The following is a 72,089-nucleotide window of genomic DNA, read 5'->3' on the forward strand; positions in this document are numbered from 1 at the left end:
ATCCAAACATTAAAACTTCACTTAATATCACACTAATTTTATTATTATACAACATACTTAGCACTAAATAGAATGCTTAAACATTTCAGTGATTTTCTGCCTTCAAATCTACATTTCCACCTTTATACAAATGCTTTTTGCTCTCTCTCCCACACATTATATTGCACTCTAGCCATTTTATCGCCCTTCATAACATCTCTATTTATTTTGGTTATTCCCAACCTCTCATAAGGCAGGGACTCCAGCTCCACAAGAGCTCTTGTTATATTTAGGTGACCTATTTTTAGTAATCAATTATCTCTTTTTCATTATCCCCAACTTTCCCCTTAACTTCAAAAAAAAAAAGAGTTTGTTAATAAAATTATTCCATTTGAAATTGCCTTACAAATGGTTAAATAAATTTGAATATAGAAACAACAGAGGGCACTTTCTTTTGCTAAATAAAATGTTCAAACATTCTTGTATGTTTCTATGCTAAACACCACAGTGATTGTCATTGTAGCATAACAATATTAAATTCACACATCAACATTAAAAAAATATTTGATAAGCATCCAACGTAAAAGTAGGTTTCACTTACAAAATTCACGAAAATGTTGACGTAACACAAATGTATTGAAATCTATGAATGCTACGGTTCATAGTAACAACTCTAATGCCTTTGAAATTCTATTAAGCTTGGTTATAGGAAAAGTTGCAAAAGAACATGGACAAGGATTTTCTATTGGATCGGAGTTTCAAATTGCATATAGAGAAGCAAATAAATATGGAAGTAAGATTGTATTGGGTGATAAACCTATTAAGATAACATGCCAAATGGCCTGGTCAAGGATGAGCTTCTCTTACAAAGTAAAGTTTGTTCCGACCTCTTTATTAATGTTGGCTCCTACATCTTTTACATCACTACTTGGAAAATTAGGTGTTGGGAATCACAAGCAATTCACCAAAATAGAATTTCCAGTTATGACAGAAACACTTGTTCATGAGAGGGACTTGTTTATGGCCTCAATGTTAAGTTAAGTCCTCATCATCTGTGCATCTTTGGATTTCAGTTGCTCTAGGTGCTCTTGGAATTTCCCTTTTCACTCTCAAATGGTTGAAGCACTGATAGGTACTTGATTTGTTTTATTTTCTCAACTACTTTAAATGCTCTTTGTTTTCTCATGGATGTCAAATATAGTTATTTAGAATAGATATTTATTTGTCTATTACATTAGAAAATGTAACCAATTATTTTATCACTAATATGTGCCTATTTTTCGATTCTGGTAATATCTATTAATTGTTAAAATAAAAATCTCTGTATATAAAATTGAGAGACTTCAAATTTTAAAATATATTTTAAATCATTAATTTGTACGTAGTTCAGAAATGTTGACTCTTAAAATCTATATGTGATCTTTAATTTTTAATTTCAGATTGATTACTTTTAACTTTTAAAATGGTAGTCGGTGTTTTGGTGTGATGGCAAAATCTACATGATATCAGAATACAGGTCATAGGTCATTGATATGTACTGTCTTTAAGAAGAAAAGACCCTCGCCTCTGAATTCTTGGTTTTAACCCCTAACTTCTCTGTTCACAAAAATTAACAAGAGCTTTGGTTGAGCTGGAGTCCCTTCTTTGTGAGTGTTTGAAAGTACAATTTAAAAGCTTCCATATTGACATGACACAAGAATATGCTAGAAAATGTTTGACTGAAATGCTTTTACTATGTAATTATTTAAACCCAAAGAAATGCAAAAACATTTTAGGTATCTTTCATTTGTCTTTACATATACAACATTCTCTAATATGCTAAAATTACTTGTAATGGTACAATTGACATTTATAATATTAAAGTTGGACAATGTTTGAATTTCCCAATAGTTTCATCATGTTTATATGTCTCTATTGTATATAAGAAAATAATTCTATAGTAATTTGAAAATTTTCCTTTACTTTTTTAATTTTTCAATTTTTCTTTTCTAATAAAACCTATCAGCGTACCTCTTGCACCTCTTTTTGGTGCAAGTGCTAGTTATTATTATTATTATTTTTATTTGGTTCCTCACTTGTTTGGTAAGCATGTTCATTTGATTTATTTATTTACTTTATTGTATTTATTTGTGTTAATATAAATTCCATTTGAATGAAGAGTGACAGTGACCCCTTGTCACATCACTCAATGAGTTTCTCCTTGGTAGCCTAGGGTATAGGCACTTGTGATTTTTAAGTATTCTCTCTTAGGATGCCATATATTTTTCTACTGATATTAGGTGTACTAGGTCCTAGTGTGTAAGCTGCTTATTATTTTATTACTCTGTATTATGGGGAAGGAATTATTTCTCTTCTCCATACATTTTCCAAGAACATAATGTGGACCTACAACAATTCTGTCATAGATTTGGTTTAAGTGTCTACTATTTTCACACTATATTTTTTTGTGTTTGTTTATCATACCATAGGATTTGTGTAACTATATTTGATGATAGAATGATGTTATCTTCTTAGAAATTTGTTTGAACTTGCAAACCAATTGAATTAATGATCATAACATAAAATGAATTGTCAAGTAAACTAATTTCCTACCAATACACAACATGTGAACTTACAAATCAATCACATATATTTTGAATTGAGTCAACTACAATCATGCTAGTCTTTTACCAACCTCAAAAGAAGAGGGTTCCATTTCATTGTTTCTCTCTTATTACATCAATCACATAATGTGGAAAAACTTACAATGAACATATATTTGCAAGTAACAATATACATTTCTTCAACTTTTTCTTACACAACTTCACATACAATGACAAACCATTTTCTCTTACATCATAATGAAAATAACAATGAAATCTTAGTATCACAACATAGTTGAGATGGCATGAAACGTTGGCTTCTCATTTTGACTCCGTCTCAGGTGAAATCCTAATATCTTTAGGGGACGCATCTTCACAACACCTACACATACACACAAATTGGGAACCGTGGAGGCTCACGTCCCATCCTAGGCTTCTATGAAGCCACCCACCAAGTAGGGGAAACAAGATCCAAACCGGGTTTCATTCCAATCTCACAATGCATGAACATCACATTTACAACACTTAACAATTCCCATCCCAAGGTATTTCACAAAGGTTCACACAAATGGAACCTTGAACATAGGGTGAAGGTGTGCTTTCAAAAGGAGGTTTACCATATCATATCATATCTGCCATAAACAACTTGCATGCCCTTTCAGGGCTTCATAAACATCTTCCACCACACACTACCAACAACTTTAGCTTCCTTGAAACCCATACTTCATTTACTTCCCTTCTTAACCATTTTTCCCTTATCACCCCAAAGCAAAATATGAATGAAATGGCATACAGTGGAGCCCATACTCCAAGGTCCTCAACTATGCAAGCCCAATTATGCCCTTCACCTTGGACTTCTCTTCCCTCTCCATAAGGGTGAGTGAAGCCCTCACACCCATGATCACATTCACATTCCAATCCAAACAAGAAAATGAAACCAAGAAATCTTCAAGAACACAACACATTCTCACGATGCCACAACACAATATCAAAATCCATAATGCAACAAGAACACAACACTTTCTCACAATGCCACAACACAACATCAAAATCCATAATGCAAGACTCCCACTACAATGCATACTCCATTGGCACATTCCTCATACTTGCAGATCTAATTCTCAAGAAGGAGAATGAAGCATAGTTTGAAACACCAACCTTGGTCCAAGCTAGGGTAATGATAGTTGTAGTAGAGCTCCCTTTTTTCCCTTCCAAAAATCTTACTATCTCTAAACTTAGAGAGTGGGTGAATAACCCACTAGTTTGTCACCCCTCACCTAAAAAGACTCTCTAATTACCATTTTTTTAGTAGGAACATCAAGCCTCCCCTTTCTTACATTGTTGCTCCTCCAAAATAAGAAAGTTGACCAAGTGGGATTGTGAGGGTACTCTCATGGGGAAACTCAAATTTTCGAATTGGTTCAAGAGGGCTTGGTTTAAGTGGTCCCCTAAGTTAGGTAATCACTTAAAATAGTTGAATTTAGGCCCCTAACATGTTATACTACCATTAGGGTGGCTTTTTATCCATAAAATGACACTCTAGTACCCTATTTAGGCCCTCTAAAATCACTAACAAGTTTGAATTCGAAAATCACATGATGGCGACCCATCCTAACACTCTCTCCCAAGTGGGTGTACTTAAAAATTAATTGGAGAAAAGGAGAGGACTAAGATCAAGTGACCTTGTGACCAAAACTCTAGGTGACATGTTATCAACACATAGACAAATACAAGTGTCAAGTGACACATAAAAATACATTCCACATCACCATGACATGTCCTTAATGCATCTAAATTATGATCAAGCATTCCTTCATACAAACAAACTTATATTACGAAACAAAATATTTTCACAAAGAGGCTTTTGAATCTTCCAAAGATTCGCCTTGATTAAACTGTGTTCACATAGGTTTGGAACTTGTTTCCCCCAATAATTTCCATGGTTGCACTTCCTGCACATTAAACTCAAGCATCAATAGTCCAAGGAGGTCATATAAAACGTATATCATAAATGCATAATTTTAATTTTATGAAATCCATATTAACATAATTCAAATAAATTTTCCTTTCCTAGTCATTGCAATTATTCCATTCAAAATGTTAAAATATAAAAATCTACATGTCATAAGTCATCATTATCAAATTAACATTTATCTACATATCATAATCATTCATCTCCTAAAGCATCATAATCAAATTAACATTTACCTACAAATCATAAATCATAAATCATCATAATCAAATTAACATTTCGCATTGCGTCAAAATCTAATAGTATCATGTCCTAAAACTACATCCATATGTGCTTGATCATTTCATACAATAACAAGTTCTTAGTGCATATCATAATGTAAAATGCTACTGCAGTATCAAAATCTATAAATAAAACAATTCACTACCCTTCTTAGTCTCAAATAGCTATCAAAATAGCTATCAAAATATCAAAGTCTCAAATGTCAAAATGTAATAATAAGTCTATGCTATGATGGGTCAAGGTGAGGCCTCACATCGCTCTAGGGAGTTTTGTTCATGCAATTATGCCTAGGCATCCCATTTTACATATAAGGGATTACAATTTGTTTAACAAGGAATGGTCAAAGATGAAAGCAAGCATAACATTTATACTTAGATGGAGGGGTATTGCGGAAGACCAGAGTAAGGAATGGATCCTTAATTATTGTAGAGACTTTGACTCTTTCATTGAGCTATGGATTGACTTTTCTAATGCAAGCCAACTGGAATTCTCTATTCCAAATTTTAATAAATCCATCCGGGAGAAAACCGCCTTTGTTCTCTCTCCAGAAGCAAAGTAGTTTGATATGGAAGAAGTGGAAGATCTTATCATGGTTTTTTGGAAAATTGAAGACTAGTCTTGAATGTTCTGGGTTAGTTTTTTCCTCTATATGTTGCTTATGTGTCTGATCTTTATGTCTGATATCATTATGTTCCTATATTTCTCTAATGTGTTAGTTGGTCTAGTCTCTTGAGTTGGGTATACCTTAGTAGGTTTTTGTTTCTTGTTCGCCTTTTAGTCCTTGCTTATATTTTTGTATCCTAGGTCTTGTATTATTCCTATTTCACTTCTATGTCAGAAGGTCTCTCTAGTGTGATGCCTTGGATGGCTTGGTAGATCCTCCTTTTTTCTAGGCCTTTTCATGGCGTAGCCCATAAATATGTAAAACTATTACAATGATATCTAATGGATCATGTTTGTTATTATCTTTGTATATGGTTAATTGATATTTTCTTTACCCATATTCTTTTGTTCCTTTAGTTAGATTTTTCTTCAACTATTAACTATCTAGATGACTTGGTAATTTGGCTACCTGATAGATTATGTTGTTTGAGGTAAATGAATTAGATGGTTTTAATGAGTTAATAAACAACTATGGTATAATTAGAGCTAATGGCCCTCTTTTGTAATCTTATTAAGTTTCAAGATGATTTTAGGTTTTGTTATCTCAGAATCCCTTTGTAGTTAAGTAAGATATGTTGAGAGTCAGTCATTATGCTACGAAAATAGGAAACTTAGTTAGAGGATTAGTCCTCAGTCTTAGTTGATCTATTACCCTTTAGGTTTTCGTTCTCTTTTCCAGGTGTTTTTTGTCCTTTCCCTTAGTGATTTTAGGATTTCATTGGGTTTATTAACTAGTCAATAATTTTTTGTCTGAACCTTGTCCCTTTAGTTTCTTGTTCCTCAATGCTTGACAACATGGCTTTCCTCATTGATATCCCTTAATCATGTCCCTTGAAATTCCATGGCCTAATGTTTAGGTTTGTATGTCCTTTCAATTCCTTGTCCCATCGAGGTGGAATCTATTTAAGTTAGATTGAGTCACTATCTCTACAAAAGTTCTTAAAATGAAATCCATCATCAAGTTGAAGGGACCTTTAGTACAAATCGCCTTCGATGAACCCATTTATGATCATCATCTTGCGATGGTATTGTAAAACTCTCATTTCCTGATTAAAAGAATAGTTTATAGGATCTTAGGAAAATAATTTTTTAATAGTACGGATTGGTACAAAGTATTTAGTGACATACCATCTATGTTTTTAGCTATGGCATGTCTGAGAGATAGAAAAATTGAGTATCTTGACCTTATGTAAATGGCTTTTCAAATATGAATATATTGGAAATATAGACAAAGTGGTATCAAGTATTAGAAATGATATCTATATTTGCAAACCATACCATTATGATGTCCCTATCGATCATGACAACTCATTCCATTACATCCTCTTGTGTCATCAGTCGATTTGAATAGACTAATCAGCTAGTTCCCAATTGTAAGGATAAATCTTGTGTTTTTGTTTATCTTTTTCTATATACGATCAACTAACTATAATAATTGGATGTGATTATATCTAGCAAAAGAGGAGATAGAAGTTTGGGATGGTAAGTTCATACTAGACACCAATATGCTTGAATTACCAATCCATGACATGGATGAAGGAATTGAGGAAAAGGAATCAACTTCTCCCTAGATTTTTCTTGATACTTGATCAGTATTTGATTAGAATTAATGTAAAGGAAACAAAGAGAACAAGAAAGTAATATGATTAAAAAGAAAGTGTGCTCTTGCATAAGGATGAATGTCTAAGAATATTGTTATGTTTTGTTATGAATTTTTTAGTAAGCCTTCATTTTAGCTCAACAAAAGCTCAAGAAATCAGGAGCTAAGCATCTCTTTAGTAAAATAGACTAACTAGAAAGACACTATAAACTAGTTATGGGTTAGATAAAGTAAACCTAGTCTGCATTTTTAGGCCTATTAACTCTAATATTTCACATGTATTGTTAAAATCAAAAAGTAATGAAATAACAATATTTAACATAAATTGTTGTCACCCTAATGAGTTATTGAAAATGAACACCAAATAGTGAACAATCATCTATATAGGCTTTTGCATATCACTATAGGAAATCAAAAACATAGGAAATATAAAAAAGAATGAGTAACAATTTTAAATAGGAAGTATGTTTATAATTATGACTAAACTAATATTGAAAGGACTAATGTTTGATGTGAGCTTGAAGTTTTCTTAAGATATAGGAAGATGGGAGGAAGCTTCTACCAAAAGACAACCTATATAAAAAGGAATAACAAGATCAGATCACCCCGCTAGCCAAATCATCAAGGAGAAGAAAAGGAGAGTCTAAAGATAGAACTCAAAAATGTATATTATTCAAACTAGATTATACAAAATCAAAGTGGATATCTAAGTAAGGATAATAATGTTCTTTGAATAGTCCTAAAATTGGGGTGTGCCCCTTTTTAAAAGTGTGATTGTATTGTGTATAGGACTTAAGTCCTGAGCTAGACTGGAAGTTTTCTTCTCCATTCTTTCTTACCAGTACTCGTTTGAACAAAGATTTTGTATCTTTCTTTATTTGATATAATTCATAAGACTTCAGTCGTTTACTAAACAAATAAAATAATAAAGTAATTAATTTAATAATAAATTATATTACAAATTACTCATTAATTTATTATTATTTATTATTTCAAAATAAGGACATCATATGTCAATTCCTAAATTTTGTAATTTTATGCACATCAATGCTCCAAAAGCTACATATTCTATATTAGCTACAATGTGTTGTTTTCCTTGGAAATGACATTCCTTCTAGGTCCAAACAACTTAATTGGACAAACCTTTGCATGTGCAAACAAATCATCGTCTTGCGTGATGCTTGCATTTCCCAGCAACTTGCTAGCCTCTTATAACAAAAAATTTCTCCCCACAACTTACACATAACCATGATGGCATCACACACTTATCATTTATTCAAAAGCACCTTTCTAAATCTCATTTTCAACACCTATAATCATAATTGGCTATGTTGCATGTAGATTGTCTTGTTTTTTAAAATTGCAGCAGAATTATGGTGGGATTCCCAAAAGAAAGTCAACTCATATAGCTTAACTACAACAACACAACCTCTAATTTGAAACAACAACACAACCTTCCCACATGACCACCAATGTCATTTCCTTTGGGCACAACTAATATGCAAATTGATTAAGATTCATGATTTCCCATTAAATTAATGCTCATAAAGGATGATCCGTAAAAAATCAAGGAATGGGATCCACCTATAGGAACATATAAACCTATTATCCCTATCAAACAACAAATATTCATGACAAATGTCAAAAATAGAAATGGAAATGGTTACTAGAATCAATTTCGCAATCTACAAAATTTTAAAATAGAAACTCCTTCATGGTCAATTTTTTACTCTTTTGACCCAATAATAATCTCAAAAGTATTAAAACATCGAGAGCATGGCAAGAGAACAATATTAGCACCAACCCTACAATCACTCCAAGAGACCAAATCTTGCAAGCCTTAAATGGAATGATAGGATTGGCTAGAAAAGCTTGGGATAGATTGGATGTTTAGTATAGAGAAGACTTGTTATCTATTAGATCAGATGTAGTGTGTGATCAACTTATCCTCATATTTTTTGGTCACACTAATGTCATCCAATGCATGACATACAACAATTTTATGGAGGTGTATTATTATGATCTCACATAGCTAGATAAATATTTTAATGAACGTAATATTGAAAAAATTACTACTCTAGGCATGAGCAAAATCAAAATGCTATGTACTTTATATTCTTTGAAAATTTTGGAAAAAATGTTTGGCCAATACTGTTTGTGAAAGTGCCTAGAAAAGTTAGTCATTAGAAACCAAACCATGGAAAATGTAACCTTTCCACAAATTTGTAATTTCATTATTGAAGTTAATGGGGATCTGTTAAGATTACAAACAAGAAAAGTGAAAATAAAGCTTAAGACCTTTGACTACTAGATCAATCTATAATCACTTGGTTCCTAACTATGGATATGGAGATTTTGTAAGTTCACATGGGAAAGGTAGGATAAATCGCAAGAAATATGTTGATTGTTCATGCAAATTTGAAGGGTCTACATATGGAAAATCCCAAAAATCCCAAATATTTTCCTAAAAAAGAATAAATTTCAAAGGAAAAGGGATTGTCATCCTACATATTACATTTGTAAATGTCTTTAATATTTTGATAAGAGTAGCCAAAAAAGAAATGTAAGAAAGGAGAGGGTAGGGTTAGTCAAGTCCATCAGCTTGGTATTTCTAATAAAGAATATCAATATATTAATGATTACCCATCATAATATTTTTATATTCCTTTAGACTTCTCATATGATTATGAGGATGGATTTTTTTATGTTGTCAAAGTTTTTATGGTGCTACAAAATTTTTAGGATGGCAAGGAATGCAACTCCTTTAGAGCCTCATATTCAAAAAAATTGTTCTCTTGTAGAATGATGTATTCAACACCATACTATTGGTCTAAACATAATGCCTTGATTGATACTATTAAGGAAACTAAGTAATATAAAGGGAGTAAAAATCAATGATGATCTCGCAAATCACCTGGAAGTGCAATAAACAATCACTTGCTAGTCTCTACCTCTAAATGAAAAGGAGACAATATTGAATCTACAACAACTTGTGACTCATCAATTTTGAACATCTCAATATCTCATCCCTTGTATGATTAGGATAATGGCAATTCTATATGGAAACAAAAATATCTCTTTTCAAATGAGTCAAATTCTTGTATATGAAAATTTTCCCACCAAGCTTGGCACAATCGACATCATGATTTCTTGCAAACGATATTAATGAAACACAAGTTGAACTAAACTAGCTTTCCCAAGCTGAAATGAACTATCTTCGATAATAAGCTATGCAAAATAAAATCCATATACAAGAAGATGAGCTCTCTCGCTACCTTTAGGAAGGAGAAAGGCAAGAAACTACTATTAATAATATTGATATCCAAGAATTTCCTCCTGATAGTGACTTACTCTGTAAATAAAAGTCTTACCCTCCCCTCTTAAAATAGGTTTTGAAAACTAAAACACTAGACGAAATAGATTCAAAACAAATTCACACATTGTATGTGTAGTCTCTACTTTCTCATGTCCAGGTATCACATTCTCAATTCATTTTCTATCAATAAAGCCAAACAACCTTCATTTTTCACTTGACATTGGTGCATATGTTAATATAGCCAACTATTAATGCTTCCCAAGGGATTAGTGACTGTGAAAAATGTTAATTAATGATCTCAACCAACAACACAGACTATGAACAAGTTTTCTCCACATGTTCAATGCAAGCTAGCCATATCTTCCACAATCCATCTCAACTACTCACCATTAACTCAAAAACTAATTTTATACTATAGTCTATGTAGAATTTATTATGTTTTTGTTTATAAATAGAAGAAGTTGGGCCTATGATCTACAGAGCCCATTGTTTGGGTTTCTCTCTGGTTTCTTTTTGTTGTGTTTCAATATGATATCAAAGCTTATGGTAAATGATCCAAGAATCTGGAGAGAGTTGTGAGTGAAAGAGTAGAAAAGGTTTGAAGTGATTAGCAATTGTTTTTATGCAGCAGTACATCATATTGTGTGTTTGATTACTATTGTGTTCTCCATTCACCCCATAGAATGAACCGATATGGGGGAGCTTTCAAGGAATCTAAGAAATGTGAGCTTAGAAATGTGCATTCTAAGAAATGTGAGCTTAGAAATGTGCATTTTGAGTAGGGTGAAAAAGATAAAATTAAAGATTGAAAGCCTACTATAAAAATGAGAGAAGTTGTGAAAAGAAGGAAGCCAAAGTTGGAGTATTTAAGTTGGCATTGTGTGAAGTTGTCATTCATAGATTAGAAGCATGTAGAGCATGTATGTGCAAGTAGGAGTGTCAGATAATTGATGCACGTGGCATGGAAGACATTGATCATGGAAATGTTTATTATGTCTTTGTGTTTAAAGTATGTGTGTTTGATTTATTATCATGTTTAGATTAGTTGTGAAAGTTAGTGTTGGTTATGTTAGGTAACATGTTGAATAAAAATGAGATGGTGTGTTAAAATTATTGTCATGGTGCAAAGGTGTGTGTGTTCTAATTTGGTATGCAAAGTGTTTGAGTTGGTGTTGAAGAATGAGTGTAATGGACACCCTTACATGCCCAAAAACTAAAAATTTGCTAATATGATGTTTTTTTCATAAGTTTATAAAATCAAATACATGACAGATTATCAACTTACTAATTGCTCCAATATAATTGACATAATGCTCCACCAAATGTTATTTAAACTTGCTGCTACAGTGACATGAATGGTAACTGCATGAATAGTGTCACATGAATAGTACCCACATGAACAATGTTGCTATAGTATTTTGTCTCTCAAACAGTCCAATATCTTCATATAATCAATCCCTTAATATTTTCATATAATCAATCCCTCAAGGTAGCATAAACATTGGATAAGTAATGAAGAAGATATGACCAAAACATCAAATCTACCTGTAGCTAGAAACACACATAATCTGTCTGATAATGAAGTTGATAACAATGGATTCCAAAAGCCAAACACCAAGGGAATGACATCTAGAATGTCACAAGAGAGGATAGACATCCTTTAATTCTAAGAATGGATCTGCAACTCACACATCAATTTTCTTCTCATATTCAACCTAATGAACAATGGCCACTAGCTCTCCTTTTATTTCCACTTCATAGGGTTGACCCACTTTTCACAAGCAATGTGGGATAAAATATATAGTTCCACCTTTTCCTCCAATATATGGACGTCCTTTTAGAAGAAATAAAATAATATTTAATTCCTTCTTCTAGAAGATTCTTTTAATTTATTTATTTAACTTTAGTCACTTAAATTGAATTAAGTAAATATAAAGTCACCTTTTAGTTTTAATTTATTTAATGACTTAATACAAAATTAATTTAATAAATTTCTCCTTATTCCTCCACTTAGCCTTCAGAGAATGTAAAGGCTAAGAACTCCATTAAAAGGCTAAAAAGATGGGGACATTACAGTCCGCCCCCTTGAAATTGATTGTCCTCAAGAAATCTTAGTTCTAAATGCTGCAATACTATGGTAGGTTTCTATACTTACTATTCCTTAACTACTCTATTCCTAAGAGTCCTCTCTCTAGCATCCAAAATAGCTTCAGGGGCCAACACAAGCTTACCCTCCTCATCCAACAGTGGCAAATCTGTAGAAGGCACAATTTGTTGACTAGTGGTAGGCACATTATGAAATGTCCTCAAGATCTCCTCTCTAAACTATGATGTGGGAATCAAATAAACCCTATCCTAAAATCTGATCAACCCATCCAACACTGCATACATGTCATCTTGAATGGTGCCCACAACTATCCTAGAAGCCTAATCATCTCCTACATACTTCGTTGCAATCTGATCTCTCCAATCTCCTAAAATTTCTACTAGTCAACAAGGATGTCTAGTTGTAGGCACATTATGAAATGTCCTCAAGATCTCCTCTCTAAACTATGATGTGGGAATCAAATAAACCCTATCCTAAAATCTGATCAAGCCATCCAACACTGCATACATGTCATCTTGAATGGTGCCCACAACTATCCTAGAAGCCCAATCATCTCCTACATACTTCGTTGCAATCTGATCTCTCCAATCTCCTAAAGTTTCTACTAGAGCACATAAGTGAGCTTTCTGAGATAAAATGCCAACCACCACATTTTTCTTACCTTTGACAAACTCTATGTCAAAGTTGTAAGCTTACAATTTGGTAAGCCATTTCTATTGTCGGCCATTAAGATCACATTGGATCATGAAGTATTTAATACTATTGTGATCAACCTTTATCACAAAATGCCCACCTACCAAATAAGATCAAAATTTGGCCAACGCATGCATTATGGCCAACATTTCCCTATCATAGATAGAATAACTCCTCTCAACTCCTCAAAGCTTCCTACTCTCAAATGCAATGGGGTGTCTCTCCTGCATCAATACTACTCCTATCCCATCTCTTGAAACATCATTGGGCTAAAATGGTTTCGTAAAAATAGGTAGAGCTAGACCCCAATAAGATGACATCACCTATTTGAAGTGGTCAAAACATCTATGTGTTGCCTCTATCCATGTCAAGGTCCCCTTCTTGGTGAGATTCATTAAAGGTGTGGCAATCTATGAGAATCCCCTAACAAATATTCTATAAAAACCACATAACAAAAAGAACCCATTACGCTATGTGAGGTTTGTGGGAGTAGGCCAATCTACAATAGCTCTAATCTTTTTAGGATCAACTAGAAAAACATTTGCACTAATGATATGCCCAAGGTAAAGGAGCTTGATCATGCCAAACTTACATTTTGATTCCTTGGCATTTAATGACTCTCTCTCCAAAATAGGCAACACCTCCTCCAAATGTTGTAAGTGCTCCTCCCAAGTCTTACTAAAGAGAAAGATGTCATCAAAGAAAATCAAGATGAATCTCCTCAACTACCTCCTAAATACCTAGTTCATACAACTCTAAAATGTGGTAGGTGCATTGGTTAGCCCAAATGGCATAAAAACTCGAAGTGGCCATAGTGACATCAAAGGTTATCTTCTTGATGTCCTTTACTCTCATTTGGATCTAATGGCATCCGGATCGTAAATCAATTTTGGTGAAGAAGTGTGCCCCATGCAACTCATTGATCAACTCATCAATCCTAGGAATGGGATACCTTTTCAAAATTGTTTTCTTATTCAGTGCCCTTTAATTGATGCACATGTGCATCATCCCATCCTTCATCTTCACCAATACTACTCCTGAAGCAATAGGGCTTTTGCTAGGCCTAATGTGCCCCATCTCCAATATCTCCTTACTGCCTTCTCTATCTCATCTTTGTATTTCTTCGGATGATGATAGGGAGTAATCATAACTGGTTTGTGTCCCTCCTAGAACTTGATAACATGCTCTATCCCCTTGTTAGGAGGAACCCCACGTGAAATCTTGTCAAATACTTTAGCGTCCCTGTCAAGTATCTCATAGATATCTAGTGGATGACTCTTCACCTGTGGCTCCCATGAAGCTAGCATGGTGAAACATTCTATCACCCACTCTACATCATCATGCCAAAAAAATCTTTGCATTCTCCTCGAGGAGATAACTCAGTAGCCCCTATGAGTACAACAATTTTTCCCTCATGTTGAAATCTCATCTCCAATTTTGCTAGGTTAAGTATGAACTCAACTAGTGAGGCCATCCATGTCATGTCAAGGATGACATCATAATCTCCCATATCTACTACATAGAACTCATCCTACAACTAATATCCATCTCCAAACTTAATCTGAAGATTAGATATCTTCTAAGTGCATAATAATTTGTCACCGTTAGCCACCATGAATATTAACCTAACATGCTCCTCAGTCTGTAAACCTCTCTTGGCTACCAATTATGCATTTATGAAATTATGTGTAGCCCCAATGTCAATAAGTGAGATCACTTTATGCCCTTGGATAGTACGCCTAACCTTAAATGTGCCAATGACTTCTCATCCTCAGGAATGTTTCTCTCCTCTGTAGTGCTACACTCATCTAAATCTAAGTGTTGATCGTCCCTCTCTGACTGTGACTCCTCTGTTGAGAAATAACCCATTTGATTTTCCTTAGCCTTGAGAGGGCACTTATGAGATAAGTCCCAAGGCTATATGCAATGAAAACATAGCTTCTTCCTCTTCAACTCATTCAAGATGTCATTGTCCAACCTATGATCCCTTTTTGGTTGAGCATCCTTGTCAAAATATTTTTTCCCCTTCTCCTTATCCTTCTTCATATGTGAATCCCTATGCTGAAATCTTCTCCTAAAAGAAGAATGTACTAAGTCATGAGCCTTCTTAGTAGCCTCATGTAATGTAGTCGAGTCATGTCCGTTGACCCAACCCCTCAAGGGATCTGAAAGTTTGTCCATAAACAACACTACTAATCTTCTCTCTGAAATATTTGTCACCAAAACAACTAACCTCTAAAATTCATTGATATATGTCTCAACTGATCCCCACTGCTTGAGCTATGCCAAGTCCTTAAATTGTAACTCAAGATCTTTGGTATCAAATCTCTCTACAAGTCTCTCAATGAATTCCTCATAAGATGTGATATGATTATGCCCAAAGGTTACCATGCCATGGTGCCACCACTCATGCACTGGACCATCCGAATGAACAGTTGCAAACTTGATAGCCTCCTCCTTAGGCATAGGATTCAACTACAAGTATGTGTCTATCTCCTGCACCCAATCTCATGTAGTCATCTTCTCTGAAGCATCAAAATAAGGTAAAGAAATTTTTCCAACTTTATTTCTTGGCTCAAAGTTTTGATTCCTCCATCCCACACTACGCATGTGTCTCATCCTCAAGTCCATATAATCTCTGAGAGAAATATCCACCTGAAACTCTGGTCCACTAGCCTCCCAGTAAACTAGTCCTATAACTTGGTAATATGGGGTTCGTTTAATTGTTGAACTAGATCTCTAGGTGTTAAGGTGGGTAGAAGGGGTCTCCAGATCACTGTCTGAGCTAGGCATGCAATGTGTCTAAAGTTATCAACCTCATTCGCATTGTTTCCATGTCCATTATTATTACCATTAAAGTTATTCTCATGACCATTATTGTTGCCTCGGCCTTCACCATTATCAATTCCCCCATTGTTATTGTTTTCATTGTTGACATCACTTGGATTAACACTGAGGCCCATCTGTCTAGCCATAAGCTACAGCATCATGTCCATTCACTTATTCTACTACTGTTGCATACACTGCCCCTACTCTAATGTATCAAGTAACTATCTGAACATTACCTCCCCACTAATCTAGACTTGTATTCTTGTCATCTCGGTCACCCATATTGTTGTCCTGATCAAAGAATGTCTCATCTATGCTTGTATGATTGGATTCCATGTCCACCTACAGGATGAGCTAGATTGTTTGCTTTGCAAGTCTGAAATCCTATTTTGTGTTACTCTGGTATTGTGAAAGTTATAAGTCCCCTGTCGTATTCTCAAACAAACTTCCTTAAACTAGTTTTTCAGCTATTTGACATTTTGTCAAATACTTTTCCCTCTCCCTTATTGTTCCAAAGTTCTTCTAATGCTTCCACAGCATGATAGGACAACTAGGCTCTAATACCACTCTAATGGACACCCTTACATGCCCAAAAACTAAACAACTACTGATAAGATGTTATTTTCACAATTTAATAAAATCAAATACAAGAGAGATTATCAACTCACTAATTGCTCCAATATTATTGACATAATGCTCTAGCAAATGTTATTTAAACTCGTTGCTACAATGACACGAATAGTTACTATGTGAATAGTATCACATGAATAGTACCTGCGTGAATAGTGTTGCTACAATATTTTGTCTCTCAAATAGTCCAATATCTTTATATAATCATTCCCTCAAGGTAGCATAAATGTTGGATGAGTAACGAAGAAGATATGAGCAAAACATCAAATCTTCCTGTAGCTAGAAACACACCCAATCTACCTGTAGCTAGAAACGTGCCCAATTTGCCTGATAATGAAGTTGATAACAATGGATTACAAAGGCCAAACCCCAAGGGAATGATGCTAGAATGTCACAAGAGAGGATAGATGTCCTCTAATGCCAAGAACGGATCTGCATTTCACACATCAATTTTCTTCTCATATTTAACATGTTGAACAATTGCCACCAACTCTCCTTTTATTTCCACTTCATAGAGTTGACCCACTTTTCACAAGCAATGTGGGATAAAAGATATAGTTCCACTTTTTCCTCCAATAGATGGAACTCCTTCTAAAAGAAATAAAATAATATTTAATTCCTTCTTCTACAAGATTCTTTTAATTTATTTATTTAAATTTAGTCACTTTAATTAAATTAATTAAATATAAAGTCACCTTTTAATTTTAATTTATTTAATGATTTTATTAAAAAATAATTTAATTGATTTCTCTTTATTCCTCCACTTAGCCTTCAAAGAATGTAAAGGCTAAGAACTCCATTAAAAGACTAAAAAGATGGGGGCATTACAATGAGTCTATCTAGTTCTGAAGGTTGTGATGTTCTTGATAGTGGTCATGTAATAGGAGCTTGTTGCATTGATATCCCCCAACCAAGTATTGAAGATTGAATTAGTGATGATTGTTAATGGGCTATGTGAATGTATCAGGTGCATTATCGATTGTACCCGACACCCCAAAGGTTTGTGTTTAACATATTAATGAGCCATGTATCTAAAAGAATTCCTATAGAACTAATGAGTACAGTGGTTGGGTACCCATGAATCTGTGTAGATGGATTTCTTCTTATATGGACTCAATAATCAACTTTGATGCAGGTACAAAAGGAGAAAGGCCTAGAGTGGTGATGGTTTCTCTATGATGATGATTTGTGATCATTAGAACCAATGTGTGCTTGGTTTGTGGCAATCCTAAACCACTTGAGTGTTTGAATATTATAATGATTTTGAAATCATTTGAGTTAGGTTTGTGGTGAGCTAAAACTACTTTAGTGTGAAGTTTGTGATGATCTCGAAATCACTTGTGTAATGTTTGTGAGTTTGTGGTGAAATTGAAACCACTTTGATATTGCATCAATTATGGGTAATCCATAAAAACCTAAAATGATTGTGATATTGGGGAAACAATGTGAATGGTGATACTTGATAACTGATTGTAAATGGGTACCTAACAAGGCTTTATGCCAGGGCCCATGGTTTCTAGATTGGGGGGGGGGGGGGATTTCCAAGACAATTGGATAATTAAATTATGGGAGGATGTAAGCAATGTTAAACTAGCGATTGCACCTAAGGTTGCAATAAGGATGCCGAAGATAAATATGTTATATTATTACTTTGTTAAGAAATGACATTTCAAATATAAAATGTGATTCCATATAATCGAACAAATGAAAGTACACTAATTAAGAAAAATGAAAATGGCAATGACTGTTTTATGGCTTGAACAGCCTGAAGAGATGGATGCAAGATGGTCTAGATTGATGTTTTAGGTAACTATAACTTATTTGGTATGGAGCATCAATCAAATAGTTTACCACACTATTTATCGCAAATCCCAAATAAAGTTATCATAAATATTCTATTGAACGAGAAGAGAGGTATGAGAGGCACATTGATTATATAAACAAATGACATGGTGAAATCCAAGTAGAAGTACAAAAACATTGCATTAAGAGCTTGATACTATGAATTATACAACTTCCAAGGCAAATTCTGTCATGAAATTTTTAGATGTTAAATTGAAGAGAATGATTGAAGTGGGTCTAAAAGTGAGACTAATCATTTGACTTAAATTAATTGCAAAGATAAATAACAAAAATTAAGGAAATCAACTTGAAAAGTAATAATTTTAAAAGCCTGCACCAATGGGAAGAGCTAGAAACATATCGGTTTATTTCATAATGAAATTGAGGGGTCAAATTTTAACAAACTTGGAGTGTTGAATTAAATTAAATATTGTATCCAAGCTTATTGTGTGTGATATGTCTCATCCCACCATACACCCTGTAAGTTCAAGAAAAGATTCAAGAGAGAAAATACCCAAAGTAAAAAGAAATTCCGAGATCCATGATAAAGCGTTTTGTGGAGTAAAATTCAATGTCCAACTTAGAATTGATAGTGTAAGCTCTAAATGAAGCCCAATGTAAGGCCAATGTAAATTTGACATAAGGGATACCCATCACTTAAAAGAACTAAGAAAGGTGCTTCACCTGGGCTATCTCATTCAATGGGTTAACTTGAGACAAAACTGTAAAAGAACATTAGCTAATTTTTTGTATCAATCTACATTTCTATCTCATACACCAAATCTACAACTACTAACAGTGCATACTATGTTTTTTGGTTTAAAGGCTACCATTCAGTTGCAGATTAGACTGTTTGAACTTACATTAGAAACCAGCCTTACTTTTTGAGTTGGAAAAATAAACAAAAAGGATCATAGAAATGTTTTCCAAGAGAAAGTAAGCCAACTAACACAAAAATATTGAGAAAAATGAAAACAATATCTAATTTATAAACTAAAAATTGTACTTATTTTGTTTAGAAGTAATAGTGATGAAGCCTTATCAGCAAATACAAAAAACCCAAATTCACCTCGTGCAAAATAAAAGACGAGCCTGGCATGTAATAGAAAATTCTGTGTGTACAAATCATCATTTCATGCACTTGTAGTAATTATTGTAAAATCCCGATGACTATTGAGTAAAAAAAGGTGTTCAACCATGTTCAGAATAGATTCAACATGAAGGGACGAGTGTATACAATGAGGGAAGTTAAACAATGAATCAACGATGGAAAGTCTGGACTATGCAATGATGATTTCTGAGACCTGGAAGAAGCAAAATGCTATGAATGCACATAGATATCTTCAATGAAGACCAGTATGAAGAAAATATGTTAAGAAAAGGCATTACGATTTCTTCCACATAGATACGCTCAAAAAGATTCAAAGCTTTACTCAGACAAAAGTGAACTTCGTATCAATATGAATTGATGTCCATGTGCCATCAAACATTCAGCAGCAACTACGCATAGAAGTAAACACCACATTGAATTATAACATTCCTTAGGTAATACAGCTTTTGAGCCATGTAGAATCGAACATAATTGAAATTCAGAGTAGATTACCTGATGAAAATGTTGTGTTTGCAATGCCAAACTCTAGGAATGAAACATACGGAGATTGCAATAATACCTTTATAGATTGTTGTATTGATGGAGATCAAACATTTGTTTAGAGCTCTGACTTCACTAAACACGGTCATGACAGACAGGGAGAGGAGAACACTTTGTGCAAATCGTGTCGTAGCTGTAGTAAAATGTGGAGAAAGCATTGCCAGTCAAGGTGAAAATGAAGTCACTGAAAATTGTAGTTTAACCTACTTGCATGCCGATACAAACTCTACAAACTCCATTACTAACGTAATTAAGATTCTAGTATTAGGCATGTCCCCTTCTTTTAAAAATCTTCAACGGTGGTGAAGATTCACCTAAATCTTTGCCGAAAGAGTCCAACTTTACTACTTCTCCCACATTCATGAGCTTTGAACGATGGCCACATGGCACAACCACGGAACAATCATAGAGAAGAAGAACAAAATGGTTTGTAGAAGCCACTGCAGTGAACAGAAATTGTTAGAACGTGACAACAAACCAGCAGAGACAGTGCGATTTCCTGGGATAACTTTTGAAGTCAACGAGCCGTTCAATATTCCACTTTGTTTGTATTTCGGTGGAATAGAACGATTTCAAACCCACGTCCAATAGTCCCTCCTGGTTGGACGGTTAGAGGTGGTACCTTTGAACGATGCAGATCACACAGTGAAGGAAAAATGGATGGCTGACAATGAATGAAAATTGAGGGCTGACAAAGTTTCAATCGTCTTGCATTGTCGAATGAGCATTTTCAACCATTGATTGGCATAATGAAGTTTTGGAACTCCAGTAAAGGGACCCCTTTGGCATAATTAATTATCCCAAGCAACAACACAGACTATGGATAAGTTTTCTCCACATGTTCAATGTAGGCTATCCGTATCTTCCATAGTCCATCTCAACTACTCGCCATGAATTCTCCAGCTAACTTTATACTTTAGTCTATGTATAGTTTATTATGTATTTGTTTATAAATAGAAGAAGTTGGGCCTCTGATCTGCAGAACCCATTGTTTGGGTTTCTCCATGGTTTCTCTTTGGTTTCTTTTTGTTATGCCCAAAGTAAGATTTTTTTTGGCAGTGGTAATCGCAAATCTTCTTTGCTTTCTACAATATTTATTTCCCTCTCCACATATTATTTTGAACATGTCAATTTTATGTAATTTGAATTTGATGGGTATGATGGCCTAATTGGTAGACACAATTTGGCTACGTGGGAACCATTCACTACGACTAAAGATTTTTTCCATTTTAAACGAGTTTTTACGCCTCCACTTACTCAATTCAAATGTAGCACTACAAAAGAAACTGAATTGTTTCAATAGAAGCACCTGATATGCGTATTTAGTTTACTAAACAAATTGATTCATTCGAGTCTCAATTCCATGAAATCTAAAAAATGCGAAGGAAAATATATTCTCCAAAGATCTCACAAAGCTTAAAAGAAATCTTGAATGCTCTCTGCCCTTGAAGACATATGCCAGTGGTAAGGAAATCAAGCAGCGAGGACACGCCAATTACTTTCACCTAAGTAGATTAGAACATGAGATGTGCAAAAGGGAGATAGTAGATTTATTATCCAAATGCCTAATCAAGCCTCGTCAAGACATCATCATGGTCATTTTCATGCCACACTATGTATGTCCCAAAAAGAGATTAACAGGGTAATTAACTTACAGAAAAAATGTTAGTGGTTAATTATAAACACGTGCATGCAATATCCTCTCCCTTTCAAAGAACATATATGGCAACGTATTTTTGGTGCTAACATCTATTCAAAATTTGACTTGTTGAAAGGTTGGCAGATAAAATTAAAGGAATCTGATCACTTCAAGACCACTTTCTCTGCACCGCAAGAGCTCTATCAGTGGACGGTTCTCCCACTTGGAATCAAAACTACCATCTATCTTTCAGCATGCCATGGATGATCTATTTCGCTCGTATTTTAAATTTTTTATCCCTTGCATAGATGACATTTTAGTATATTTTCATGATCCTAAATATCATGTTGAACATATAAAATTGTTGAACCGATGCAAGTGATTCCTCTTGGGGAGAAGTCCTCATGAAAAGCAAAAATTATTAGATACATTTTTTGAAGAAAGTGAATCGAATTACCATAATACCCATAAAGAAATTTGTGATGTGACTAATACATTTAAAGCATTCCATTTATTTTTGGTTAATCAAAAGTTTGTTTTGAGAGCATGTCTACAAAATATAAAGAGAATCTTCAATGGGTAAAAGAATAAAGTGGTTCACAACATATTCCTTCATATGGCACAGTGTTTAAACACCTTAGAACTTTATTGTGTTCATTACCTAGGCAAGCAGAATCTATTGGTTGGCCTTCCCCTGATAAAGGTGCTACTTTGAAGAAAAATATTGCATAATGGTGATGGAGCCTTGTGTTCACAATTTGCATACTAATATGCAGGTCGATGACCTCAATGTAGTCGAAGAAAAGAAGTATTGGGATTTAATTCAGTTCTAAGGGTCCATTTGGCAACAGGAATAAGAATATGGGAATAGGAATGTGTATTCTAGAATTAAAAAAAAAGAATATGTATTCCTATTCTTGTCTAGTTCAGTCAGAATTTGATGGGGAATTCATGGAGCCAAAAATTTAAATTTTCTAAAATAAATAAAACTAGAATAGGAATATGTATTCCAATTCCACCTATTTAGGTGGAATTGCAAATGCTCATTTTTGGGCCAAAATTGGAATACGTATTCCTATTCACAATTCCATTTTGCTGCACCCAAATGGAGAATTTGAAATTTTAAGAATTTACATATGCCTATTCCACTCATATTCCCACTGCCAAACAATCCTAAAAGAATTCTTCAAACAAAGGGCTTCATCCGAAAGAACCTTCTAGAGACTAAGAAGGCAAATTTATCATGACCCCTGTCTAAGGAATTGGTAGCTCCTAATTGAAAAGAACAATGGGAACTAACTTTTATGATCCCCTACAATCCCCAATTTATTGAGATGGAAAGCCCAAAAAAATTTGGGTCCACGGTAATCTTTTCATGCACCAACTCTAGACCAAGACTACTTGGAGATGAGATATCATGGGAAATACAAACACGTTTTGTTTCTTGATCCACGAGGGCATGATGATTTCTACTGTTAGATCATTGATGAATGTGGGTCCCAACACTTCTTTCTCACCAATCCACTATATCAACAGATCACTTTCATTGTAGAGCAATGCATTCCCACCTAGTCACACACACTCCATTATCTTTACAAACTTAAACTATACAATTATAATCATCCATATGGGCAATGTATTAAATAGGAACATTGAACTGCAAAATATCTCTATTTGTGAGATGATCTTAATCCCAAGGATCATGAAATTCATAATGAACCACCCAGAGCCTTTTTCTATGATTCTCATAAGTATGGTTATGATATTGACTAATGCAGTCACAAAATTCTTAATATTTCAAAAGGTAAGGATTGGTTGCCTATTCCTCCTTGCTAATTAAAAAATATAGATTTAGCATAATGTAGGCTAGCACAAGGGTCTATCTATGTCATAGACAATATCCATGTACCCACTTGGTGTTAAGTGGGTTGTTCTCTCTTTATGGTTATAGTAAAAAGGTGAAAAAGTGTAGTTGATGGAAAATAGGATGTTTCCTAATAGTAAGAAAATTAGGATGCCTACACATCATAATTAACATTTATCACCTACCTTTCCCACTTTGACAACTTATCATTTTTCACATGTCAGTTATCACAATGCTCTCACCTTCCTTATTTTATCTTATCATCTCACCAAAATATCCTTTGTCCTTGTCCAATTGCCACTTGCCCTAATAATCTTATCCCTATCCATGCATCCTTATCCTTCTCCAATCTCATTTTCATTCTTATTTCATATCCTTATCCCTCATAATCTAGCTCCTTACCAACTCTATAAATACAACCATGTGAGCTGATTAGTGACATCAAGTGTTAAGAGTCTTGTGTCAAAAATCAAGAGTGTCCAAGTCTATAATACTTTAAATTTTGTATAGGCTCTCTGCATATGCACCTAGAGCAATCATCCTTCCAAATCAAAAATAAAGTGTTGTAATTGTGTTAATAAGATGATTTCAACCATCAGATCCTTGATGAATAGGAGTGTCGCCAAACCATTGTATAAACACATTCCTTTCATTGTAGAGCACCACAATCCCACCTAGTTACACAAAACTCCATTATCTTCATAAACTTCAAGTGTACGATTATATTTCATCATACACTTGAAGTTTATGAAGATAATGGAGTGTAAGCAAGTAAATATGTGGTGCTCTACAATTAAAGGGTTCTTCTCATACAATGGTTTGGTGACAAAGAAGCCCTGGGGCCCATATTCATCAATGATATGATGATTGAAATCATTATGCCCTTGTGGATCAGCAAATTAGATGTGCCATTATTGCCCATGATATCTTTTGCCTTAGTAGTTTTGGTCAAGTTGGTGCATACAAAATTCTCAGAGCTACACCAAAAGATTATCCCCAATCTAAACATATTTTGGGTTTGCCCATCTCATAAAACTGGAGCAAGGGATCATAAAAGTTAGATCCCATGGTTCTTGTCAGTTAGGAGCCACCAATAAATTTTAGCGAGACTAATTCTAAGTAAATCTCATTGTCAAACATGCTTAAACTAGAAGAATCTTAGACTTAGTGTCTACTAGTAAAGTTTTTTATTTGAATATTACATAGATTTAATGTGTTAAGTAGATCATTCATAATTAAAAGAAATATGTTCTTGTGAATTAATCCTCGTGAAATGCAGATCAATCAAAAATAAAATAAAAAATATACATTTGAATAACCACACATATCGAGGCAATAGCCTACAACACAACAGTAAATTGTAAGTCTCTTAATTTGGAGGTCTTGGGTTCCAGCCTAATCAAGCTTAATAAATAATGATAATTAATCACAATACAGTAATTAATCTTGGCTTCAGCCTCTTACCAAATGAACAAAAAAAAAACATAGAGGGGGTGAGGGGGCGTGAATATTTATGATTATATTAAAAATCTATAGGAACAAAATCCAATTCCAATCAAATTAATTGTTTTGAAAACCCTAAAAAGATACTGTTAAAGAAACAGAGCACCAAGAAATTTACAATTAACAAATTTTCAGTGGTGGATGCAGCATTTGAGGAACTGCCAAGATGCACTAGCTACATTTCATTCACAAAATCCATGCTAGACTTGAGGTACAGAAGCTACACTCAACAAAATCTTTCAAATAAAATAAAAACTTTTTTCAAGATTACAGTTCTATCCTACCAGAGTTCACCATCTCCAAACTATCCATAGACTATCAAAACGATTTTGAAAAAGGCATTACAGCCTACGTACAACTTTTGTTTCAACAAAGCCTGGTAATATCTTTTGCATTCTATTCCACTGCATGTCTTGCACCCATGACAACTCAGAAAACTATCTCCTGATATTATCTTGTGTCACTCATGAATCTAAATTTTGGTTGAAAGGCTATTAAAGGAGTACAATAAAATTCGCTAAAACTGGTTTAGTATCAACTTACATTAAAAAAATCTGAAATACTAACAAGTCTTTTTCGGTGACTAGAATTTATCCCATTCCCCAGCAAGAAATTGCACTACCGTTGGAAGAGTCTCACCTAACCCATCTTTGATTGAATTGAAGGCAACCTCCCAAAGCCATAAGTCAAGGGCAAGAATCAAAGAGAAGAGCAGCAATGCTAGGGTTTGGTATCTATTGAGTTGCCAGCCAATTGTCTTTGCAACTCCATTCAAGTAGGGGGGAAGCTGTTTCTGACCACTTGTCCTCTGATTTTTGATTGACCATGCTGTTTTCCAGGATATTTGAGTAGGTACAAGGTGAAATTCTGTCCGTAAGCGTTCATCCATGTCTGGCATATGCCCACTTCCATATAGTATTGCTATTTTCCGGCAGCCATCATTCATTGCTGCTTGCACCTCTTCTATTACAACTCTGTTCCTTTCCCCAATGATGACAGAATTCTTCACCCACTCAGCTTTTCCTTGATTTAACCTTCAAAATGCATTACAGAATTACTAGAGCTTTGCCAATATATTCAATTCTTTTTATACCCAAAAGAAAAAACAAAAAAATCATGACAAAACAGATGAAATTTCAGCAAGAATAAACCAGAAACAAGTTTTCGATCATTCTCTTTTGTAAACTGAAGTAAGGAGCCTGGTACATACTCTGAAGTTATCTGTTTTGACAAAAAAATTTTCATTGCAGTTGCTAAATCAAGAGAAAACAAAGCTTTCATCTCTGGAGATCTACCAATTGGTGAAGATGAAAATCCACAGACGCTTTCTATTAGAAACATCCCTGCCAGCGGCATAGGGAAAAAACGTGATAACCACAACAGCTTTGATTTCCATGGATCAAGATCTTCTCGATCAAAAATAGACTTTGTGATCTCCTCACTAGAAACGGCTTCTCTTGCCAATTTGAAAATGTTCTCACCTCTTTCGTCCTGAAGATAGAAATACAACAAATGAAAGTAAGCCGCATTTTTCCAGCATTGACCACTATCGCGGTGCTCATAGCATTTATAGCTATTCACATATTGTGCCTTCATTATATGCGACTGAGCAAAAAGACAAGACTGTATGGCTAGAAGAAGTATACAAATAACTAATGAAAAACTTTAGTGTAGTCACACTTCAAGAGTGAAAAATATTACCTGCATCAGCTTGAATGTGTCATAATCAAGATCTGCATGATACCAATTATCTCTCCGATAATCTAGACATTCTAACTGAAAATGTAAACCAAGGATAGAAGCCAATAAACGCTGAAAAAATCCTGTAATATTGATCTTTTGATAGCCAGCTCCTGGCAACCTTTTAGGTGGTATAAAACGTTTTCTTGGATTTCTATTTGACTGCTTAGGATCCTTATTTGTAATCATTTCATATAGGACCCTGTCATAATTTGCAAGTTCTTTCTGAAGGACAGCAAAATACCTGAAAATCAGCAAAAAGATGTGAATATCATGTAAACGAACACAACTTGCAAATAAAGTCAATGCTGATGGATTAACAAACCATCAAATTCAGCCAACATTTTATCAAATTTATTTGCCTTTTGCTAAGTGAAATTTGTGGAGTATGAATTTTTCACAGTTTATACAATTGCTATGAACTGTAAATTGAAAATACAACAAACGCACCCAGTTTTAAATTAAATTTCATATTATGAACAGAAGCAAAAGGAGATTGGGGACTAGCAAAATAAAAATAAAGAAACAGAGGGTCAAAAGGGGAAAAAGTCGATGATGGGAACAGGTGGTGGCAGTCAAATCACATCTAGGAGAAACAGAATGGGGATAGAAATCCCCAAGCACACAAAGGAAATCCAAAAGGATGGCAACTAGGCATAATTGCAGAGAAATTTGGAGCAAATAAAAATGGAATATCAAAGAATGTGGGACTTCAGGAAACTAATTGTGGAAAAAAAGATGCAGAAACCAACAAATGCAGCTTTCAAAACGACCAAAGAACACCAATAATAGTAGTCAGAGAACTAATCAGTACAATCAGATGTAAGATTTAAAACTAGAAAAGCCCTAGCTGGAATTTTGAAGTTGTTGTAGAAATAAGACACCTTGCAAAAGGGTCGCCAAAAAGTGCCTTCAGTTATGAAAAAATTAGGATTATATTTCCAAATTTGCATCCACATAAAGAAATGATCGGAAAAGCATGTATTGGTTAGACTATTTTAATTGCCATCGAAATTGTGAAATCACTTGATTCATGGCAATATTGAACTTATAGACACAATCAAATCCAGAAGGCTATATAACTCTGAACATGGAACATTATTCATAAGTTAGCTTAAGTATTATCACTATGAACAAAACCTCTGGAGCATCGACACATGGATACATGGTAAAATAAATCTCTCCAAAGTTATGAAAAAACACCTTAGCGTCTAATATAAATACTATATTAATATTTAAAACAGATCTCTCCAAACTTCTTTCAACAACTATTAAAATTTTACATGCTTCAGAACCTCAACATCAAATACTAGATTACAGATGTTTGCCCTTAAGGTTGTATCATCTATCCAATGTGCTAGCACCACTTTCTTTTTGCCAATTTGATGTGCTTTCATGCACTGGTAGACCCAATGTAAACAACTGGTCATAAATACTTTTCACAAGGATCTCCTGTGTTGAGTTTACAGTTGAATCCAGGCATTAGTCTTAATATTGTTCTTAATCTTGACTGTGTTTGAATCAATTTATTGTCCATAAACATTACACTTCTAAGTCCCAGCTCTACTGAGCCCAACAGTATCATTGGATTAGTCCAAATTGTCTTCAGGTTAATGTCTCGTCCCTCAGTGGAGGTTCCTACGATGGTTTTATTTCTCTACCTTGTTTCTATCATCCTATATGCCTTAATTCATGTCACCATGCCTGCCAATGTACCCATGCACCTTCTTTCTATTCACTTGTACGCCCAATGGACATGCACCTTCTTTCTATTTCCTTGTGTGTCCACTACCCATTCTTCGCTTGCCATGCATTGCCTTGGTGGTGATGGCAGGTTCAATGTCTTGAGATGGTGATATGGAATGTCCTCGGTGCACCCTAACCCATCCGTGTGGCCAAAGATTCTTTTTCCATGCTTGTGGATTTACTTTTTGTGAGGTGAACTGTTCTAATGTTATTGGAATGGGACCTCAGTGCTTTTAGTACATGTTTGTTTTATCTGCATGTTTTCACCAAGACTGTAAATGCATGGTGTAACGCTCCAACATGGCCTTGGCCATGGTTTTCACTTTGATTCAAAGCAGTTTGACCTGCGTGCCCACCCTTAGCAATTCTAAGGCATTCAACATGTAGACCAGTTCTTATGCTTACAAATTCAAGCAACAACTCTCAAGATGGCACACGTGATGGTTGAGCTACTTTCAGCCATTGTGGAATGTCTTCATGATTTTGATGGTTAAAATGCCAGTGGTTGAGCTACTTGTAGATGTTTTAAACTTTTAAACTGTGTTATGTGCACCCTGTATCTAGTATTCTATTGTTGTGGGCAACAATAAAAATTTAAAAATCCCCAATGCAGATCTTTTGTCATTATGGCTAATGTCATTGGTGACATGTGGAGAAGAGGATGAAGTTGTTATAACTCATGGTGCCATGTGCAATCCATAGACAAGGTTTCTCATAAAATTGGTGACCTCTTGTTTGGGGCTATATTTAATTCAAGGAATGGGCCATAATGGACTTGAAAGAATAACGTAGCAATGTCCCATGCTATTGAAGGTCGTAGAATATGACTGAGTTTCTCTTGTGCAGGGTGAGAAGATTTTTCCTTGTCTTCTTGTACCCTGCATATATATATATATATATTTATATATATATCCAAGAAGGATTCTCCTCTCTCTCTCTCTCTCTGTCTGAATTCTCTATTTGCCAGAACTTATTGATTATGGCAGGTTATAACAAATGATGTAACTTGGCCATGCAGTCATGGACAGAGGATCCACTAAAGGACTGTCAAACCAAGCAGCAAAATTAGACAACTCATTACATGGCAACAAACTCAAGCCAATAAAATTATCTTTATTGATTCATATCAAGAATGAATAACGATCTGCTGCAATGAGCTTCCAACATGCTAAGCCCAACCATTTGATAACAAGAATTTGATAGGTATCATAACAAAATTCTATATCCATACTCTTGTCCCTCTTTTCTCTCTTGCCTTCATGTTTTTTCCAAATGATTTAAGAGTGACTGTATATCACCCTCAAGCCTTGTGAATGATGTCAGCTGACTTCAAGGGTGCACAAGGGCCAATATCTTAATGAAACATGTAGTTGGCCCAAACTTGCATATATACAGACGCGGATACAAATACAGGTACAGTATCAGATATGGATATGACCATTTTTTAGACCCCCAGAATGGATACAGTTGGATATGACATTCATAGAAAGCATACATATTTTGCACAATTTTCTAAGTTTGTACAGGATATTTTCATTACTTTAAAAGCAACAAAGACATGTATTTGCTACATAGATAATTATAAGTTGATTTAAATATTACAATATTAAAACAATGATAGAGTCAAGCTGCAAGATAATCCAAAAAAATGGGTAGCTGAAATAAATAAAAAATATTTTATTCGTCTTCCTAATTTGGTGTAGGTTTTTGTTTGTACTAACGGAAAATAGTTGCACGATTAAAATTTGTTTTTAATTAAGGATGATATTTGTCAAACTTAAAAAACTTAGATCACATAGCATTTGTCATAGTCGGCAAATTATGGATTTTTTGGCATGTGCTGATAGAGACTCTGATGTGTATCCATGCCATATCGTATCTGTATCTGGTACGGATATGGGTGCAGGGATACACATGCCCAAGGAGGGGCAAGGGAAATTCCAGTGGCTCTGAGTTGGCCAAATTTGTAGGAAGAATCCCTGAAATTGAATGTATAAATGTTGATACCATGTGGTGAACACTTAAGAAGCGCCCTTGAGTCTAATGTATCATGTGACAATTCCTTTGTTGCAGCAAACTTTTAAAAGCTACTATAACTTATGAACAGTGAAAATGAGTGTTAGTTTGTTAAAAACTTTAAACCAAATGAGGCTCAAACCAAATTATGAGATTTTGGTTATTAGAATCTTCTCAGAAGTGAAGGACCCATTAACCTATCATGTTCCTTGATTTGAGTAGTATATTTTAGGATAAGAGGGGGTTTTCTGAGATTGTTCAGTCTGATTCAGCAAACTTCAAAATGGTTTAAAATGTTATCAAGGACAAAATGGGGAAAAAGTTCTAAATAATGCTTTTGATTATTTTCTAGTGTCCACCATCCATTGAGGATGGGGGGCAAAGGGCCTAAGTTTGGGGAAGGTCACAGAACAGCATAGGGGGTATCAGGGGGGGTTCTGATATGCATATAGTACTGAAAAAATTAGTTGTGAAAAGACGTGTAAGAAATACATTGCAAATGAATCTTTGGCGAATTAGTAAAATAGCAAAATTGCAAGTACAAAAATATGAATTGTATGTGTCAAATATGACCACCGATGATAAATGATATTTTATGGACAGTGTTATTGTCATTCACCAATGGTTATATGAAACCCTTACACATTAAAATTAACCATATATGAAAATGGAATTGAATAATGAATTGTTGGATAAATGTGACACTAGCACCACATGAATTGCAAACGTGAAAGTACCATAGTTCCAAGAATCACGGCGATTCATGCGATTCACGCGATTCGGCGATTCGATTCAAGCCAAACGATTTTTTGTGAATCGGTGAATCGAATCAGCGATAAAGGGTTTATGAAATAAGTTACTCACTAAATTTCAAGGGTTTTTTAAATTTTCCGATTCATGGCCGATTCACGATTTGATTCGGCCTTGCCGATTTCGATCCGATTCCAATTCTTGTTACTTTGCGTGAAACAACATAAAAACCACAGTTTTTTTTTAGGGTTGACAGGATAATATGACTTCAGTAATAATGTATGTAATAGCAGCTACAAACCCTCACAAATTTTCTATATTAGTTTTGCAACTGATCTGAAAATGTCCTTCAATTAGCCAAAACTATATGTATGTATCTGATTTGCTTGCAATATATCAAAAAAGAGAAATTTTTTAAAAATATGCTTTTTAAATGTCTAGGGACAGGAGACTTTCAGAAGTTGCCAAGATGCTCACTGGACTCCTGAGCATGTTGAGACTCCTAGGTGTCGCCGAGATGTCTCAGGTACTCCCCATCCCCACGTGCTCGAGACATCCTTGTCCCAGAAATGCAGGGCTCGGTGGGGTGAACATGTCCGTGTGTTCCATTGTTGTTTTCCAGGTCTTCAAGTAATGTTTTTGAGAAATGTCCTGTTCTTCATTAGATTTCTCAAGGCTACGTGCATGTATCTTGCCAAGGCTACGTGTGTGTAAAAGAGGAGTCAATGTTCAAAAAAAAGAGTGAGTTTTAATAGAAAATTCAGTCACTTTAGGGTTTCTTATTGCTTTGGGTCTCTCCTCTTGGTTTTACAATTTTCCAAGGACAGCAAAGAGTATAAATGGATTTATGATGGACTTGGGGAAAGGGAATATTGTTTTTTTATGATCTTGTTTTCACTTGATGGGGGAGATATGCATGCCATGTATACAGTTTCCTGTTGCCTCTCTCAATGCTTTGGACAGCTTGACAAGTTTATGATGAGAAGAAGTCATGTAAACTGGTTTGAAGAGTCTTGAAGACCACAAAGTGACAGATTGTTACTTGGCTTTGAAGGTCTAGAATGCCCAAAATACCAAAGCAGCAGCTGTGTTAGTTACTATCGATGAAATAGGATCGCTTAATCTGTTCTGTAACTTGTAAGAGCACTTCTGGATATTTTATGTGTTTTCCAAGTTACTATATGAATGAATATATATGATGATATAAAGAGGCATGCCTCTTGAAGAGACATGTCTCTTTAATACATTAACTTACATTAGTTATAGTTATAACACAATTAATATACCCTCAATATATTATAATGATTATATAAAAAGATATATATATATATATATATATATATATATATATATATATATATATATATATATATATATATATATATATATATATATATATATATATATATATATATGTTAATTATTCCATATAATATTTGTCATATATTACATATCTCGTATATATAATATAATTTATCCGACAAAATTATAACATTAACACTCCCTCTTAATGAAGAAGGATAAAACAAATAGATATGACACCACAGGTAATATTTCAAAAATTATACATATAGGAAACCTTTGATCATAAGATTTCAAGTATATGATATCATATAAGTATTGGCCTATCAGAATATCAACATATGATATTCACCAATTATTATTTGATATCATATTAGGTAACATGAGCATTGGCCTATCAGAACATCAATCAAATGATATTCACCAAGTACTCTGAGTAATGGCCTATCAAAACATCAACAAAAAGATATTCACCAAGTACTCAATGTAGTAATGGCCTATCAAAATATCAACGCAAGATATTCACCAAGTACCTAAAATATATCTATACAAACAACTCGTAGATAGTTAAATTAATAACATCTAATGCCTAGTTGTTGATTTATAAGATAAAGCCTTTCATGATTTATTTCAACATTTATTTCAACAACATTTCATCATGACAGAAGTTATCGTAAGGTCGTCACCTTTCAATAACTTCTCCTAATACAAGTGATAATCATTTAGAAGTCGTCACTTATTCATGATGTACACAGGGGACAAGCTCATATTTGCATGACATCAAAAGTTTGCATGAAATCTCCATGAATACTGTCATGTGGTGTTGTCACAACATTCACCATAAAACATATCAGAGAATAAGTTTTCTCCCTCATCATTTGATATCAACTTTTCTGACCTCTTAGCACAATGTTCTCCCCGATGAAGTGTTAGACTTCCTCTGAATCTGTTATCATCCTTCTAACCTCTTGGTAGCAAGTCATGTCATGCTTCCCTAGTTCAATGGGTATCCTGATAGCATAAGGCCTTCCAACCTACATACATGAGACTTTATCCCATGAATCATAGTCCTTTAGCTATTATAGTTTCTGACTAGTGAAGAATCCATCAACAAGATCTACTCCTAAACCAAGATCATCAAAAGTTTGATTGAAGCATTTATTTTCTGCTCACTCTCTTTCTCCTAGGCTACCTCTAATGAACTGTTAGACTCCCTCTCATAATCATAATCATCAAGCATATTTTCTTCAAAAGCCTCACATTATTCAACATAATCATAAGATGATTAATGAATCACAGCTTCTTTGGAGCTACTATCATAAGATTGAGTTTGTATAATATTGGGAGCATGCCTAATGTTCCAATCTTCTTTCCTGCAAGGACATCCTCAGAGACAAAGGAAAAGATTAAGGCAAATAACTCTTATAGTATGCATAATACTACAATTAAAAAAAAAGGCTATAATGAGCAGATAAATTTAAAACTCAAGGATAAGAAATACTTATCTGCACATCAAGGTCCATTAATGCAGAAATTTCATTGTTAGATTATATGAGAATCGAACATCTCTCTTCTAAAGATGGTTTAAGTGGCGATGTAACATTGATTATTATTCCCCCCCCGGCAATGTAAAATTCTCACTCTTATATCGTTGACCAATTTCGCATCACATAAATTATGGAAAACCTTTGCAATCTGCTGAGACTCCAAATAATATCTATGAATTCATTATCAAAGAAGCTTCATTGATCGGTTACAGTTAAGATCAAATTACTTGATGTTATATGATGTTATCAATTAATAATATATTTTTCATATGATCATTCCTCCTTATTGCTCTAGAAAATTTCTTCTTAAACATCATAAGTTGATGTTCTAATGTTCCTATGAACTCATTATCAAGGAGTCTTCAATGACTGGTTGCGCTTGGGGCCCCCTTTAGTGATGTTGGTATGCTGTTAATAATGCTTAACATTATTTGTTTCATATAGCCATTTATTTCTCCAAAAGGATATATTGCTAAAACAGTCTCTCTAAAGTCATTCTGACATACCAATTGTATATGACATGTCCTTTATAGAATAGTTCTCGCATTCAATATTTACTTAATAAACATATATATCATGAAATACCCTTCATACGGGATTATTCACTGGCATGATGAATATTAAGATTTTGCCCTTATAAGCAATTCCAGTCAAAGGAATGATCATTTTCATTCGTAAGTCTCCCATGAAATTCATTCTACACCATCCCTAACTTGGAATATAAATTATTAAACAGTGGGTCTTACCTTTTATCCTTCAAAATGTTCGAGAAGTGATTTTACTTTGGCTTTCAAATATCATCTTTCATTATCTTCATGTGTAAAACTACTGATTGTGTCTTCAATTATATTTCCTATTTACATTCATACTGTGAAACCACTTACACGCTAATTTTTATTCCTAAGACTTCTCAATATACCTTCATGGTGGCCCATAAGTATAATCTTCGATGATTATAACTCCATATCCTCCCATTCAAAGGTTTGCATCTCAAACACAATCATTTCAACATTTTGCAATGGTTACTGTAACTTGAGATTATAATATCGCTGCATCATTATGATAAAGTATCTGATTTGGAATCATCAGCATGACTAAGCATCCACAACCTTCAGTTTGACTTTGATTATGAATGGTTATGACTCCGTTGATTCTGTGATTATCCCCCATTGTTTCTTGAAAACGTCTATCTCTTGTTTCATCATGTTTCTTGTTTCTTGAAAATGATATCCCTATTCAGCTTGTATCAATTCTGACATGTGTCAGTTCCATGTATTAACACGATGTACTAGTGCAGATTCTCTGAAATTTCTTTGCATTTTAGACTTCTTAGATGATTTCTTGCCTATAAAGATCTGACTGCCTTCTGGGCTCTATATCTTCTGCTTATGTATACGCGCCACTGGATTGATGCCATCTCTCATTCTTGAGTGCTGAATTTGGAGACAACTCCCACCTGATGTGATCACTATCTTTAATGACCATAGCAGGGATAAAATCTGATGGCGACAGTGAAGGCAGAAGTCATGTTTAATCTCTGGTGCTGACATGCATCAGTTGAGGTGGGAGATGGAAACCTAGTACATATGAAAGGCAGAGGTTGGGCTTCCAATTTTAGAAATCATTTGTTACTGTCTAAATATTCCAACTCACATATTCTGACTCTCTTGTTCATCTCTCCATTTTTAATTTACTCGCATAATCATTTTACTTATTGAAGATTCCATTTTATTTCAGGCTCTATCCATTGTTATGCTCATTGAATGTTTGACAAGGGCTAATGCAATATTTGGTTCACAACATGCGAAGAATAGCCAGATCTTTGAGTCCATTCATTTATCAAGAGAGCCTGATTCTAATTGTTGTGCTTTGTCAGTTTTTCTGTTGTGTTTAACCTCGTTTATTAACACAAATTTTGTCTTTGACAGTCACAGGATAATAAAGTTTGGTATTTGCAATTTTCAGATGACAGGAAGTCAGCATCAAAAATTGCACTATAATGGTAGAAACTATAACTTAACTCCCTATTTATTATTTTCTGCAAATCTAATAACATTGTCATGCATTCCTGCAATCCATCATCTCAATGGTGGTTTAGAGTGGGCACCTATATGGAGCAACTTCCTGGCTGATGAACTCATCGACAACAGTAATTCTAGTTTCTATTAGGTTGCCCATTACAGAAACACACACGACTCTGACTTGTGTCCTTATATATTGCTGAGACACATGGAAAGCGTGCTGGCAGGTTGGAATAAATTCCAAACAAAATTCTGTTCAGCATCGTAACATTCAAATACATCTACCGAACTGATGTAATGATACCAAGCTTAACAACAACCAACAGAACCATTTCTATGGATACCAAACTTTATATTAAGACGTGAACTGTTTTTAATCAGCAGGTTTTATTCTCATTCCAACCACATCCAAACTTTCTTTCTTTTTTTCAGGATCATCTGCAATTTTTACAATACTCAAGCTGGCTGATTTGAAGGATTTGTAATTTGATGACAATAATCAGAAGCACTTCTCCATTTCATGACATCCATGGCCACCATCTGTATATGTATATCTATATATATATATTATCAAAGTGCATATGAGATTTGATGATTTCAAATCAGTAGCCATTCACAAAAAATGTTTGGATTAGCTGTCCAGTCGCAAATTATTCTCAGCTATACAAAATATATCCCGATCATATTTTCCGAATACCACAATCTCCACTAATCAATGGCCATCAAATATAAAGAAAATCTCCTCTGTTATTAGCAGTGATCTTCAAGAATGGTTGTTTTAATGATTTTCCTTTTTAGCAGTTGCTGTATTTACATTAACCGAGAAAGCCACTACTTCCCTGTCAAGAACCCTTGATTTCTTTACATTTCTATTTGTCAACAGTATGACGAACTTTATTCCTTCCATATGCTGTTAAATTCATTGTGTCAACCATATATGAGCATTATGTCTAGAAGATGTCTCTCCGTCCCTATGTGTCCTTTCCAGCAAGAGAATGGTGCCAACACAGCCGACTGAACTTGTTCAACAAAAGAGCAATGCACACCCCGATGTAACTCTGCATTTGTAGTGATGACAATGCCCTTTGATTAAGTTAGTTTTGAACGATTGCCAAAGTACAGAAAGTAATAATTTAGTTTTGAATGATTGCCCAAGTACAGAAAGTAATAATAATGTGCAGAGGATTCCAAAGAAAGTGTGGTATGCCGTGTCGTTGAGATTGAAATTCGACATAAACTTGGTTGGAATTTATATTAATAGATTTCATTCGGCTGACAAGATACGACATATGTAACTTCCAAGTTGTCATTGTTTAAAGATTGAATAGTATCTAAATAATCTTCAGCCTGCAGCTAGATAAATTAGAGATTGGAGTTGATTTAGATCTCTCCCTATCCGATATTAACAACGCCTACATTCTATTTCTTCTATCTGAGTATTCAGGTCTTTAGGATCTTCCTTAAGCGGTAAAGTTTTCTTCAAAGGAACCTGGCTCTGATACCATGTTGATGAAATAGGATCGATTAATCTGTTTTGTAACTTGTAATAGCACTTCTGGATATTTTATGTGTTTTCCAAGTTACTATACGAATGAATATATATGATGATATAAAGAGACATGTCTCTTTAATACATTAACTTACATTAGTTATAGTTATAACACAATTAAAATACCCTCAATATATTATAATGAGAATATATATATATATATATATATATCACTCTTAATATAAGTTAATTATTCCATATATAATATTTGTCATATATTATATATCTCATATATATAATATAAATTATCCAACAGAATTATAACATTAACAGTTACAGACAACAAAGTCAGTCTCTTATAACACCATGGATTCACCTGATGAGGATAACACAGCAGCAGAATATTTGGGAAAGATTACAATTCCATCGACTCTAATTGAAAACAGCTCAGATGATAACTTGAAGAAAGTTCTGAGCAATGGGGAAATGGTAACTATTAATTTTGACTGGAGGAAGTCCCTTCCATACCCTCATGACTGCATCAAGTATGAATTTTGGACAAACAACAATGATGAATGTGGGCCAAAATATGAAGGTCGAGTTTATTTTGTAAAGAATTTTAAAGGAGTGGCACAGATGCTTGAGAAAGGGGGTTATACTTTGTTAATTTGTTTACTCCTCACTACATGATATGGTACTGCCCAGATCCTTTGTTTTGACCAAGCAATGTAAATCCCAATGCATCAATCATGGAAAGTCATGTGCCCCTGATCCAGAAAATGACTTGAGCCAAGGTTACGAAGGTAAAAATGTGGTAATTGAAAACCTGAGCCAATTGTGTGTCTTTAAAGTTGCTACAGACAATAGAAATCTGTGGGTTTGGAGGCATCATGTCACTGACTTCCACAATATATGTTCAATGTAGCAGAACAAAATATAACAAGAAATGTACAGAGAAAATTATCAACCCTTTAGAACTGGATAGTTACAAAATCAAGGATTGTGTGAGTTAAAAACTCAGTGATTGCGTGGGAGATCCCAAAGCAGATACAGAGAACATTTTTTTGAAATCAGAGCAAGATGTTTAGGTTGGACATGGTTCTCAAGGGATTTCACAACATTGTCCACTCGAGTCATTAACATACATTATAGAGTAAGTTGGATAAAAATGCTGTCATGAAAGCAATTTGTGCAGGCTTGAAGAAACCACTAAGCCAGTAGCTTGGTTGAGTTAAGGTCAGCTCCCCTTCAATGAATATAGACAGAAGTGTGTGAAAAATAATGGTGGGTGCTGGTAAGATACAAAGGCAAATATCACTGCTTGTAAGGTACATTTCAGGGTGGAGTATGCGAGTACCATATTGTTGATGGTATGGAATTTCAGGGTGATGGATACAGTGATTGTGAAGCTTCTGTAAAAGGACAATGAAAGATTGATTACGATGGTTGCTGCCATGAAACAAAGAATGACGAGACATATTCTTCTTGTCATAATCACATTCTAAAGCGTGCCAACATCCTCCTGGATTTGGTATTAAGAAAAGTGAAGCCATTGATGAATGCACAGAAAGATTAGTATGCCAAAGCGCAGACTGCTGCTGCAAGAGTACATGGGGTAGCTATGACTGCAATTGTGAAGCTGTTCATCTGTACATAAGAGAGCATGAAACATGTATAAGTATGCTGTCAGCCCTATGAATATTTGGATGGACTGCTGTATTGGTTATTTTATTAGCTTTGGGTGCCACTTTCATTCATACATGGATTCAAAAATAGGTGCAATCATGGCACAGTACATGCAATCGGATGGCCAAGAAAATGTCCCAATACAGCTCCTTCGGATGCATTATAAATTGGGAAGTCAAAGTTGCTGCATGTTTGTCAAAAACAGTTTTCCTTTGGTGTTTTCTTAACTTTTGCTTTCAAAAGAAATCCTTAGATTTGGTGAGCATAATGTGGAAATATGTATAAAGAGTGGTAAGTTCAGACTTTTCCAACTTGATGGCCAACAGATGAAACTTTCACTCAATCATTCTCTGAAGCTGTTCGATCATATGTGCATCAGTCTTGGAGCAATTATGAGTGGTTAGATATATGTTGAAGATAAGTTTTACCAACCCTCATCCATATGTCACCAAAGCATTCTTTTCAGCAATCAAAGAAGATGGAGACTTTTCCCAGCGCTCAAAAAAAAGGTGGCTTAGCAACCAAGATTGATGATTGCGAAGCTTTAGGAGGCTGTTGTAGCAATATACTATACCACAGTCTCTCTTTTGGGCACTCAGCTTCTTTTAGCCAAGACCTGTAGCTGACACTAGCTCCTGTCTCAGCAGAGTATTGTTTAGTAACACACAGACCAGTCATTTTTTATTGAGAATAGTGACGATTTGCGATTTACATCTTTTCAAAGCAACAGTACGACATCTTCAAACGGTTACTGCTGTTATAGCAATTTTTTTCAATAAAATTCTGTGGATTTGCTTTCGCATCCCTCTGTTTTTTGTGTGTATCATGATTATGGATGACCTTTTCTTATGATTTTCATAAATCTTTAAGTTTTTTGGTCTCATCCCAGCAACTTGAACAGAAGACACATATTTTGCAGGTTGTAAGATGTGCAATGAACATGAATGGTCCAATTTTGTGCAAAATTATGTCTTCCTTCTCCAAACTGTGAAAACTTAAGTCCCCTTATGAAACATTGATGTAGAAAATATGCAAGATAATTCAGCTATGTGAAGAAACAGCTAAGTTTTTGATAATTTGTTAGCAAGAAACAGTAGTATGATACTATGATCCTAATGTTAGTTTGGTACATCACCATAATGTTAGTTTCAGTAGCATTCCCCTCCCTTTCCTCAGAGAATGTAGAGTAGGAAATAGATTAGTTTCAGCTCTCCAAAGCTACAAATAGAGAACCAGCTTTACAACTGGAGATTAATCTCTACCAAACAAATCCCTCACTCTGAGAGATCACCCCATGTTTCATGGAATAGCTGAGTAGAAAACTCAGTGCGGGTACAAATTTGTGTAATAACTGGACCATTGCAGAACCTATATAGCAAACCATGAGGTGATATATACAACTACAGTTAAATACAGCAGGATATGTTTGCACTACATGATGACAAGAAACCTGCGAAAAAGAGCTGAAAGCATAATATTTTTGGTTGATGCAAGTTCACTCTTACACCCTAGGATGTCGTTGTTTCAAACATAAAGGGTTGTTTGAAAAGTGATTCCCTCACTTTTCAATGGCTAGTGGGAAACCAAGATGGTCTACCTCAACCCTAGAAATTCAGCTTGAATCTATTTTTGGCCAATCTTTCAACTTTACCATATACTGCTCTTGCAACCTGTTCTTCGTACTTCCGACCCTACCATCCATAATGTCCTCAACCTCCTATTATGCTTTGACATCCTTTATTGATATTGACTATGTGATGTCCCAGCCTAAATGTTGCAGTGGTGCTGATTCTGGTTTGGTGTCTACCCCACATTGAGACCCACCCACGATCAATCAGCCATGTGTCCACATGGGGATAGTCTTGTGCTGGTACTTTGGTGGCAGAAAACCCCACACAACACTAGTTGATGTCGTTCATTATCAGTCCAAACTTTTGGTATAGTGGATGCCTTGCTTGGTATCAAAGTCAAGGTCTTGAGGTTAAGCCCTTTAGAGCATGATAGGCTATGATGTCCTAGCCTAAATGTTATGGTTGTGCGAGTTCTAGTTGGGTGTATACCCAAAGTTAAGATCCACCCATGATTGGGCAGCCATGTGTCCAGGAAGAGTTGGCCTCTGTTGGCAATATAGTGGGATGAAAATGCCACTCTTGAGTCTTAACGCTAGTGGAAAATATTCACCATCAGTCCAAACTTTTGTTACAGTGGTTGTCTTGCTTAGTATCAGAGTTGAGGTCTCGAGCTCAAGCCTATAGAGTATGATGGGCTATTATGTTCAACCGAAATGCTACAATGGCATGTACCCAAGGTTGAGACCCACCCACAATTGGTCAGACATGTGTCCACAAGGGAGTTGGCATGTACTAGCATGCTGGTGGAATGAAAATTCCCTCTTAATGCTAGTGGGTATCATTCTCCCATCAGTCCAAGAATTTGCCAGAGTGGTTGCCTTGCTTGGTATCAGAGTCAAGTCTCAAGGTTGATCCTTGTGGAGAGTGATGACTTTTTATTTCCCAGCCTAAATGTTGTGGCGGTTCGTATTTCAGTTGGAGGTGTACCCATGGCCATGATCAGACAACCATGTGTCCATGAGGGGGTTGGCCTGTGCTGGAAAATTGGTGAGACAAAAACCCCACTCTTAATGCTAGTGGGTACCATTCCCCATTAATCTAGGATTTTGGCATAGCGGTTGCCTTACTTGGTACCACTGAAATAAACTTCCTAATTACCAACAATATAAACTTGGACAAATAACCAACATACTACAAAAGGACTTGTGATTAAACAATGGTCCAGAACTTATCAAATATGTTGGCATAGTAAAATTTATGATATAGATAGTGCTCTAAGGCTCAAATATTATAATACAAAAATAGATATCAAGTTATGCATAACATGACACAAATTCTATCACAACTTAAAGATTAGCAACATTGTACCATGTATAGACTATTCCCTTCCAGTATTAATCAGACATTTTAATTGACATATCACTGACAAGATGAGCTCTCATGAAACAAATATGAAAAAAGCCTCATACTTGCATCTCCTTTGTATCATACCCTTACCATCTTTAGTGAGTTAGGATGATTGTTTGTTGAAGTGTTGCATTGCAAAGTGCCAGTGATTAGCAAAAGCCAATCTGCATCAAACCCATGTTTAGTAGGAACAATAGGCACCCTTAGCTAGTCTTCACTCCCAGCATATTAGTTATTTTGGTGTACTGTTACTTCTTTCGCCACAATGATGGAACTTCCACCTTGTGTTCATCGGAATCTCACAATTGATAAGCTTCCTACCATCTAGGAGCATGCAACAAGTCTATGATGATCATTGAGCTTTGAGTGCACTACCATCTCCGATAACTACTGCAACGAATCAACCCTATAGGAATTTGTGAACTAGATCATACTGGTGGCTAGCAAAGGAAGAATCACTAAACCTAGCAACTGACAATATAGATAGCAGAGATCTTTGTCCTGCAGCAGTTTGAGATTGTAAATGCCTTGAAAAGCTGCAGCTAACAACATATATACAAAGCAATGGGTTTGTTGAGGCCCAAGGGATTACCACCATATGTTTCTTTAGCGCCTATTTCTAACCAAAAATTTCTTTATTGATTTATTTATTTAATGACCATCCAAACTCCTCCCAGATCCGACCAAATAACTTAATAAAATAAAAATTTCAGATAATCAAAAATTTTAATTATTAAATATCAAGGCCTACTAATAAAGTAATTTTGAAGGTCATCACAAACCTCTCGACCGTTATTGTTTGTCCTCAAGCAATGTCAAGATGGGATGTTAAAAATATCAACTGAAGAATTTCTCAGGATAAGAAGATGAATGTGGAGCAACTTCTAATTAAAATTGACATTTTTGTAATTGAATTTACCAATAGTCAGATTTAGAATAAACAAAAGGAGGCTATAATGTCTCATTGGGATGAAAAAATGATAGGACAGTGGACTGGTCTAAAATTACCCCCCTTTATAGGAGCGGGGGGTGGGCGGGACTTATAAAAACAAACGAGAGATGTGCCAATGGAAATCACCCAAGGAGGGTTGATTTAAACTCAATTTTGACAGAACTTCAAGAGGGAATCCGGGCAGAGCAGGCATTGGTTGTAGTATCCATAACTCAAAAGGCATGGAGATATCAAAGTTAACAAGATATATAGGAATAGAAACTAATAACTAGGCAGAATTAACAGCTTTAGTTGAAGGACTAGAGCTGTGTAAAACTCTTGGTTACAAGAATGTAGAGGTTGAAGGAGATTTTGCACTTATAATAAATGCTATAAGGAAAGGATCCTTCATTAATTGAAGATTGGACTATATTTTATCTAGAGCCCTCTCACCATGTCACACCTTTGACAAGAACAAAGAGCGGATGAATTAGCTACATAGGTATAGAAATACGTCAGACGTAATAAGTCAAAACTTCAATATAGGGACTCCATCTAAATTAGGGATGGTTTAGACTTTTAGAATTTCAATCATAGTTTACATCTCATTATCCCGAGGAAGATTCAGGGGTTTTTCTTTAGATTTGACGCACTGCCTACATCTTGCATCCCAAGACAATATGATTGGATAAACAGATTCGTTGTGGAAGATGGTGTTGGAGCTTAGGAATATGAGTTCGAGGTGAATTTGGAGGTTATGGAATCATCCAATTTGTAGTAGGGTTACATAGGTTTATTACTGTTGTATTTTTATGTGACTAATCTGGCAAAACACCCTTCGATGTGACAAAATGATAATCATGTTGCTTTAGATACGTTTTGTTAGCTAAGGAATTACTTCTTTGCTCTATTAGCTGTATTTTCTAATGATTTAGATGCATATTTGATTTTTGTTTAAGAAAATGCTTTTATCACCTTACATTTTGTTTCTATGCCCTTTCTATATTAATGTTTCGTGACTTTCCAGAGCTGTAACCTTAACATAAGAGCATATAGAGCATCACGCATACTACTATTACCCTAAAGTCCACCCATCAGACTTAGTGGCAGCATTCTTTCCTGTGTGGGTTTGAATAGGTCAAAAGCCAAATCAGACCCACAAGCTGCCACCAAACCTAACAGAATTGATGCTAATGGAACAAGCAATGTTCACCATTGAACCATACTACCTTAAAGGAGAACAGAGAAAACATGTTTGTATAGTTATGATTGTGGAATAAGAATGTGATCCATGCCAAAAACCAAGGGAGGTGAAAAGAATGCAACCTGTAGAGTCCCAATTTTAGCTCACCATGGTTTGTGGGTTGGTCTAGCCTATCGTTGGCCCTTATAGACTACAGCCAATTCCCATCCCAAAGGACAAGATTGTTCAGGATTTCTCTTTGTTTGATTCAGTTTGACACACTTACTATTTATTGTAAGTGTCTATTTTAGGGAAGTAAGGATTTCTATTAATAGAAGAGCTCTTGAACAGGCTATATTGCAATGTGAGCACCAACACTTTTGTCTTGAGCAATTATTCTGAGACTAGCTATTTATAGTAAGTCATATATGCGTAGTTACTATTTTTGGCAGGGGTACCTTGTCATGGCATATGCAATAGTCCTCTTGACCTCCAGTTGACTCAGTGGTTTTAAATTCAATGGCACAAGCTCATGTTATTAAATTATTAATAAAGCAAACTTTATTAATAATTATTAATTTATTATAAAGTCAAATAATAAAATAATAGAGTAAATGGGGCCAAGTTGTGTAATTGCTAACATTTAATGACATGATTCAAAAATGCTCCCGTTTAATGATATAAACAAAGGTCAATGCCATTTGTAAAAAAAAAATTATAATGTAAAAAGCAAATGCCAAAAATCAAACCAAGTGAACTATAGTACAAAAGCCTCCTCCAGGAAATCAATTTCCTTATGTGATGATTGTTTTTAACTTGGTTTTGATTTTGTTGTAAGGAATTGTGAAGAGACCACGGTTTTTGCAATTTATCTGCATTGGAGGGCAAAAATTCTTCAATATTTTCAGCAATTTGAAATGGTGAAAGGTCTGTTGAATTTTGCATACAAATGATGGCTCCATCCAGGAGACACAATTGTGCTTCAATTCAATGTTCAGGGAGTTTATTGAATAATGGTAGATAACTGTTATTAGCAACCAGTGATAAAGAAGCGCAGCATTTGGACATAGTTTGTGAGGTTTTTGAAGCAGCTGACTCATATATACAATTTGCGTGAGCCTTTTAGGCATGGCATTAGGGCTCTTGATCTGATCACTTGGCACTTTCGATTAAAATTCACCTCTTGATTTGGGCAGCTGGGAAAGTATTATCAATGAATGGTGATTTTGAAGCATTCCACAAAATTCCCTGGATGCTGCTAATAGGAGCAATAATGGTAGGGGCAGCCAAACTTCTGATATCCAGTTTCTTGTTTTGCTGATATATATTTTAGTTAACTTCTATATTCTGAATTGTAAAAGTTAAAGCAACAAGCATACTGAATGTAAATAATATGGATATAGTATACAGCAAGACATTGTCACTACCCCCATTTCGCAATTGCATTTAAAACGGGAGTATGACTACTTTAGTACAGGATTTCCAGTTTCCTTGTACTTCCTAGTTTGATGTTTCGAAGATGTATCCATGAACTCTATGCTTTGATAGATGTATCAGCTTGTTAAACTATTTTAAAATAAGAAAAGAATTCCAGCAAACTCCTACATGCAGCATCTAGTAGTCAGGTTCCTTTAATTGCTGCAAGTACAGTTTCAATATCAATAATTGCATTTGTATGTCAATTATTATTTATCAATGAAATAAGATGTTTCTGTTCCAATCGTTAGTATTTGGAGTTTGCTCTATGCATTGCCAGTTATTTTCAAAAACTCATAAAAAGCATCAAACTTCAAAATAGAAAAGAATATACAAAACAGTGTGAAAACTTCAAAAAACTGGTCAAATGTTTGAGAGGATAGAGATTGAGCAAGCAGGATCATCACACAACCCATGCTTACCCCCACACAGCATTTAAGGAAATTTGTTATCTAAAAATTTAGCTTAGTAAACAGAAAAAAATGCGGTCCAAAAGGATTTGAGGAGGATAAAGAACTTCTTACGATCTTTGGGATGGGTGTAGGAAAGCAAAGTTGAGGGACTGGTAGACCATGAAAATCCTTTTTGGTTTGTTGGCCGTGTCTTGTCCTCTATGGTTGTGAGGTTTGAGGAAGTAGCCCATCAGACCACAAATAGAGACAGTAAGAGAGAGTTCAAAAACATCTAATCACTACCAGTTTCAAAGACAAATCAATGGAATCTACGTTTTGCCATTGTTTGACAATACAATCAGACTGAAAACTTAAAAATCTCCATAAATGTATGAAATGGCATCATTTTATCATTATATTTTTATTCCTATTAAAAATTTATCACTTTTAGTTTGTACCAAGCAATGCATTGCGGCCCTATGAATAAAAAAGGTAGAAAACATGCATAAGCATTGCTAGCCCAAAATAGTTTTGCAAGAGGAATTAATGCATAGGAAGAAGACTTGGAGGAAGCAAAACAGAAGATGGACATATAGAACATTAATTTGTAAGAATATTATGAACTAAAAAGGAGAAAGAAAGTGGTTGTTACAAAAATTGAGAATTGTCATGTGGATAACACAGATTACACAAAAAAATGCACTTTCTTAAAGGAGTTGGTATTAGAAAAATTCAGGACGATCATGTGACCAATGCAGATTTGACAAAAAAGTGCTCTATGTCGAAGAATTAACCCCACATGGAAAAATGAGGAAAATGTCTAGTTGAAACCTGCAATTAAAGGATATCAATTCTCTCTAGAAACCCCCAGATACTAGTGCTGATGCATTCTGGTTCTCAGATGGATGCCTTTGGATTCTCCCCGGATGCACCTAGGAAGCGCCACCCAGGCCTGTGGACTCTTGCAGAGACGCCTTTTGGGGCATCCTGTTGGTCCATGGATTCCCCTGAACTGTAAGGCTTTGATTATGAGGGCTTCACCTTATAATTTGAGGTTACCCATGTAAAGAGTTCTATTTCTGGCCAAGCCAAATGGCATGCCACAAATTCTTCTCTTAGGTTTGGAGATACTTTTCTAAGAATGTATATGTGATGGCTGCGGAGAATTCAACATGCTGTAATGTCTGTATGTAACTTTGTGCATTTTATTTAATCTTTTCTATTTCTTGGCAACAATCTTTGACCATGTTGCGGAGTTCTGGAGTTGTTGATTTAAATATTTCTACTGTCTAGTCAAAAGCAAGTCCTGAGGCCAGATCAAGAAAGTTACAAGTTGACTGTATACCTGGGCAGTCAAGTTTACCCAAATGAACTGTGTTATCATTGTTTGGAGATGCAGGAAGGCATCCCAACCGTCTGATCAAAAATAGACTTTCTATCTGATTTATGCATGTCAGGTGTAGTTTTCAAATGTTATTTCTGAATGTTTTGAGCTGTCCCAACAATTCTAATTGTGGAGCTTTCCATTCCAAGGTGAGGAATTGTCTTTTGCCGCTAACCCATTACTTGTGAAAAGATGTGGCTGAAGTCTTTGTCCTTCAAAATGTATTAATGCCCAGGCTTGTTGGGCTTTTAAGGCCTAGTTTAGGTAGCTGAGGTACTTGAACTTTTTGATTCCAAGCCCACAACCAAATGATTTAGTTTTTTATATTTCTTGCATTTCTTTGTATATTGTATATATCCAAACACATCCAAAATCTAATAATAAAAATAAAAATCTTGTATCCGCATCTGCATTGGCAACTTAAAATAAAAGATTAAACTTTTAATCATGCACTTGATACTTGATACCAGGTTCTCATCATCTTAGATGCAAAACAAATAGATGGACAGGCCCGAGGAAGTGTGGGAAAATGAACTTATCTTTTATAGTAAAGGAATAGTTGAAATCAAATGACACTTCATCAATGACTGTGCAGCTTATATCAGTTTGAAAACAACTTGAAGATGGACAATTTGATCAATAACTGCTGTTTGTAAGGATATTCATATTTAGTTTGAAAACAACTTAAAGATGGACAGTTTGAAAGCCATTTGAGGAGACAATATTTCACAAAAAAATGATATTCGTAATGAAAAGAGCTGGCATCCAAAGAAAATTGACTTTGTGTTAACGATAATAGATTTCCTTAATTGTTGCTTCTAGATTGTGTGTACATTTTTGCATTGACTTTGTGTCTTTTGAATCCCTTCAAAAGCTGTCTCATTAGATTATTTTCATGCTTACCCCACATGGACTTCAAAGCCTCCCAAATAACTAAATTTAATCTGGAATAAACACAAATAGAGAATAACTGCCAAGCCCGTTGCATAGGAAAAGACCAAAAACAAAATCAAGCTCAAAAATTACTCTTTATCAGCAATGTGAACAGCAGCTACCAAATCAACCTGCAGAGAAATGAAACCATATTAGGGGTCCTAACAAATTTCAGATATTATTATTCCAAATATACAACAACCGAAACGAAATTATATTTTCACAATGAACTGAAACGGCGAATTACGTTTTCAAATATGAAAATCAAACTGATTTACACAAGAATGATGATTCTTTCACCTGGACTCCGGGCTGCAGAATCGACCACGGAAATTTTTTGCGGTACCTAACAACGGCAGTCTGCAAATCGTCTCCGTCGACTTCATTTTTACGGACCCTTGTAAAATCTGCTATAGAATCAAATTTTGGAATCTCTCCGATGTAAGTATATATTCCATTTTTATCTTCAGTTGATTCAAACCAATTCCAGAATGCTTTTACCACAGGCAATTTACGGCCTAAATTTCTATCCTTGCTCAGACGCAGGCAACTATTCTTTGCATTGAAATACTTATTGCTCTTGTTTGATGATTTTGCGCAGCGGCAGGTCAGGGGGTCGAGTCCCAGCGAATTCACAGAATGCTTGTTAATCAGCAGCAAGCTTGCATTGAAGCTAACTATGCAGGTCATCTTCAAGCGCTTTTCTGCTTATTCGTGTAAATCGCTATGCACATCCTGGCATTTGCAGGACTCGTAAAATATCTTCGCTTCTGCCATTTTTTTTGGTTTGTTTAATTGTTTTTAAGCATACTCTTGTTTTGCTCTTGAGTGAAACGCCATTATCCTGAAATAGAATTATTGTGGCCATGATTATTATACCGGATCAATTTTCCTATGGGAAGGGAAAGGGAATTACTTTCATTTATGCAAATGAGTTTTATTAGTGTTCTAAACTGGTGTTAATTTGTGTTCTAATTCGGTGTATATATTTTTTGAGGATTCAAATTTGTGGTTATTAGTTTTTGTGGTAGGAATTATAAGCAAGAACATTTTTAATTGGCAATTAAAATATACTAGTACTTGCATCTTTGAAGGGTGTAAGGTTTACGTTGATAGTGTTATATATATCATATAGTATTTTGTGTTGGAACATTTGATGGGATAATGTCATCTTTATTATTTTATATATGCAAAATTGTTTTTGATAAGAGAAACAGGTTTTACAGGGATTCTGAAATCCAAAAGTCATTACATATCAAAGGGCTGAAAATAAGCAACAAAAGCCCAGCATCATAATTACGGCCAACCAAAAGGCCAGAATGAAAGACAGGCAAAAAGTCAAAAAACAATAACCTATAGAAGCCTAAAAAACCAAAAGATAGATAATGATAGTCCTTTGCTTACTCCTTCGCCTTTTTTTCAAACTCCTGCATTGTTTCCGCTGCTTCATAGGCTTTTTGAATCTCCCCAGCCATCTGCTCCTAGTTGTTCTGACCGGTCCAATCCAAGTGGTTGAAGGTAATGTCTATAGTAGTGTCCTCATCCATCCTATCTTCGGCTCTGTCCTTTTCCTCATTTTCCTCCAAAAAGCCCCTAGCTTTTAGCTTTCCAGCTAGAGAAGAAATGTTATCATTTAGAGAATTCAGAATAGAGATCATCTGGTTTGTCATGCTATGATTGTAATTCTCCAAATTCTACACCCTTTCTTCAACCAACCTAAGACCATCCCTCTAATATGTCAATTTCCCATGCTCAAGCTTCTTTCCTTGGCTCTCCAACTAACCCATTCTTTCTTTAACCTCCTCCAGTTCATGGTAAAGCTATTTAATTGACTTGAAATTGTCAATCATGTTATTTCTCGCAATGTTATTAAGCAAGTTCATGTCAACTTCTCTCGCATTATCAGTGATAGCCACCAGCGTCAGATCAATGAGTTCCTCCATCTGGAGCTTTCCCTCTTTTCTTTCAAGGATTTAGGGATTCATGACTTCTCTCACAATTCCCATCTTTGAGATTCTGACATTAAAAATTTTCCAGGCCATGTGCTTATCTTTTATAAGCACCTCTCCACTCTCATCCTTCGTCTTCTCCTTTTCATGTTCCTGAGGGGGAGTAGGGGAAGGAGGAAGGGCAAAAATCTTCAGACTAGAATCTATTTTCCCCTCTGAGGGAATGTCGTCCTCTTTAGTCCTCCTCTATTTCTTTTTGGGGTTTGCAACTGGCTCCTCCCTATTGCCATCCTCCTCCTCATTCTCTTCATTAGTGTCCATGTCTTTTCTTTCCTCATTATACTCTTCATCTTCCTAACTAGCAATTTTGAGCCCATGTCCCCTTGGACTTTTCCTGCACGAGGCTTTAGTTGAGGTAGGCAAAATCTTAGCCTTTTCCTTGGCCTTCTTACCAGATGAGAGATAATCTTCCTCCTCCTCTGAGATTATACTTTGAACATCTTCTATATCAGATGAGAAGTTAGAGCTCCCCATCTCCTCAGAGGCAGCCACTACATGGGTGAGGGTTTTACTTCTAGATTAAACCTTGAAATTCTCATAAATCAAGAGCACTAAACCCTCATGTAGGGTCAGGTTAGAGGTAGGTTTTTTCTTATGCCCAGAAATATTCTTATGCATGGAAGTATATAAATAAAAAGGAAAAGAAACCTTAACCCCATAACGAAAATGATTTAGCAAAACAAAATGATGGGTTCTAACCCTATCAAATCTTGTATCCAAAGAAATATACTCAATAATGGCCCTCAACACAGACATCTAGAGCTTCTTAATCAAGTCCATCTCAGAGTAGGGCTTGCTTTTGACCAGTTCCTTTTTCTCTTCTGTATTCTTAGCGAAATCCTTCACCTCATTTGCAAACACCTTCTTATCTCTGTAAAACTTCAATCGCTTATCAGGAATTTCAGTATCGTGAGCAATGATTTCCACAGTGACCTAATATGAAACCCCATCAATTTTGACCCTACCATCCTTCCATGAATTTACCATAAGGTTGGTGATGGATGGGTCATATCCATGGAGCTTGGCAATGTAGTTGGTTATTCCACCCTTTTCAAGCTTCTCCCACACTTTAGTTCTTTGCTTCCATTTATCTGCCTTGCCTACTGGTTCTTTCCTGCTTCTTTCGCCCACCATCTCTATATTCTTAGTGCTTTCTATTCTCATAAACTCTGTCCTTTGTTTCCCTTCCTCAATCCACTGTATACTCTGTTGGAAGTTGCTTTGGTTTTCACTGGTTTGTGTTAGATTGTGGTGACTGATCAGGAAAATACTGTACATACTTCATATTCGCTAATCATTTTGGTACTATTCGCCATTTGTTGTAATGATCCCATCTTTTTGCCTTCACGTTCTCCAAAGTCTAAGTGGAGGATAAGAAAAAATTAAATTAATTTCTTATAAAGTCATTAAATAAATTAAAATTAAAAGGTGGCTTTATATTTAATTAATTTAATTAATTATTGTATTACAAAGGAGATGCGTCTAGAGTGTGTATTAATTATTGGAAAGGTGGAAGCCTCTAGAAGCACAATTAATTATTGCAAGAGAGGAGTTTCTAGAGAGTGCATTAATTATTGGAAGGGGGAAGCTTCTAGCACTTGCAATTAATTAATGTTTTAGTTCTTTCTAGAAGGGTGAAGGAATAGGATAAATAGGGGTGAGAGTCTCATTGTTTAGCATGGGATTATTGTATCGAATGATTATGACTTGCATTTGATAACAGCTTGGATGTGTGAATCACACTCTTTTTTGGCAATAGAGGACGTTCATTCTCTGTTGTAACATTTTAGATGTCATTCCCTTAGGGTTTGGCCTTTGGAATACATCTCTTTGTACTTGATTGCAGCATTTTTAGAATTAATATAATTTCAGCAGTTGGTTCAGCTTTTGGGCATTCTTGGGTGTCCATTACAGTGGTATCAGAGCTATAAGTCCTGCCATCCTGTGGAGATCATATTGGTAGCCGGATAAAGATGTATATTAGTCCAGATCAAGATGTGATGTTTAGACAGTTATTGGGTACATTAGAGAAGAGGCAACATATGCAACAGGAGCAGAATAGGCGAATGGATATGACGTTGCAACTTATGGCTACAAAGATGGGCATCAACATTGATGATTTGTATGTTGCTCCAGAGCAGAAGGTAGTTGATTCTTTAGATGGGATCGAGACACCATCAGGCTATGCTATTGGTGATAGTCAGGAGTCCACATATGAAGCTTTGTCAGAGGATGGCGATGCAACAATAATGGGATTAGGAGAATGCGAGGATACTATCATATCAGCAGCCACTTCTGTGTTCGTTGAACCATCCAACAAGGAGTTTAGCAGTATGCATGCAGTTGTAGATGTGTGCTTTGATGATAGTACACCTATTATTGCTAATGAGGTGAGTGATATAGTGACAGAGTCATATTATACTATTGATCAACAAAGTGTAGATGTTCACTTCTGCGATAGTACTATGTTCAACATGGATGCCACATTGTCTTATGATAATTTGATGTTTGAGGTTGATATTGATCACTCTCTTGAGTGGAGTTGGGCTTTGTTTTCACCATCTACAAATATTCAGTTTTGTGTTGCAGCAGTTGGGAAGAAGAGATTTCATAGATCTTATACGGAGTTACCTTTTGGTGACATTCTAACTTCTTCACCATCAGCACAAGTATTGGGTGCTAGGTTGCATGACATGTGGTTGGTCCTGATGATGCTGATTTGTAGTTGGTTTAATATCCACAAGGATGTCACATATGGCTTCTATTGGGATCCAGGTGGAGGTTGGAGTCCATTATGTTACTTAATTGCTTGAGGACAAGCAATTTCAAGGAGGGCGGATTTGTAATGATCCCATCTTTTGGCCTTCACGTTCTCCAAAGTCTAAGTGGAGGATAAGAAAAAATTAAATTAATTTCTTATAAAGTCATTAAATAAATTAAAATTAAAAGGTGGCTTTATATTTAATTAATTTAATTAATTATTGTATTACAAAGGAGATGCATCTAGAGTGTGTATTAATTATTGGAAAGGTGGAAGCCTCTAGAAGCACAATTAATTATTGCAAGAGAGGAGTTTCTAGAGAGTGCATTAATTATTGGAAGGGGGAAGCTTCTAGCACTTGCAATTAATTAATGTTTTAGTTCTTTCTAGAAGGGTGAAGGAATAGGATAAATAGGGGTGAGAGTCTCATTGTTTAGCATGGGATTATTGTATCGAATGATTATGACTTGCATTTGATAACAGCTTGGATGTGTGAATCACACTCTTTTTTGGCAATAGAGGACGTTCATTCTCTGTTGTAACATTCTAGACGTCATTCCCTTAGGGTTTGGCCTTTGGAATACATCTCTTTGTACTTGATTGCAACATTTTTAGAATTAATATAATTTCAACAGTTGGTTTAGCTTTTGGGCATTCCTGGGTGTCCATTACATTTGTAGATTCGTCACTAAAGTTATGGCTAATTATGGCCGACATGTTATAACCCTAAAGCCATTTAATACTTGTATAAAAGGGTTTAGGGTTGGGTATTTTTCATTATGTTGTGATGTGAAATTGGTTCTTGTGGCGGTATTGAGTTGTAAGGGATTACGGATTGTAATCAGGTTGTAATCACTGGATTGTAATAAGATTGGACTTGCTGTTTGGTGGACGTAGCCCAGGGATTGGATGAACCACGTTAAATCTTGGTGCCTTGTGTTCTTTTCTGTGTGATCTATTATTTTTTGTTATTGGTTATATTTGCATGTAGTTTTTATTTATGTCCGTGATTTATCCTAACAAGTGGTATCATAGCGAGGTTGTCTTTCAGTTATCCTCTGTAGGAAAGTCTCACGGTTGAGTGGGAGCGATGGCAGATGAGGGTAAGGTAAGGGTTGACAGGTTTAATGGGCAGAACTTCCAGTTATGGAAGATGCAAATGGAAGACTATCTATATCAGAAGGATTTATGAAAGTCGTTGGAAGGCAAAGCCAAGAATTAGGGAACTATGTCAGAGGTTGAATGGGATCTTTTGGACAAAAAGGCACTCGAAAGCATTCGGTTATGCTTGGCACCATCAGTGGCACTTAATATTACAAAAGCAAAGATGACAGAAGATTTAATGAAAACCCTAGCAACACTGTATGAAAAGCCCTCTGCTTCAAACAAGGTATTTCTCATGAAGCGTTTATTTAATATGAAATTGGTAGAAGGTGGATCTTTTGCAGATCATTTAAATGAGTTTAATACTATTACTAGTCAGTTATCTTCTGTGGGTATCAATTTTGATGAAGAAATTAGGGCTCTCTTGATTTTGTGTTCTTTGCTTGAAAGCTGGAATGGCTTGGTAATGGCGGTGAGTAATTATGTTCTTGGATCTAGTACCCTAAAATATGATGATGTGATCAGTGTTGTTTTGAGTGAGGAAACTCGTAGGAAATCCTCAAGTGGATCTACATCAGGAAGTGCTTTGAATGCACAAAGCAGGGGCAGAATGACTGAAAGAGGAAGTAACTCTAGAAATCGTGAGAAATCAAGAGGAAAGTCAAAGGGGAGGAGGTCTCAATCGAGAGGACCAAATGATTGCTGGTACTATGGGAAACCAGGGCACAAAAAGAAAGATTGTTGGAATCGAAAGAAAAATGAAGGAGATAAATCAGATGGAGACAAGGAGGCAAATGTGGTAAGTAACAAATCCGAAGAGGATGCTTTGCTTCTGTCTTTAGAGAGTGTTGATGATTCATGGGTTTTAGATTCTGGTGCTTCATTTCATGCTACACCTCATAGAGGTTATTTCATTGATTATGTCCAAGGGGATTTTGGGCTTGTTTATTTGGTGGATAATGAACCCTGTCAGATTGTTGGAAAGGGAAAAATTAAGATTAAGTTGCATAATGGGAATCATTGGCTACTACATGAGGTAAGACATGTTCCAAGGCTGAGTAGAAATTTAATTTCAGCCAGGCAACTCGGTGATGAGGGTTGTGTAGTTACTTTTAATGATAAAAATTGGAAGGTTTCAAAAGGTTCCCTTGTAGTAGCAAAAGGTGTGAAAGTAGGAACCTTATATCTTTGTACAGGTCATATTGTTCCTACTACTTTGATTGTTTCAGAGAAAAATGAATGTTCAGGAACAATTGTTGCAGTTGAGCAGGGAGAACAAATAGCTATTGTAGATTCTGATACAGTGTTGTGGCACAACAGACTTGGGCACATGAGTGAGAAAGGTATGAAAGTATTTCAATCTTCAAAGAAAGTTTTACCAGGTCTAAAATGTGTTAATATGGATTTCTGTGAAAGTTGTGTGTATGGAAAACAAAAGAGAGTGAGTTTTGTAAAGACTGGGAAGGAAAACAAAAAGGAGAAATTAGAGCTTGTGCATACAGATGTATGGGGACCAGCTCAGGTATCTTCCCTTGGTGGCTCTCATTATTATGTTACATTTATTGATGACGCAACTAGAAAAGTATGGGTTTATTTCCTTAGACAAAAATTTGATGTATTTCAAACTTTTAAGAAATGGAAATGCTTGGTTGAAAATGAGACTGGTAAGAAATTAAAATGTCTCGGATCTGATAATGGTGGGGAGTATTGTAGTCATGAATTTGAAGATTATTGCTCCACTAATGGTATTCATAGACAAAAAACTGTTCCAAGGACTCCACAGGAAAATGAAGTGGTTGAACGCATGAACATGACTATAATGGAGTGCACAAGGAGCATGAGGTTGCATGTTGGGTTGCCCTTACACATGTGGGTGGAGGCTATCAATACTGTAGTATATTTGATTAATAGAGGTCTCTCTACTCCTTTGGGCTGTGGTATTCTAAAGGAAGCATGAACTGGTAAGAAGGTGAGTTATTCTTTTCTCAAGACCTTCGGTTGTGAAGCTTTTGCTCATATAAACTCTGAAAATATAACCAAGCTAGAAGTTAAATCAAAGAAATGTGTCTTTGTTGGATATGTCATTAATGAATTTGGTTATATGCTTTGGGATTTTGAAAATCTTAAAATTGTTAGAAGTTGGGATGTCATATTCAATGAGAAAGTGTTGTACAAAGATCTGTTGCAGCAACATGAGAAGAAAGAAGATGATTATGTAGTGTTGGATGATACTCCAAAAGCTGATGTTCCAGCCATTCCTCATGATGTGCAACAACAAATACCACACACACCAGTGAATGTTAGATGGTCAACGAGGCAAATTAGACCTCCACAAAGATTTTCTCCCTCTTTGTATTCTATTTTACTTACTGATGTTGGTGAACCTAAAAGTTATGATGAAGTTGTGCAGGTGGATACTAAGATTCAGTGGGAGTCTGCAATGAAAGATGAAATGGACTCTTTGCTACAGAATAAGACATGGGATCTATGCAAGTTGCCTGCAGGTAAAAAGGCTTTACAAAATAAGTGGGTTTACAGGTTGAAAAAAGAGGAAGGAGGTAAGAAAAGATTTAAGGCCAGGTTAGTTGTAAAAGGATTTGGACAGAAAAAGGGAATTGATTTTGATGAGATATTTTCTCCTGTTGTTAAAATGACTTCTATCCGTACTGTTTTAAGTCTTGTGGCTACTGAAGATTTGCATTTAGAGCAGTTGGATGTTAAAACAACCTTTCTTCATGGTGATTTGGATGAAGAAATATATATGGCCTAGCCATGGGGATTTGAGGTCAAAGGTAAGGAGAACTTAGTGTGAAAATTGAAGAAAAGTTTATATGACTTGAAGCAAGCACCTCGGCAATGGTATTTGAAATTTGACGGGTTTATGCATGAGCATGGCTATAACAGGTGTCATTCAAATTATTGTGTTTATTTTAAGAGGTTGGATGATGATAGCTACATTATTTTATGTTTATATGTTGATGATATGCTTGTAGCTAGGTCTAACATGGATCATATTAAGGGGTTGAAATGCCAGTTAGCACATGCATTTTCTATGAAGGATTTGGGGGCAGCAAAACAAATCCTTGGTATGAAGATTTGCAAAGATAGGAAGAACAAAGCATTGACGCTATCTCAAGCTGATTATGTTGAGAAGGTGTTGCAACATTTCTCTATGGAGAATGCTAAAGCTGTCAACACACCTTTACCTGGTCATTTGAAATTGACTAAGGAGATGTGTCCCAAGACACAGGAAGAGGAGGATAAGATGTCCAAGGTACCCTATGCTTCAGCTATAGGAAGCTTGATGTATGCCATGGTATGCACTAGGTCAGATATTGCACATGCAGTGGGAGTCGTTAGCAGATATATGAGTAATCCAGGATTTGAGCATTGGAATGTTGTCAAGTGGATTCTATGATATTCAATAAGTGTTTACACTTTGGGGGCTCTACTACTAATTTACAGGGCTATGTTGACTCAGATTTGGCAGGGGATATTGATACCAGGCAGAGTACTATAGGTTATGTCTTTACTATTGGTGGGGCAGCTATGAGTTGGGTTTCTAGGTTACAAAAGATTAATGCTCTATCCACTACAGAGGCAGAGTATGTTGTTGCTACAGAGGCAACCAAGGAGATGATATGGCTTCAGTTCTTCTTGGAAGAATTGGGACATCCTCAAAAGGATAATTATTTGTTCACATATAGTCAGAGTGCCATTCATCTTGCTAAAAATTCAGCTTTGCATTCTAAGACCAAACACATACAGTTGCAGTACCATTTCTTTCGGTCAATTTTGGAGGATGGACAGTTAAAGCTGGAGAAGATACATACCAATGACAATCCAACAGATATGTTGACAAAGGTTGTAACAAGGGAGAAGCTGAACTCCTCTTCAGCTTCGGTTGGTCTTTTAGACTAAACATGAATAAAAGAATAGTAGAGTCCAAGGTGGTTTGATCCAGTGGGAGCCCCATGTGGTAGTGGTATTGCTACAGGATCAGTCTCCAAGTGGGAGATTGTTGTTTAGTATGGAGCCTGATCAGTCCCCAAGTGGGAGATTGTTAGATTGTGGTGACTAATCAGGAAAGTACTGTACATACTTCATAATTAGTGGAGTTTGGGGCATCGCCCCAAAATTATTTTTTTTGGTACTATTCGCCAATCATTTTGGTACTATTCACCATTTGTAGATTCGCCACTAAAGTTATGGCTAATTATGGCCGACATGTTATAACCCTAAAGCAGTTTAATACTTATATAAAAGGGTTTAGGGTTGGGTATTTTTCATTATGTTGTGATGCGAAATTGGTTCTTGCAGCGGTATTGAGCTGTAAGGGATTACAGATTGTAATCAGGTTGTAATCACTGGATTGTAATAAGATCGGACTTGTTGTTCGGTGGACCTAGCCTAGGGATTGGATGAACCACATTAAATCTTGGTACCTTGTGTTCTTTTCTGTGTGATCTATTATTTTTTGTTATTGGTTATATTTGCATGTAGTTTTATTTATGTCTATGGTTTATCCTAACAATTTGTCTTTCAATACCACTAAAATGGTAAAGAAAATAATCGACCCATAAAACGTGTTGATTTGACATTGAAAACACCATCTGCCTATTCCATCCGTATTTACCATAACTGCATTTACTTACACCCATATTTTCATTTATTTCCATAATTATCTTTGGATTTCACCTGTACCTCCCTAAAAAAATTTCAAATCAATTAGACTTTTAGCACCTACCAGAATATTCCCACCGATATTCCATATCACCACCATATCTTTCTCTACTACTTTTTTGGCAAACCAATTAGCCACTGAGTTTGCCTCCTTGTACTCATGACTAACATAGATGCTATCAAATTTGCCAAGTGTTATATGGATTTTTTCAATGATATTAACAATTGTCCATGTTGGGTGGAGAGCCCCATTGATACATATAATGATGTAATTTAAGTCCCCCTCCAACCATAATTTTTTAACTCCCACATCCAAAGCTAATTTCATCATGTGGAGAGTTGCATTGGCTTTAGCATAATGGTTTGTCTGATAGCCCAAGGGATAGGAAAGAGCAACAATCCCTCCACCATGGCAATTTCTTACAATGCCTCCACATCCTGAAGGACCAAGATTCCCTTTAGCTGCTCCATCAAAGTTGGCTTTATGCCATCCCTTAGGTAGGAGCTTCCATTTTACCTCCTGTATTTTAATTATATATGGAAAATAGTTACATTTTGTTTCAAGTGTCCATTTTTTCAAGCAAGATTCCTCTAATTTTAGGATACTTGTATATGTTTTTTTTTCATTTTGCATACCTATCGAAAGGTAAAAGTGGGTTGAATACGAGGACTATATAAAGTCTCTATTATAGACATAGTTGTAAATGTCATTCTTTCTCTTAAGAGCTCATGACACAGTGAGTAGGAGTTTTCTTTACTAGTCTAATGTGATAGGCACAATCGACATACTTTATGGAGGTTGTTGGTTTCATGATGGCCTACTATATTTTTCAAAACCTAGAACAACATTAATGGGGACAATTGGTGTCTTACAACCTAGCCCATAAACAATGCCAACAACCTCAATGGGAGTTTCATTAACGAGTCCTTCCTCTACCCATATATTTGTTGTAAGCATATTGCATTGTCCTCTTCAAAGGAGTACATTTTTTTCTAGTTGAATTCTTCTTGGATTGTGGTTACGTACTCTCCCTATATCTACATGTATATCTTTAATACTTACACACTCAGAAATCCCTTCTTTCTCCTTCCCTATCTTTATCTTATCTTACCCCTCTCTTTACCTTTTACCTCAATATCTCATTTCTTCTATTCCTCTATTACCTCCCTATTTTTATCTCTATTCTCTCTTTCTATTTTTCCCTATATCTCCCTATCCCTCTAATTATAATTTACTATATGAAATTGATAACCTAGATTTTTGAAATCAATAATTCAAAACTTTCTTCGTCTTTCTAATTATTATTACTTTATTTTCCTTCAATTCCATATTACCTTAAACTTTTTTTTTTATCAGTCATATTACCTTATACTTAGTCCATAAATAAGCTATCATTTTAATTTTTTCATTATATTTAATCCTTAACCTATCTATTATTTGTCATCCATTTGATCTATTAATTTATTTTCCCCTCTTTACTATCATTTACTTTTGTCCAATTTAGTTAATTGATTTACATAAATTGTGATTTTTAAATTAAATAAATAAATTACTTAAAGAAGTACATATGATAATTAATTTTCAGGACCATCTAATTGGTCAATTTAAATAATTTATTTTCAATTAACTTTACCATACTTTTTTTTTTTAAAGTTGAGACAATTTGAACTACTCATCATGTATGGAGTTCCTCTCCTCTCCCAGTTAATTGGTTGTCCTCAATGCACCTAGTTTTTTAACAACTTTACTATGGTCTCCTAAGGGTCTCAAATCACACATTTCTCAATTAATGATTTATGCATCTCAATGTAATTTTTTATTTAATAAGATCACAAATTTCCTATTGAAGTTGTGGCGAGGATGTTGGCAATATGGTTAGTTAGATGTCTTGATCGTTGTCAATTATGACAACATATACTCACATTTCATTTATGCATTCAAAGACAGGAAATTGTCTAAGTATTAGACAATTTGTAGTAGTTTAGTGAATAGATCCTAATAGTACAGATATTGCACAAAGAATTAGCTTATGCACAGTTGAGGAAAGCTTTGTGACACCTTCATGATAATGTGTACTAGTGTGCATGTTTGTATGATCAGTACGACACAAGTTACAGTAAGTTTAACTGTATTGGTATTTAATAGAGCATAGTAGAAAATAGTATTGTATGGATTTAGGAATTATTTTGGTTTCAAAATAATTACTAAGTCATGTTAAGCCAACTATGTGGATATTATTTTATATTATGTCAAGCATGTGAAGACATGGAAGCCAACTAAGAAATAATTTGTGAATGTACAAGATATAAGTAAAGATCTTATGTTGCACAAATAAGTGGGAAAGTGAGTTGAGCAGTAAATGTATGTGATGTGCAAATATTGTGGGAGTTGCATTATTAGATGTGACATGTGAACTACAAAATATGATGTTAGATCAGAGCAAGTGCAAGTTACAACAACAAGCAATTGTTGTATGTATATCTATTCTATGAAGGAATTGAATCGTATAATTCCATGGTACGGCAATGGGCTCTTCTTGCATACATTGTAATTGATCTACCAACTCCTAACAGGGTTGAAGCAACTTCTAATAGGGTTGAGGCTTCTAACAAGTCCTAGTCCTCTAACAAGGACTTGAGACACTATATGTACTTCGTAGACTACTAACAAGGTCAATATCCTTAACCAAATCCTATTGTTTAGTGAATCATCTAGTGGGCATCATCCTCACTAAGGTTTTCCCTTGGCCAAGGTTTCCTTAGTTAACAAAAAATGGTGTTATGAGTTCTCTATGTGTATGGTTATATTTATTGTTCAGCATTGTTGGTTTACTTTCATGTGCAAGTTATAATGTAATTAATAATATTCAATTATCGAAAAAAGATTGTAGAATATTAATTCACCACACCCCCCCACCCCAGTAAGGTCTTGGTGAATATGGAATAGTTGAAGAAGAATCTTGAAGAAGCTCTTGAAAAAATTGACCTTCATACTAAAGAGAGAGATAACTTGAAAGATAGATACAAAGATGCAAAAGTTTACATTGGCAAACTGAAAGATGAAATTGATGATATGAAATCTAGCAAGGAACCTTTTACGATGATTGGTGTTAATGATGATACAAAAAATCTCAAGAAAGAGAATGAGATCTTGAAACATGAGTTGCAAATTGTTGAGTTGAAGTTGAGTCTTAAGACTAGTAGCAATAAGAGTGAACCTGATCTAAAATTTGAGAATGAAGACCTTAGATCTGTTGCCCGGTTATAAAATTCTTTCAATTTTATAAGCCGTTGTTAATTTTTAAAACTTGCCTAGTTTTAAGCCTTAAATGGATCATTCTATCTGTGAAATTTGTGAGTCTTTAAGCCTCCACATCTTCGGCTCATTCCCAGCTCTGCGCAGCATTTGAAATTTTTAAAATCCAACTTCTGAGCCTCCAGATATAAAAGGTTAATGATTGCTGCCAAAAACATGTATTTCTTAACTTTTAACTTCTTAAAAGGTTAATGTTAACCATCAAAAACGTGTTTTTCTTAACCTCCAAATAAAATGTTAATGTTAACCACCAAAAACGTGTTTTTCTTAACCTCCAAATAAAAGGTTAATGTTAACAACTAAAAATACATTTTTCTTAACCTCTCCTATAGGTTAATGATAGCCATTAAAAACACATTTTTCTTAACCTCTGTGAAGCAGTTATTAACTTGATTCAAACTCTTTCATAAGAAGTCAGATATGTATATGTGGGCAATTGGCAATAACAATGGAAATGAATCGAGTGAAGTTCCTGAAAATTCATCATGTGCAGTAAGAGATGTTTTAATTTGAATAAGCATTGTTGAAGCTTCTTAAAGGCTCAAATCATGTTTTTCTGCCAGATACCAGCCTGGCTCTTCTCGGCCTCTACTAAATCTCAGTGCTGAAATATTTCAAGTACAGTAGATGCTGCATTCCTTACCAAACTAAACCTATTGTTTGATCCTTATGAAAACTCTCTCAATTATCTACTAGCGAGCTATCTATCCTCAACTCTAATGTGCAACAGCAAAACGTCTCACAACAAGACTTTTTAGAGTAGAATCTGAGCAGAATGTTGGGATTACTTGGGGTTGTATGAGATGTTGTCTGAGAAAGTGAAGTTACACACATATATTGCTACGAAGCTCAGAGACAAACCTTCCATGCAAAGAAGCTGGACCATTAATACCGCTCAACAGCAATACATAGTCAACTCGCCAACACTGTAAAAAATGCGGCCATGATAATGTAATAATCATTATCACACATTACCCTGGACAAAGTTGGCTTTTCAAAGTGTTGCGACCTATTCAGAGAAATGTTTGTTCCCATCCACACCCCACTGCTGTAATATTGAACGCTGTCTTTATAATACGGTATAAAGTCTTTCTGTTCTAGGGGCCGGATTCATTTCTAGAAAGAATGGACTGAATGATGGATTTGCATGGTTCTTCCAAGATCTCATTTTTATTCCTTTCCATAACTTCAGGTGTGGCATCAATGTGTCTGTCAGATGTGCGAAGCTTTCCCACACAATCTCTGAAGTGTTTTGGGTGCCAAACAGAACAAAATTACCAGTATCGAGTATGGAAGATGCTTCCAAAGTGTTTGATACATTGCCTAATCCAATGTGGTTTCGTGGACTACAATGATTGCTGGATTTGCTCAGCTAGAACATTGGGAAGAGGCTCTCAAACTCTTTATTCAAATGTGTAATGCAAACCAAAGTCCAAATCAATTTACTTATGCAAGTGTTATCAAAGCTTGTGCCACTGATGGAGCCATAGAACAAGGCAGGCAGATTCATTCCCATGTCATCAGAAATGGAAATAAGAGGCATGTCTATGTAGGGAATGCGCTTGTTAACTTGTATGACAAATGTGGATATATGCAATCTGCTCAGAAAGTATTTGAGGATATACTCAAGCCAGATGTGATCTCATAGATCACACTGCTAGCTGGATTTGCTCAAATAGAGCATTGTATAGAGGCTCTCGATCTGTTTTGCATAATGCTGCAGTCAATCATGGAAATAGACAACTCCGTCTCTGCCACCATTCTTAGTGCATCTGCTAGCCTGGGAGCTTTAGGAATGGGCAATTAATTACACACTCATGTCATCAAAGTTGGCTTTGAGTATGATATATATATTCAGAATGCTCTTGTTGACATGTATATTACAGGAGCATAAAAGACGTAGGTAAAGTTTTTGATAAGATGCTTTGCAAAGACGTGCCTTCATGGAATGCAATGATATTAGGGTATAGTCAAAATGGATATGGGGAGAATGATCTAAAACTTTTTCTCCAAATGCAAGAAAGCGGTATAGATAAAGAAGTTTTTGCCTTCACCAGTGTCTTCAGAGTGTCTTCTAGCCTAGCTGTTGTGGAGCAGGGAAGGCAGGTCCATGGCCTCATCACTAAAACTAGGATATTCTCATCATGGACAAGGAAAGAAAGCCCTTCAATTCTTTGAGGAGATGCAGTTGGCTCACATGCCACCAATGACATCACCTTTATTTGTGTTCTCTTCGCTTGTAGTCATGTAAGGTTTAGTTAATGAAGTTCGCAACTACTTCAGTTGAATCACTCGGGATCATAACATTAAACCGAGAATGGAGCATTATGCTTGTATGGTTGATCTACTCAGCCGAGCTGGGTGTTTTGATGAGGCAGAGAGTTTTATTAGGGAGATGCCTTTTCAACCTACGACATTAATATTGGAGGACATTGTTTGGTGTATGTAGAATTCATGGCAACATAGAGCTGGGGAAACATGCAGCAAAATGCTCTCTTGAATTGGAACCACAGGATCCTGCAACCTATATGTTGATGTCATATATGTTTCTAGAGGCTAACTTGCATATTGATGTAGAAAATTTGAGAAGATTGATAAAAGATAGGGGAGTGAGAAAGGAGCTTGGGCAAAGTTGGATCCGGCTAAAGGATGAAATGCATTCCTTCGAAGTTGAAGATACATTTAACTCACAAACTGCCAGACTAGTCAAATGAAGGAGGCAGGATATACCCCAGATGCTATTCTGTGCTCAATGACTATGATTAGTAACCAAGGCTGGATGTTGCCTTCAGGATAACATGATTAGGCAATGTCGAGTTGGATTCAATCACACCTTATAACAGGGAAATGACAGCTATCCAGTCTGCTAGATTGCCACTTATAACAAGACAATAAATTTTTCAGGATGGAAAACGTGTTCATTCCGAACTATGAATCAATGATACTCGTCCAAGATGCTGTCCTGATAGATAGGGCTAATAGCTAGAAGAATTAGTGATTGTATATGCAAACGTTTTTAGGAATTCTAGCTAAAGTTTTGTTTTTGCAATTTTCCTTGTATAGATTAATTTTCCTAAGGTTAATTAACCTTCCAAAATTTCATATTTTGGAGGTGGTTATTAACCTCAGAGAGGTAGTTATTAACCTCTATGTCTATATAAGGACACCTTTTGGCTTTGTAAGGGAACTTTTTGGCTTTAGAAGAAAGGAACACCATGCTGAAATTTTGATCCAGGGATAAATTTTGGAAAGTATGTACACTTTTTTATTTTCTGAATTGAAAAATCTCTATTGCTTTCTTGGTGCAAGAAAATAATGGAATGTACAGTTTGAGTTCCCTCTTTTCGAATCTAAATTGTTTCAAATGTTGATTCTCTTTTTAGTGAGCATTCTCACGGTATGGTGTAGATGTTTATGAATCTGTGGATCAACGTTGTGCTAGTAATAGTTTTTCAAGCGTAGATCTTGATCATTGTTATTAGCAATTTTAAGTTAGTAGTTTGAGAAAGCTTTGAAGTCGTGTGGTGCATTCGTCATCATAAGCTTTCTCCCCTTTCAATTTTAATTTTATATCTATTTGAAAAGCTTCAAAATTATATCATATGAGGGAGCTGCCCCCCCTCAAAACGCAGAGGAAGGCCGGATATCAAGGGCCTATCCAACTGTTGTGAATGATTTGCCGCATACACTCCATTGGGCAAATTCTTCTGTGACAAATCTGTTTACCAACAAGATCCTAGTTGAGTCAAGTGAGATCTGAATTAGATTCTATTAAGATAGAGCATACAGAGTTGGAAAAATACAACATCATTGTGAAAGGAGAGTTGACACAAGCAAAACAATAGTTAGACAAATTCTACACAAGTTCTGAGAAAATTGATGAACAAATATTTCATCATCTTATGCTAAGACAAGCCTTGGATATTTTCTCGAAGAGAAGTCAGCAAAGAAAGATGAGATTAGGATAGAACCAGATTCTATAGCAGAAATTTGTCATGCCCAAAATAACAGGGAAAAAATACATGATTTTTTTTTAAAGTTAATTAATCCACTATGTTAATACCATTTTGACTAAAGAAACACATAAGTCACATTTGGTTTTCTAGAGTTCCATATTTCATTTCATGTCTCGGTTTATCTCCTAGTTGAACAAGTTACATTTTTAGAACATTTGCCAAAACACCTCAAGACTAGTTGAACTTCTAAATTGGTTATGATAATAAAAATATTGACTATCAAAATTATTTGAGACATTTGTTTCCTAGGTCAATTCAACATTAAATTGTTCATCCGACAGAGTCTTAACCAATCCACTACCGTCCTTGGTTACATTAAACTTCATCAAAACTATAATTATAGAAATTAATTTCACAAGGTTATTAAAAATATTTAAATATTAAAATTAAATCTCAAACATTTAAAAATAAATCTATCCCCCTTTTAAATTTATACTATTCCCAATATTCTTCTTTCAAAGTTGAATGACAACATATCTAATTGTCAATTTTAAGTAAAAATTAAACAATTTTAATTGCAAATTTAACGTTCTAAATTCTAACAATATAACTTAACTCTCTGACTACAATTACTTATATTATACTACTGGTGGAACTGGAATAGTTACTAAATCCAAATCAAATATTAAACACATAAAATACTAATAAACCATGTAAGTAACCCCATAACCTACTAAGTTAATCCAAAAACCAACTAACCTAGGACATACCCATTACAACTTTATTGATTTTAAAACCTTAAATATAAAATTCCTATTTTCATACCTATCAAAATCCCAAATTTTAATTCAAAAAAGAAAAATAATCTTATAATAAATAAATAGAACAACATATTTTCCTTAGCTTAGAATTGTTACTAACTTTATTATGTACTCTTAAAACCTACTTAACTAATACTAATCTTAATTATCCTAACTATCTAACTAAGTCTATTACTTACTAACCCATCAAAGAAATACAACATACTAATTTAACCCTACCCAAACTCTTACACATACTAATCTACCCTAACACCTAACCCTACTAGCTCCATGTACATCTAGGCTCACGTGAGCTTCCCCAAATGGAGGTCACATTGCTCAAGGAGGATGTGCGCCTTAAGTCCAGGTATGCATGGGACAATAGGCTATCTTCTAACACTCCACCCTACTAACTCCACTAACTTTTCCACCCCCCCTTTCCACATTACCCTAGGCTCATGTGGGCACTCCATATGCAAGTCACGCTGCCCAATGTGGAATTGTAGGTAAGCTATGATTAGGTGTGGGGAGGGAAAAGTAGATCCCAACTAAGTTAAATAAGTCACCCTATGTTTGGTTAATGTGCCAATTAACTCCTGTTTGGATGAGGTGGGTGAACACATGGAGGGAAAAATATTTAAGAAGGGTTATACTTTAAAGTTTAGTTGGTAGATTTTTAGACTAGGATAGATATAGATGGGTATTTTCATTTTTAATTGTTTAAATTCTTTTTTAAGAAAATTATATATTCTTTATTTAATATGAATTCAAATAGATTTATAAAGAATCTTGAAGAATTTTATTATTATTATTTTTTATCGGTAAACAACCAAGGCCTTGGATCATTTTATTAAAAGTAAATTAAAGATACATAGCGTTACTCTGTTCAAACGGGCACTGGTAGGAGAGAATAGAGAAGAAAACTTCCAGTCTTACCCGAGACTTACGTCCTATATTATTACATTTTCATAGGGGCATACCCAAGATATTGTAAATTACAGAAAATTCCACATGGGCATTCCCATGGAAAATTAGTCTAGCTAAAGACTCCTTCCATCTTATAAACAATAAGGTCAAATGATTGATTTCATCAATATACTTGTCTAAAAACATCTATCTCCAAATTAACATGAATCATTAGTTGGGTTAGTTAATCCAATTCACAAAATTAAACAAGGAAAATGTCATGTCCCCAATTTTTGGTGACAGTTCGATTTAATTAATTTAATTAATACTGGTTGTCCAAGGACGACTAATTAATTATTTTAATTAAATAAATAAATATTAAAAGATAACCTTGTATTTAATAAAGTGACTTGGAAAATATTTAATAAAGTCACTTGAGGGATAAGATCAAAAAGGTTCTAGAAGTCTCTGGAGAGGATGGAGGGAAAAGAATAAATAGGCACCCCGGGGCTCCATTCGAAGTAGGCAGTTGATTATCTCTCTTTGATTTTCAGATTGTGATTTAATCACAGGTGCATTGTGAAACCTAGGGTTTTCGCAATTGTCACAGTTGGCCATTGAGAACGATAACTCTCAATCGGTACGCAATTTTGAGGGTGTGAAATATCATCTGAATTATTGTAGATTGGAGGTGACATTCAGTCATTTCATCAGGGTAGAATCTGTGGCTTAAGGCCAACTTCATGGTTTTTGCATCACTATTCATTTAAGGATCAACAAGGATAAGGTTAGTCGACATTTCACAAATTATTGCAGGATATTGTTTGACATCAGATTTAAGGATTCAGTTTAATAGAGGCCGATAGCAATTAAAAAAAATGCATGAAGGAAGAGAACCGAGCTTATAAGAATATCCTTCATATCAGAGCCAAGGCAACGGGTTTCAAGCCAATTAATAGCAGCAGAGACTTGGAAATCGAAGGACAGCAATCAGTCTTGGCAACCGAAGGAGTAGTTGAAGCTTTTCGATTCATGAAGCTGAGACGCATCGGCTCGGGAGATGGACTGATGGAGTCAGATTGTTTACAAGTGCATTAGTGACTCTGTTTCCGTTAACAACACTGAGGGTTAGAGCAGATTGACACGCAATTTCATTAGGAGTCGGGTTCAGATTTGCTTGGTCGGGCTGGCCGGGCCCTTCTTGATCCAACTGAGGATCCACTTGCAGCAGACGTTCAAGGTATAGACGGCAGCGGAGAAGTAAATAGACACGGGTTGAAATATTCGTAGGGTCCGTTCCTGACTCCAGGCAGAGGTCGCGATTCATAAAATCTCGGGTGACAGACGCACGAAATTGGTAGGCGGGTAAGCCAACAATTGGATTCACATTCAGAAGAAGGGTAACATTATCAGATGTGCAAGTTTGGTGACATTACTTATTATTGTTCATTACGAGTTGTGTGGGATCTGCCCTCTCCGCCTTAAGTGACTGTGCAGTCCAAACGACCTTCACCTGCAGCCTGCGATCACCATATTAGTTGATACCATGCGCCATTTGACTATAATGAATCATTTGCCATCAACGTGAGGAGACAGAGATAAGTAGTTCAGCCATATCTTCATGAGTTACGACATCTCCATGCTCTCCGACGAGCAAGGGGGAATGGTGGTCGGTTTCTGAACACTAAAAAGGATGCAAGTCATCAGGATTCTGTTTCAGGGGATAAGCATTCTTCTGCCCAAGATAATAAAATAGACATTCCCCATACAAGAAAGGATATAGCTCGAGTTTCAGGTTCTTTTGATGCTTCCTCTAATTATCTTAGAAAAATAGGAAATGCATCTTCCAAACTAATTTGTAGTAGATGGATTGTTATTGAAACAAGGAGAGTTGGTTATTCAGGTCTATTCTAAATAAAAATTCTTCTTCCTGTTGAATTAGTCCAACGGGTGAGTTTTGGTATCATCATTTTTGTGTTTGCAAATATTTGATAACTTTCCGAAGTTTAGTTTTTTTTGGTGCTGGAGAAAGCAATAACCTGTCAGGGTTATTTCAGTGGTATCAGAGCCTGTTTGCAAACTATTTGACGAATTGCCACAGTACATTGTTGGGATTTAGTGACCTTTATAGCTAGGGTCATCTCAGTGGTATCGGAGCGGTTTTCTTGCCATCCTGTGGGGTGAGAACCGACTTACATGAGTAATCAACACTCGACTTCAACCAAGATGGATAGATACAATACAAAGTCTCCAAGGACACAATCTTGTACCATTAATAGACACAGTATGCAAAGTCGGAAGTGTGGAAAGGAGGACTATTCAGACATTCAGGATGAGCTCAGAAAAATCAGACATAACATGTCTGAACTGTTGGTTAAGCACCACCGTATGATTGACAGGCTGTTCGTCCCAGCTAAGGTGAATAAATCAACTGGATTTCATTTTGGCAAATCTTCTCACAAAGCGTTGACTGATACAATGAGAGATGTTACTAGGAACCTTAATGAGGAATTCAAGGAACAAGTGTGCAACCGGTCAGAGGTTTCAGTTCAGCCTCAGGAAGAAGCGGTGAAGGATATTACGCTGATGGATAGTAACTGTCAACTTGACACTCAAGTTGAGACAGTTGAATACGAGTTTCCCAAGGGTGATGTCTCAGATACTAAAGGTGGTTTGGTTCCAACAGTCAATGATTACAGTGAAGTGAGTTTAGATGATGATGAAGATGTCATTGTGCATGATGATGATAAGGATGTTGATGGTAAGGTACCAGGTAGAGATGAGCAAACACTGCGTATTCATGATTTTGCTGAGAGAGAGTACCAGGCTCAGTTAGATGAGAATGGCAGTACTTCACATGATTTGTCCAGCCAGCTGAAGGTAAGCAAAGATAGTATTGTGGCTTCTTTATCTCATCATGACAGGATGCGAGAGATGTTAGAAGAGCACATCCAGATGATTCAGTTACAAGGAAGACATAAGGGAGTTCAGGCAAAATCTTCTTGTTGTGACTTACATGCAATTGGTGAAGGAATGGGAACGACGAAGTTGAGCTATTTACATCTTCTATCAGATCGTGACCATCTTCTAAGCCTTTCCAAAGACTATTCAGATGCCTTGAGGAGGAAGGAGGAGGAGGTTGTCAAGCTTTCTCGCGAGCTTGAGGACACTCGAGAAACTTTGGCTTTACAGGACTGGGAAAGACATGGGAATGAGCATGGCATGGAGCTAAGCTTAGTTTCATCTGGCACGTCTGACACTCAGCTTCCTACATTTGATGGGTCATATTTGGTTGCTGATAATGTTACGCATTCATCTAGCATTCACATCCAGGATACAAGGACAAGGTCAGACAGGTTCGTAGAGCTAGTTGGTCACATTATTCAGGTAAGAAGTTTGCTTAAGTTACCGGCTGTCCCTTGTTCACAGATATGGACTCGAGAATGTTTCAACAGTGTTTGGGATTCAGTTAACCAAAGAACTTTAACACTTTATGGTAGCCATAATTGTTTGAGTACTATCATGGATTTGATTAGCAGAATACACGGTGTTGTCTTTCCTTGTGCCAGCAGTTTGTCCGATGTTGGTATTAGTTTTTATACACCGGTGTTAGGTTTGGTTCATATATGCAGACGACCATTCTTGCTGAAGGGTGTTGAAGATTTTTCATATTTGCAATCATGTACAGATGAGTCCCAGGATTGTTTTGACCTTGGGGAGGATGAAATGGACAGTTTTGAAGACACAGCTTCTTTGACAGTTTCTTTAGGTACAGAAGAGCTTGATAGCAGAACTATAGATTTTGATACTCTGGATGTTGATATGAGT

General features: G+C 35.5%; 1 protein-coding gene and 1 pseudogene across 1 annotated transcript; one reads left to right on the plus strand and one right to left on the minus strand.

Annotated features, from left to right (window-relative positions):
* Positions 1-25,373: 25,373 nt before the first annotated feature.
* On the minus strand, positions 25,374-49,523 carry LOC149551352 (uncharacterized). The gene is made up of 5 exons (XM_089786888.1): positions 49,027-49,523; positions 48,820-48,857; positions 26,854-27,136; positions 26,363-26,643; positions 25,374-26,186 (listed from the first exon to the last, which is right to left on the minus strand). The coding sequence occupies exons 1-5, from the start codon at positions 49,414-49,416 to the stop codon at positions 25,736-25,738; spliced, it is 1,443 nt and encodes a 480-aa protein (XP_089643014.1). The 5' UTR covers positions 49,417-49,523; the 3' UTR covers positions 25,374-25,735.
* Positions 38,130-39,461, plus strand: LOC149551353 (vacuolar-sorting receptor 1 pseudogene; annotated as a pseudogene).
* Positions 49,524-72,089: the final 22,566 nt, after the last annotated feature.

Source organism: Cupressus sempervirens, chromosome 6 (genome assembly GCF_028749045.1).
Source record: "Cupressus sempervirens isolate cs-2001-9-10 chromosome 6, ASM2874904v1, whole genome shotgun sequence".
NCBI lineage: Eukaryota > Viridiplantae > Streptophyta > Pinopsida > Cupressales > Cupressaceae > Cupressus > Cupressus sempervirens.

What these genes read in the sequence shown, in the direction of transcription:
- LOC149551352 (XM_089786888.1), bottom strand. Translation starts at nt 49,416, where the DNA reads ATGACCTGCATAGTTAGCTTCAATGCAAGCTTGCTGCTGATTAACAAG. An exon ending in GTTCACATTGCTGATAAAGA is followed by an intron (nt 27,137 to 48,819) that starts GTAATTTTTGAG and finishes GCTGATTTTCAG; the next exon opens with GTATTTTGCTGTCCTTCAGA. An exon ending in ACACATTCAAGCTGATGCAG is followed by an intron (nt 26,644 to 26,853) that starts GTAATATTTTTC and finishes TTCTATCTTCAG; the next exon opens with GACGAAAGAGGTGAGAACAT.